This window comes from Eschscholzia californica, unplaced genomic scaffold (assembly GCF_041429995.1).
Source record: "Eschscholzia californica isolate CP2 unplaced genomic scaffold, dmEscCali1.0.p SCAF_2, whole genome shotgun sequence".
In the NCBI taxonomy this organism is placed as follows: Eukaryota; Viridiplantae; Streptophyta; class Magnoliopsida; order Ranunculales; family Papaveraceae; genus Eschscholzia; species Eschscholzia californica.
Window position 1 is genome coordinate 9,022,536 of NW_028238309.1, and position 70,283 is coordinate 9,092,818.

A 70,283-nucleotide genomic window follows, 5' to 3' on the forward strand; every position below is an offset into this window, starting at 1 on the left:
ATAGTTTAAGATTTTAAGTCCCTCTACCAATTAGAAAATGGACATCTCATTCACACGTGATTCCCCCTCGCCAAACATGATCTGATAGTTTGTTACTTATGATTTCGGCACAAAGCATTAGTATAACTCAATAAAAAACTTAAGTTAGTATGAAATGCTAACATTTATAGTATATACTATAAGGTCAAAATAGACAATTACTCATTTTTATAGTAATTAGAATTAATATAAAAATAAAAATCGTGTATATAGAAATGATAGAAAACAAACGACATACCATTTACAATTTAGAACATCTCCACTGCAAGACTCAATCTTAAAATCTTAAGCTAAAGTTAGGATTTTAGAGTTTTTTTTAAGAAAAACCTCTCCAATGCAAAATTCAGTTGAGATATTAAGATGATGTGGAAGCAATTAATTGTCAGATGTCTCAATTAGAAACTCTATTTTTGAGAACTCTTTTGAGAGTCTTAAGTGTCCATGTCATCAAATTTAATTTTATGACCAAACTTTGTCTCTCGTTTTATTTCCAGTAACCGGTTTTTCTGAAACCCTCGCCAAATCCGACGAGGGTTTCATCCCTTTCTCTCTCTCTCTCTCTCTCTATTTTTTTTTTCTCTCTCTCTCTCTCTCTCTCTCTTTCAGTAAATCCGTTCGTGAGGGTTTTGAGGGGAGAAGGTTGTGGGGCATTTTCAAGGAATTAAAGGCTGCTGACTCCACAATCAATTTCAATTATCTCTCCAACTGAGAACATATCTCTATCTCTGCGGAAAACCTCCTTGGGATCCAGAGTTTGTCCTTCCATGCTAACTGTCGAAGATCCTACAACTTCAGTATCAGACATATCCAAACTCATCGAAGATAAATCACTAGAAACATCAACGGTTGCTTGATTTCCAAGATCGGAACCTTCAAATTCATCGTCACTAACAAATTTATCTTCTTTTGAATTAACCTTTGTAAAATCACAAACCAAATTTCAATGGATAATTATATAACAAATATAGATTCAAAATGAAAACCTAAAAATCTCGGATTATTAGATTGATCAACAAGAACACATTTCTGGATTTAGTATCGTCTTCTCAATTTAATCCGGCAACAAGTTTCGTTTATAAACAAATAGACGAATCATTCTAATCACTATTGTGATTCGTGGAGAGGAAAAAAAAGATGGACTTTGGTAATGGTTTGTATATGAATACCAATGAAGATTTGGTGTTGTACGTGGTGTGTTCCATGGCAGTTGATGGGCCTAAAAGGTTACCCTAAAAGGTCTCCACCCGCAAGTATACGGGCGTCAAAAGTCCGGTAAGACCGGTTCGTTCCTCAGAGACTAAGTTAAACTAAAATCTAACCTTAAAACTATTGATATTTAAAAATGGTTTGATTGAGGTAAAATAAAAATAAAAATCAAAAATAAATAAATAAGTCGGTATTCAGAAAAAGGGAACCTAGGGTTTTCGAATCCGTCTTCCTAATAATTCTAACGACAATTTAATTTTGATCTAATTGGATAATTCTTTATATAACTCAGGTTTTAGTCCATGAACGGTCTAAAAATCCGGAAGATTTTATCGTTAAAATGGTAAAAACTTTAATAAATTATCGAGAAAATACTTATTATGACTTCATCTAAAACCCTAGATAGAAAATTAGTTCTTCATGATAAAGGATGGAAGCTTAACTATATAGAAAAAGGAAAGAAAAGTAGAAAAGTTAGATTTCTTACTGATTTTGTAGCCAAACAGAGCCTTAAGGAAGTGATTTCCTTCTGTTTTTCCAAGAATCTGCCAAACGCACCCTCTGGGAAAACGATTTTCTCGTCTTCCCGGAAATGGTTTCTCTGAGAGAAAATTATTTTCTCATCTTCTTCAACCTTCTTTCTCTCTCTAAACTTTCTGTTTTCTCTCTCTTTTCTTAATCTCTCTGTTAATTCTCTCTCTCTCTATCTCTCTCACAAAGACAGACTAATTATAATCAAAGAGATATAAAATTAAAATCAAAGAAATACATCCATTAATGCTCTCGGGTATCTCTCTCTAATTCTCTCTCTTCCTTTTATCAAACTCTCTGTCTCTCTCTCACTAAGAAGCAGAAAAACAAAAAGGAAAATAAAAAATCAAGGAACTCGAATTCTTTAGCTTCGGTTCTGTCGCTCTCTCTCTCTCTACTGTTCTCTTAAAAACGAAATCAAACTCTCCTTGTCTCTCTCTCTCTCTACTGTCTCAACCTCCTTCTCTGTTTTTCTAAAAAAAAAAACCGATACCAACTCTTCCTTTTTTGTTCCCGGTCGTAATATTCTCTTTAATGGCCGACCCCCCTTATCTCTCTGCTTCTCTTCCTCTTTTATAGACCAAAGCTAATCGAAATCTCTCTCTATTTCCGTTTTGATTCTTCCGAGAATATCTTCTTCAATCTTTCTCTCTATTTAAATTCGAATCAATCTCCCCATATCTCCTTCATCTCTCTACTCCTCCTTCTCTGTTTAAATCTAAGTTGAGAAGATAAGGGAGGAAGAAAATCACGTACGGTTTTGATTTATAAGAATGGGAGACTCTGTGCTTCGCGGCTGGATGAATAAAGGTGCAACGCCCACTGCTGATGACGCCATGTGTGCATGAAGAGTTTCAACCGTTGGATGCACTCGAGCACAGAAATCCTGGAAGCCGTCCCACCGTGACAGAATAGGTCCCGCTAGCGATTTGGACCGCTAGATCTTCTTCGCGTCTGCTTGCCACGTGTCCTATTTGATCTGGTCAACTGTCTTTGACCCAAACTTTGACCTTGAATATTTTATTGCTCCGGACTCCGATTTCACTTCCGTTTTCGCCTACGGACTCGTCATGGACCCCTCTTCTCATCCGAGCATCAATCTTGACCAAGAGGTCAGAATCAACAAATGACCAAAATGCCCCTAGTCTGCATTCCTTCCGACTTTATCCGTTTCGCACGCGTAACTCTGCAAAAAGGTACCTGAACATAAAAGAGAGTAATTCGTGAGAGTAACTGCTCTAGAGAGACTAACTCGTCTAAATTAAGAGACTCAGATGGGACATTTCCATGTCTCATCAGCAGTGACGGCGACGGTTTTCTGGTGACGGCGACAGTTTTCCGGTAAAGGCGACGGTGGTTCTTTTGGTTTTTTCCTATTATTTTGTTGACCTTTAGGGTCCTTTCATCCGTGATCTTTAAGGATCCTTTCATTTTTTCGACCTTTAGGGTCATTTTATTGAGTCGGTGTCTAGTCCCATTTCTTTTTCTTCATGAGGCACTTTGCATTTAAAGGTATGTAACTCTCATGAAGTTTTCAGAAGAGAGAAATAATTATGATCATCAATGTAACATTGTGATTTAATCACTTTTGAATGAAAATTGTTTCGCGTGGGTTCAAAAAAAAAAAAAATTTATGACCAATAGAAAGTATCTCTCTCTCAACTATTTTTTGCTATTAAATATATGTGTGACATGTGTTTTTTTTTTTTTGTTGAAAGTGATAATTATATTAAAACTAGAACTTTAGAGTGTTATTACAATACATATTAGAAACTATATACGGAACATTCTTCCATGATTGCGTCTTATTTCTCTTCCTAGCCCACTTTGCCAACTTGTCTGCCACTTGATTGAATTTCCTATTCGTGTGAGAGAATTTGACTATTTCCAACCTTCGCCTGATATCCTGAATTTTTTTGATATGAATGTTGGATTGCCATTGTATTTCATTCCTCTTATTTTGTAAATATTGTATGATATTGATGTTATCGCTTTCTATGATGATCTTGCTATAGTTGTGGGATTCAGCCCATAACATTCCATTTAGGATTGCGATCGCTTCGCTCTCCTCTGCATTTCTGCTTCTAGTGGTGGTTGCATATGCTTCAAGAAATTTAGATTCATTGTTGTGTATTACCAAACTTGTACCTGCAACATTCTGGATATCAATGAAGGACGCGTCTACATTTATTTTCAAGAAAGACCTGTCAGGAGGGTTCCATTTTCCTGGAATTGTTTTGGTTGTGGTTATATTATTTTCTATATATTTAGGGAAGGTAGTAATCATATTTTGTATTTTGTCAAGAGTATTAATCTCATGTTGAAAGCAATGGTCGCAACGAACTTTCCATATAATCCATAGAATTGTAGCATAATGAATATTATTGCATTAGAGTTTTTCAGAGTGTTGCATTAGAAAATGAAACACTCAAGTATATAATTCATGAAAGATAATCTGATAATCTCAATTGAAAGTTGACATATAAGCTGATTAGAGTTTTTTTTAATTTTGCATTAGAGATGCTCTTAGATCAATTATAAATGCTAAAAAGTCAGACACCATTTCAATCGTTTCGATAAGGTCATAAACGTAAATACGAAGAAAAACCAATGATGATACGTGTCAAAGTTTTATTTGCCTAATAATTAGAGTATTAACGTATTTAATGCATGTTTTTTTACCCTTTCATAAACGGAAATGCTGCTTGGAGCGAATGGGAATAGCGAATGGAAAAGCGAACCAATCGTTTGACGCCACCTGGCAAAACAACGTGATTTCTGGAATTTTATAACACTTACACTTGAGTCCTCAATTTTACCGTGTTTTGTTTCAGGTCCTTCATTTAAAATATGATCTGGACCGTTGAAGATGCCAACGGTCCAGATCATATGGAAACCAGATCCCCCAAAACTCTCGCCCCCTCTTCTCTCTTCTCTCTCTCCACAAAGCCAGAGCTCTCTCCTTCTCTATCTCTCTAAAAATACTCAAATCCAAGAATTAAAGGTGACGATGATGCCTCATCATTCTTTTCATCTTCAAATCTAAGGGACACAACTATTCAAATCAAAGGTTTCCACCCATAATTCAAGTTGGATCTCTCCTAGTTGTACAACTGTTGTTTCTCTCACTAAAATTGAATGTCTCTCATCACCAGATGACTACTAGCTCTTCTAACTTGGACTCCGACCAGATTTTCGGTTACTTTGAAACCACAAAATCAAACACAATAAGGACTTCAATCCTTCCAAATTAATTCTATACTAAGAAAACCAATACATGGACTAATACCCATTTGGATTCAATCCCAGAAGTAGGTATTTGTCAGACTCCAAATTAATAATTACAAGTTGGGTTTTCTTCGAGTAACCCACATAATCAAGTCGTCAATCCCCCTCCATATAAAACAGTGTCAAAATCAAAATTGAAGCTTTCAACTTTGTTCCTTTCAGAAATCCCTAAAAGAATGAAAAAGTTGGATCTTTCATACCTTTCCTTGAAGCAATAGGTAAACCAGGAGAAGACCCAATTTAATTTCTTCGTCAAATCCAAAGAGTATACTTGATACTTTGTTGATTTTACTACTAAATTCATGAAACTAGGTTTTCATTTTAACCACTTAATTGGGGAGTTATAGTGGGAATAATATGAATTTGTACAAGAGTTTTATAAAATCCACCACATTAACTACTATGGATTGTTTAGTTCTTGGATTTGAGTATTTTTAGAGAGATAGAGAAGGAGAGAGCTCTGGTTTTGTGGAGAGAGAGAAGAGAGAGGTGGGGGCGAAAGTTTGAGGGATCTGGTTTCCATATGATCTGGACCGTTGGCATCCTCAACGGTCCAGATCATATTTTAAATGAAGGACCTGAAACAAATCACGGTAAAATTGAGGACTCAAGTGTAAGTTGTATAAAATTTCAAAAATCTCGTGGTTTTGCCAGGTGGCGTCAAACGATTGGTTCGCTTTTCCATTCGCTATTCCCATTCGCTCGAAGCAGCATTTCTGTTTCATAAACCCTTCACAACCGCAAGAAGAAGAACAATATGACATTTCTTTCCTTTTTCTAGAGAGAGAAAGTATGATGAACAGAAGAAATACATTTCCTCTGAAAATAATTTTCTACCTCTTCTTCATCAATTCAATCTCTCTCTACGTTTACTTCTCTTTCCATGGAAACCATCATATTTTCCCATTCAAATCCCAGTTAGGAAATCATTCTTTTCCTACGGAAACAGAGAAAAAACCCTCACCGGGAAATTCAATTTCTTCTGTAAATTCCCACTATAGAAGAAAACCATGGCCGATTCTTCCTTCTTTCCTTCCTTGGTCTTTGAACCCGAATGTTGATAAACATTCATGTGAAGGGTATTTTGGAAATGGGTTCAATCGACGTATTGATCTTCTTCGATCTTCATCCAATTATAATGGTGGTGGTGGTGGATGGTTTCTATGTTTTTATAGTGAAACCCTAGAAAGTTCAATTTGTGAAGGTGGGAAAGTAAAGATGAATTTAGAGAGAATATTAATGTCAAAGGGAGGGGAAGATTTGGAATCTGTTATAGGGAGAGATGAAGAATATGAATTGCCTGTATTTTATCCAGGAGCTTTTGAAATTCAAGTCAGTGAAGAGATTATTCAAAGTGGAAATGAAAATATAACTACAAGGAAACTAGTGAATGAAGAGTTTCTTGATAAGTTTGTTTCTCAAGGTTCAATTGATAGACATACAATGAGGAATTTGATCGATACGATTCGATTAGTAGGTTCTAATGAGTTTCATTGCTCTGAGGTAAGTTCTTGTGCTTCATTTAGTTTATGGTTTGTTAAAGTTTGGATTTTTATTAGTTTTATGCCATTTTTGTATCTAGCTTGAGGTTTTGGCATTGTGATTCATTTTGCATTTACAGATCAAGGAATCAAGTTTCGCATTCTGTGGAAATTTTGGTAAGGATGGAAATGGAAATATTTCGGTCTGTTCGACCAAGACATTTGGAAATTTATTCCTTGACAAGGCATTGTCAAGACTCAAGAGAAACTTGATTTAATTTCGATTTCAATGGAAATATTTCGGTCATTTCGACCAAAATATTTTGAAATTTATTTCCTTGATAAGGCATTGTTAAGAGAAACTTAGTTAAATTTCAATTTTGATGTAATTTTCGGTATGCTCGGAGATGGAAATATTTCGGTCATTTCAACCAAAATATTCGAAATTTAATTCCTTGTTACAAATGGGACTAAAATCTGATAGAGTCTCCTCTGTAAATTGTATCGATCAAACGTGTTAAACATGTTATCAACTAAAACATTTTCTTTTGATTCCCATATTGGTGGAGTTTTTATTTGAGAATTGAGTCAAAGAAGAGAATAAGAAAATGGGTTTTCAAGTTGGACGATAAAGTAAGAACACTAAGTTAAAGTGTTTGGTGGAGAATAACATAAATGGAATTGAAATAATTAACTTTAGAGCTAAGTGATTCTCTTCCAATTAGATTGCTTTGAAGTTTACTTTTGACCTATTTTGGTAGTTTGATCAATGATGATATCACATGGCATGTCTTGTACTTGCCTTGATACTATCTTAAAATGAAGTCTATAATGAAAGTGAACTTGTTTCACCTACTAAGGATTTGATGTTTATTTTGCATTAGAAAGATTGATTTGTGGTCGAACATGGCTGATGCATTTTGGTGTATATTGAAGAATATGTATATGATACGATTTAGAAATTGATAAAACATCGAAGAGTAAAAGTGGCATTACTCTCTAAAATTCGATAGATCTAGTTAATCCAAATTCCATTTGTTCGAATGTTAACACTTCCCACATAAAATATGCAAATGGGTTTAGGCCATTGAGTGTATTGAACATGAGTGATGACTGACGATCCACTCTAGCACATTATTTTCGTTTGAGAGTATCAGGTAAAGTGGTTCACACGGATCATTAGAGAGGCATGCGTAGATTGAAAACTAATTAGAAGGCTTAATCTGAGACTCTGAATCCAACTGATTCTTGAGTATGATTCATGATTTTGGTTCGAGCTTCGAACCAACTCCAAAGTGGCTTGGACTCCGCAAGCTCAGGGCGTGCTGTCTCTATTCGCGGACGTTATCCAAGACATGTCATCCCAGTTACAAATTCTGACACATGAAAGCTCAGAGTTCAAAATTTTCCTAAGCAGGTTTCGGTATAACACTCCTTTACGGATGAATTAAGCCACCCATTCCCACTCATTACATAAGACATTGTTTTTTAAACTTTGTAAATTTTAAATGGTGCTCGTGATAGAATTGGTTGACTAGGCAAGATTCATGTTAGCAGCCCGACATTCGGATAATGCATTCGTGATAGAATTGTTATGCACATTACTCGAAGTTTATTCCTTTTTGTGGTTTTCTTTTCTCATTTCTAATAAGATTTCTCATTGCAGTGGATTGACGAGCCGACACTTCTGGTGACAAGGTTTGAGTATGCAAACCTTTTTCACACAGTTACAGATTGGTATAGTGCATATGCAGCTTCTAGAGTTATAGGTCTACCTTATAGACCTCATTTGATATTTCTGGATGGTCATTGTAAGGTATGCATACCCAACTGAAGTTACCGGCTTTCTTATGCTTGTAGATTTTCTTAATTCTACATCGGTGAACTCCTTTGTCGTCTAAGTTATCTACTAATATAGCAAACTTAAGAAGGATTTGACCTAGCAATGTCTTGTTTATGCAAGTTACCGAATGACCTACCCCTTAGTCTCCCTCGATCGGATTCTCCGCCCCGTTTTAGGTACTTCAGTGATCAAGTACTCTTAATATGGCTTACGAATTTTGCGATTTATCCATTTATTTTGTAAAATTCCCTAGGGTTAACTAATTGAATAGTTTAAGTACAAGATTTTTGGTTAACTAGTTAAAATATTTAAGATTATGAAGTTTTATTGAGATTGAGTTGTTGTGATCTTGGGTTTAGGGTACAAAGGGAGGGTCCAAAAATGTCCTGCATAAAGTATGATTCTTGGCGAATCTGGTCTTGGTAGTGAACTATTCTGTTTCATTCACGATCTACTCTTATTACCTAATCTTTACGTACCTAATTTGTCTTCATTCATTTCGTTCAGGCTCAACTTGAAGAAACATGGGAGGCGCTTTTTTCAAGTGTCAGATACGCAAAAAGCTTCAACGATTCAGTTTGTTTTCGTCACGCGATTCTGTCTCCACTCGGTTATGAAACCGCACTATTTAAGGGGTTATCGGAAGTCATAAACTGCCAAGGAGCCGAAGCACAAAATATCTCACAGAACCCAGACAACCAGAAAACTACAAGGCTAACCGAGTTCGGAGAAATGATAAAAGCTTCGTTTGATTTACCCCTAGATAGTATCAGAGAAGAGCCTGCATCAGAAAATAAAATTCTTTTTATTCGACGAGAAGATTACTTAGCTCACCCTCGTCACGATGGAAAAGTAGAATCACGACTAACAAACGAACAAGAAGTATTCGAAGGTATAAAGAATTGGATTGACAATAGTAATAGTAATAATTTGAAATGCAATGTGAGCTTGGTTAATGGCTTATTTGCTCACATGGGAATGAAAGAACAAGTTCAAGCCATTCAAGAAGCTTCAGTAATTATAGGGGCTCATGGTGCTGGTTTGACTCATATAATTGCTGCCACACCAAAGACAGTGATTCTTGAGATAATTAGTAGTTTCTTTAGAAGACCACATTTTGCATTGATAGCACAGTGGAGAGGGTTAGAATATCATGCCATTAATCTTGATGGATCATATGCTCATCCTGAATTAGTCATTGACAAGCTTAGCTTTATAATTAGTAGTCTTGGATGCTGAAACTGTGAATATTGAAATCAAGGATGCCCTAATTGTAGGGCAGAGCAATATATTTATATAAACTCAAAGAAAGTACATTTACAATATTGTCCCTAGATACATAAGGAAATAACAATTACACCACTAAGACATTATATACATTAACACCCCCCTCAAGTCGAACGGCCTTGTACTAGTGAGAGCTTGAAACGTAATTCATCAAATCTTGGTGAAGGCAATCCTTTTGTGAAAATGTCGGCTATTTGTGATTCTCCAGGAAGATAATGAACTTTGAGGTTGCCACACTTTACTTGTTCACGTACAAAATGATAGTCAATCGCAGCATGTTTGGTGCGAGAGTGAAGAGCTGGATTAATAGTGAGATAGGTAGCACTTAAGTGTCACAATAAATAATTGGGGGTGCCGGTAGAGAAATACCCAATTCTTTTAACAAATTTTGGAGCCACCTAATTACTGAGCTAGCATGAGAGACGGCCCTATATTCGGCCTCTGTAGAGGATCGGGCCACAGTGGGTTGGGTCTTTGAGGCCCATAGTATAATATTCGGACCAAGAAAAACACAAAGACCCGACGTTGACCGCCGGTCATCAGGCGAACCTGCCCAATCGGCGTCAGAATAACCAGTGATATGAAAGGAAGAAGCTTTCCGAAAGCAAATACCATTAGAGATCGTTCCTTTCAAGTACCGTAATATTCTTTTGGCAGCAATGAAATGGATATTAGTTGGATGATGCATGAACTTTGATACCTGATTAACCGCATAAGCAATGTCCGGCCGAGTCATTGTTAGATATTGTAATGCTCCGACAAGGCTCCTGAAAGTATGAGGATCATCAATTGGAACTCCATTTGATTTTGATAACTTTGTACCTGTAAGAACAGGAGTATGAACTGGCTTTGAATTTGATAAACCAAAACGTTGGAGTAGATCCAACGTGTATTTCTTTTGAGTAAGAAGAAGTGTCGATGAATCCCTGTTAGCCTCCATTCCAAGAAAATAACACAAGTCCCCCATATCAGTCATCTCAAATTGTCTCTTGAGTTTGCTGATGAATGATTGAAGAACCATAGATGAAGACCCTGTTATAATTATGTCATCGACATACAGTAACAATATAATTAAAACAGAGGAATTATGATAGTAAAACATAGAAGGATCAGAGTTTGATTGTCGAAAATTAAGTCGGAACAAACAATCACTAAATCGTTGATGCCATGCCCGAGGGGCTTGCTTGAGGCCATAGAGGGCTTTATTGAGCTTGCAGACATGTGATGGAAAAAGAGGATCTATGAATCCTTTAGGTTGATTCATAAAAACTGATTCCTGTAAATCTCCATGTAGAAACGCATTCTTGACATCCAATTGTCGAATGCACCAATCTTTCGTAATAGCCAAAGATAAGATGGTTCGAATAGTTTCAGGTCGAACTACAGGGCTGAAAGTCTCTGAATAATCAAGCCCTGGTTGTTGAGTGTAGCCACGAGCCACCAATCGAGCTTTATAGCGAAGTAAGGAGCCGTCTGATTTCTTCTTAATCTTGTAAATCCATTTGCAGTCTACCAGATTCATATTCGAATTATAAGGAACAAGAGTCCAGGTGTTGTTCTTATGTAGAGCATTGATTTCATCTTTCATGGCCGAGGTCCACTGATCAGATTTTGATGCCTGATTATAGGTGGTGGGTTCCTCAACATGAGATGTAAGCAAAATCTTTGATCGTCTTGTGCCGTCACGACTTCTGGTGATCATGGGATGAACAGAGGTGGAGGAAGGAAGAGGGTTACTGGTTTGAATTTGGGGATTTTGAGATTGGGTAATTGAAATTGAATTTTGATTGTTCGGATTAGGGTTATCAGACGGAATTGGTAAAGTGGTAGAAGTGGGTACGTGTGAAGAGGTTGTGTGAGGATACACATGAGTGGGAGGCACGTGAGTAGTGGGAGGCAACATCTGTTGATTAGGAGGGTTGGTGTTGGTAGACAGAGGTGAGAGAGGTAGTGGGGGGGGTCACTGGGCACCCTCACAGAAGACGTGTTGGCAGGGGACAACGCGTCCTGACGTGGGACAGACAATTGTCGTTTTCAAATCCAGGTGGAATCAAAGGAGCTATGCGATGAGGTGGACGGTGAGATTGGGTTGCTGAGGAGATAACGCGTGGATTGGAATGGGAACGCGTCAATGAAGAAGTAGTGGTGGGGCCAAAGTAAAGGGGAACAGACCATTGCAGAGTCAAAGAAGATGGAGGGTTTGAACAGAGAGGACGAGTTGAAGAAGAAACAGAGGAGAGAGGGAATGTCTCTTCATCAAAAATTACATTTCTAGAAATGTAAATCCTTGATGATTCTTCATCAAGACAACGGTAACCTTTGTAATTGGAGCTATATCCCAAGAAAATGCAAGGCTTGGATTTATAATCTAGTTTCGAAGATCGATAAGCAGAGAGAAGAGGAAAACACCGACATCCAAAAACTTTGAAAATGGTATAGCCTGGTTTGATTTGAAATAATTTTTCAAAAGGAGAATGGCCAGAGAGAAGAGAGGAAGGTAATCGATTGATAGTGAAGATGGCAGTGAAAGGCATCCGGCCAAAATTTTTGAGGCAACGAAGCTTGATGGAGAAGACAGAGTGAGGTCTCGACCAAATGTCGTATTTTCCTCTCAGCAACCCCATTTTGCTGAGGGGTGTGAGGGCATGATCTTCGATGGTGAATGCCATGGGTTTGAAGAAATTTGGAGAAAACAGAGTTGACGAATTCCCCCCCTCCATCAGACTAAAAGATTTTAATTGGTGTTGAGAATTGTTTCTCAACTAAGGATTTGAATGATTGAAAATGGGTGAAAACTTCTGATTTGTGTTTCATAAAATAAATCCAAGTGTAACGCGTATAGTCATCGATAAACAAGACAATATATCGAAAACCAGATTCAGAAGGAACAGGGGAAGGTCCCCAAACATCACTGTGGATGATTTCATTAGGAGAAGATGAAACATGATTAACTTGATTAAATGATAGTTGATGATGTTTACCAGATAAACAACTAATACATTTGATTTTGTTCCTTACATTAGAATTCAAAGGTAAGACATCATTACTAATTAGGTAATTTAAACTTTTCAGGTGGACATGAGCCAGACGCCGATGCCAGAGATCAGGGGAAGCACGAGTTGCAGTGGTCATGGATTGAGCAAAGAAGGAAAGAGGAGCAGGAGGCACAGGAACAGGAGAGAGACGAAAGAGGCCATCCTCAAGCGATCCTACGAGGAGTATCTTCCCTGTGGGAAGGTCCTGAACAAAGAAACCACGACGATCAAATACCACAACACAGTTGAAGTCTCGAAGAAGATGAGATATGGAAATTAAATTTTTCTTAAATGAGGGGACAATCAAGACATTTTTGAGAAGAAAAGTAGAGGAAAGAGGACAATTACCAACACCAGTGACAGGAGCAGTACCACCATTACCAACAATTACTTGATCAGTTGTAGTAGCATCATTTCGAGAGATGATCACTACAAAAACGAAGACCATTTATGACGGAAAGGATCCGTCGAAAATAGATATAAAGCCGTCGGAAAAGACTTCTTCCGACGACGCAGGGCCGTCGCAAAGTGGTCGGAAATGAAGGCGACGGAAATAGTATTTCCGACGACGTGGGTCGTCGAAAATAGATTCTTTTACGACGACTAACTTAAAGAAAGGCGTCGGAAAAGATTCTCGTAAATGTCAACCTACCACGGCTTATTCCCGATGGTTTGTTTTTGATAATCCGTCGGAAAATAGTGGCACGCTATTTCCGACGGCTCCTATCCGACGTAAATACTCATTTTTTTTTTTAATTTAATTTTGTTTTTTCCGCTGCTGCTGCAGCAGCAGCATTATCAATTACATAAAGCTGCTGGCAAAAATAACATAAACCAAACATTGACAAGAATAACAAATTAAAAGTATCGGATATTTCATTACTGAAGTCATATACATAAAAAGTAATGAAGTCGAAAACTAATAAAACTATTGGTTTCATACAAGCATAATACCGTAAAATAACAAAGTCCCTAAGTAATGTAAACGATAAAACCAACCGAGTCAAAATCGAGGCTGAGATTCAAAAATCCAATTGACATTCCATTCAACACCACAAACGACTCGAGATATCATGGTAACTGCATTAACATACATACAAAATGAAGTTAGTAAGTGTGTTATGATTTGAAACTAGCAATTATGTGAAATTCGACCAAGGCAAACTAAATCCTTATAAAAGTATCTTTACTAAACCTGAACTAAACATGAGACTCTGAAATTCGACCAAGGCAAACTAAGTAGATATAAGTGGTAAAACTGCTTTGCAGTATGCAGCAGATTCATCTTTAAGTGATGAAGAGGTTCTCATACTTTTAACGGACACAAATAGATATAATCACTTTCAAATAGGATCGAAAAAATTATGTGTAGTTTAATGGTATGAACTGTTTTGTACTAAGTTTCCACTATCTTGTCAAAGAAGTGATTCGAGTGGAACCGTTTCTTTTGGGTGTGTTTTAGTGTCCTTTCATATCATAAAAGGAGATACTTTTGCAAATTGGTTGGGTGTAATAGTAATTAACGTAATAAAAATATAAGTTAATTATACCTGCGACGATCAACTTGCAGTGTGTGACTGCATGAATCTCTTAAATAACTCCATCTCTTCTTTCAAAGCCTCAAATTCATCCATCTTCACTTTCATAGCCTCAACTTCTGCCGTTAATGCTTTGTTTTTCTCCGTTAAATCCTTAATGACACCCGAAGATGACTGGCGACCCCATATGTCTTTTGGTTTTACCATTGGAAGACACCGAATACGACCACCTCTCTCACGTCCCATGACGGTGCCAAATACGTCATTCGGGCTTGGCGAGTCGTCAAAATCTTCTGGAGTACTCTGGGCAATTCTACTTGCCACTAATTCATCCATTTGTCTCTGTCAAGCAATACAAAGTTGATTACCGTCCACGTATTTCATATACATAATAAGATATTAAACATATCAAATGTTAATATGAAAAGAAACTTACTGCTTTTTCCGCAGAATCCTCATTTGAAATCTCTTTAGCACCTTTAGGAGTTCGAGTGACTTTAAAAATTTTTGTTCGACTCTCGATTGTGATGCCTTCTTCTATTTCGACCTATAAAAATTAAAAAACGAAAAGACTTCACAAGTAATAACATTACAACATAACAATAATGTAAGTTTGCCAAAGCATTTTAACAAACTTATGTTAAGTGAAAGATGAAGCTTTACCTCCGATATGACTCGTGAAAAGGATTTAGAACCCGTAGTGTGAAGGCACTTCATAGCAGCTCTATTTCTGGCATTTCTTTCGGAAACTACCTATATTGAAAAAATAATAATACTTTAGAGAACACATCAAACTTTTACCTAAATGTGTAAGAAAATAAAATGTTTGTACCTTTGAATCATCAGTTCCCCAAAGCTCAATCAAAGATAACCACTGAGTTGCAACAACTCCTTCAGGTACAAACTCGCGACATCGGTTTTTGTCTTCTTCGTTCTTGTAGTATGTAGTTTTCAAATAATTTTTGTGATCTTTCCATCGTAAATTTAATCTCTCTCTTAAAAAGTTATCGCAATTACTAGGAAATTCAAACAAAACCTAAATAAAAAAGAAAGATTATTAGATGTAAGAAAGCAAAGAAAGAAAAACACATCTAATTAAATGACAGATTTACCCTTTATAATTTCTACGGCGTCATTGATTTGTTCTCCTAATTCGTCCCACTCTTTCGTGAGTGAGAACCTATTTCCGTCTTTCGCGAGCAAGGAAATATAGTGCGCCAATGCTAAAGCATTTTGTCCTATTGGTAAGTTCTTTGCATTGAGTTCGATTACTATTTTCTCGTTTGGCTTCAATTTTTTCAACCACCCATTCTTTCCCTTTCCCCTTCCTCTTTTTTTTTGATGTTGTTCATCACCCATTTCTTATAAACTGCAAACAAAATTTCAATTGTCGTCAGAGCAATGATGAAACAGATACAACTAATGTAGTAAGATTGAAAGCAAAGAGATGATTTGACAATCTAAAAGCTATCATCTTTCTCTATACCCTTGGAAAATCCACAACACACCAAACAAATTAGAAACCAACTATTGATAGTACTAAAAGAAAACAGAGAGATAGAGTTGATAACACTAGTACTATTAAGATCAAAATTAATCATACTCAAAAACAAGGATATAGTATATACTATATATATATATATATACACAAATAACACGTCATTTTGTAGTGGATGGAGGCTGTGTCAGAAGCAATATGAGAGGTTGCTCCCGAGTCAATGTACCAGTGAGGATCGGTAGAGATTGAATCGATCCCAAGAGCAGCAAAAGAGTGATTCAGATCAAATGGGCGAGTAAGATTGTAACATTGTCGAGCTGAATGACCAACTCTACCACAGTATTGACAAACAACTATTTGTCTCTCTGGAGGCTTACCAAGAACAGAGGAGAATTGTTGACGAGAATAACCACCCCTGTTTGAGTTAGAGGTACGACCACGACCACCACCTCTGTTGGAGTAACGGCCTCGACCACCACGAGAACCAGAGAATGACTGAGAGGGAGGATTGGAATTTGTAAACAGAGCAGTGGTAGGAGTAGTAGAGGATTGAAGGAGTTGAAGACGAAATTCATGGGTAAGAAGTTGAGATTGAAGTTCAGAATAAGTGGGTGGAATGAGACGAGTAGTGATTGAAGTTACAAAGCTTTCATACTCTGAACCAAAACCTGAAAGAACTATAAGAACAAGTTCCTCATCTGCCACAGGATGACCAATATTGGCTGAAAGTGAATCAGTAATGCTTTTGAGACGAAGAAGATAGTCAGAAACAGAGAGAGAACCTTTCTTTGTCGTTTGAAGTTGTAGCTTTAAATTCATGAGCCGAGCAGAGTTAAAAGAAGAAAAGCTACGTTCAAGTGACTCCCACACAGCACGAGAAGAGGTTAGACCAAGAACTTGAGAGAGAAGAGGTTCAGTTAGAGTTGCATTTATCCAAGATAAAAGCATCTGATCAACTCTATACCAGTAGACGTATTCAGGGTTGGGTAAAGAAGTAGTAGAGGTTTCAGTGGAAGAAGTAATGAATTCAGGAGGAGGTGGAAATGATCCATTGACAAACTTATAGAGATCTTGAGAGTGGAGAATGGGAAGAAGTTGACTATGCCAGAGCAAATAATTTGTGTTATCCAACCTGATGGATACCAAATTTGCAATGTTAGTGAGAGAAGGAAGAGTAGAGATAGTAGTTGAGGGTGAGGAGGGAGTTGTGATAACAGTGGGAGAAGAAGGAGGATTAGCAGCTGAAGAAGCCATGAGTGAATGAAACAGTGAATACAAGGAAGAAAGAAGAAGACGAGAAGCACAATAACCAAAGAAAATTTTGCCTAGAAAGACGGCTCTGATACCATGTGAATATTGAAATCAAGGATGCCCTAATTGTAGGGCAGAGCAATATATTTATATAAACTCAAAGAGAGTACATTTACAATATTGTCCCTAGATGCATAAGGAAATAACAATTACACCACTAAGACATTATATACATTAACAGAAACTTCCAAAAAAAAAGAGGTTTCTTGACGATGTCGTGTTCTTTTTTGGTAAAGGAGGAATCATAATCAAGGAATTACGGAACGGGTTTGGAGAAACAGCCAGTCGAAGGTGTGTTTTTGAATAACTAGACAGGAAGGAGAATTGAGCTGCCAATTCGAAAGGTGGTCTTGAGTTTCATATTCAGTCAATCTGTAAGCTGCATTCTTGTGAATAAAGATGACTCTCAGCCGAGGTCGCCTATAAGATTAGAAACGGCCGAGAGCATAGAAAGAGAGACAGATGGAGATAAAGAGAGATTTTCCAAGAGAGGTATTAAGTTTGAGGGCAGCTATTACATTATACTCTACGGGTTTGCTTGAGATTGTGAAGAAGATGTTCCAATTCCAACTTCTAACATCATTACTCAACAAAGAGGTCACCAAGATGATATGAAACACATTGAGTTAGGATTAGATGATTAGTCAGTTCAGATTGTAATTTCCTATGTATCGCTTGTTTTGCAAGGGAGATTAGATATTAAGATTTCTATATGTATAGGTTTAGGTAAGAACATAAATGGATGATACGAAAGATAGAATCATGGCTTGTAGTGGATTGTTTGCTTTCTTAGCCAACATCAAATGAGAGCGACATCAAAACAAACGTTTCCCCACCTCATTTAGTACCACCTCATTTAGTAGTAGCTTACCGTTGCCTTGTTGTGTCATAAAAAATGGAACTGACAGGAAGATGTAAAGGCCTACTAGGAGAAAGGTAATAGTATATAATTTGTTTTACACATGTACATTTGTAGCCAAAGGGATTGGCTGTCTGATTATGAATGGGAGAGGAAACCTCATCTCCTAGTCCGACATTTGGGTTGGTGGAGTGAAAAGGAGAAACGGTACCCTATTTTATCTCGCATAGCCCATATGTTTTTGTTGTCCCGATTTCGACTGTTGCTTCCAAGTCTACATTCTCTTTGGGAAAGAGAATTTTAGGAGTCTTACTCCGAAAATGTTGGAGTATTGAGTTTGTCTGAAAGATCGGTGGAAACACCAACTTAATGTTAGTATGATGCAATTTGACTCCTTAATCGACCGATTTCACGAGCCAGTTTCCAGCAATCGATCGTCTTAAGTTCAATCTCTGTAATTTTTATTTTCCTTTTTATGTTCAATTCTTGAAGTAATCCAAATTTTTGATGTATTTATTTTTTGTCTTAAACTAATCTAATGAATGAAAATTAAGTGTTTAATTCTTTTTAAATATTTTTTGTTTACCGAACCCGCAATCCGACCGCCGACGTCCGTCGTGGCTTGAGTGGGCTCGCGGGCCACAGACACTCTTAAGTGTTAAATTAGTCTGGTCCAATTTGCCCCTGCTAGACCTTAGCCAAGCTTCCAATCTGACTGTCCCGAGTCCATGAAGGAGTTGTTCGAGCCGGACCGTACCCGCCCGATTCCCACCGCTATACGCCAATGTCATTTTGATATCTGAGACATTTGATAGTCAATTTTAGGTCAAAGTGGGTTGAGCTAAAGTCTTTATGTCCCATTGTATGTCCCAACCCACCTTCCTAAACAAACAGCCAAAATTGAGGCGCCAATAGAATGTTTAGCTACAAGCAAGAACGGCGGGCCCAGAGGGAGGAGTCCGCGGTATTTATTAGGTATACTTTCTCGAACCTTCACGCCAAATCCAAGTATATAAACTCAACTCCGAAAACCCCCAAATCTTGAAATAAAAAAAGTACAAACCAAAATCGAAACCAAAACAAAATCTGAAAGAAAAAAATGAGAAACCCAAACTTTCTTCTTCTTCTTCCTTTTGTTGTTCTTGTGTTTTTCGTAATGACTGATGAGATCTCAGGGGTCCGGCAACATAAATCGATGATGATAGGCGGTTGGAAACCAATTGAAGACATTAAAGACCCGCATGTCATAGAAATCGGAAAATACGCAGTGGATGAAGAGAACAAGAAAGCTAAAACAGAATTGGAATTTGAGAAAGTTGTAAGTGGAGAAACTCAAGTGGTTTCAGGGACGAATTATAAACTAGTTTTGGTTGCAAAACATGGAAGTGATTCCTCTGGTAATAAATTTGAAGCTGTTGTTTGGGAGAAAGTATGGTTGGGTTTTAGAAATCTTACCTCTTTTAAACAAGTTTGATTGTTAAGCTGTATGTTTAATCTCTCTCTCTCTAGAACTCTCTCTTTCTCTCTCTAACTCTCTATTTCTCTCTCTCTTTCTCTTTCCAAGTCTCAAACTCTTATAAATTGTATAATGCGTTGATGAATAATAATAAAATGTTATTGGCTATCAATTTTGTGGGGTTTTCTTTTTTTTGTTTTGAATAGTGAATTTTGTGGTAGTTGAATTGTTTGATCTGAAGATAGATATGAATGAAATAGTTCTCCAAACTCCATTGATGAGAATAAATTATGAAATCGTTTTAAAAATTGGTCTGTAAAAATAATCAAATAAAAAACTTGATTAACCTAATTCCAAAGCCCTCTTCTTCTTCTTCCTTGCCAAATTTGGAGCATCAGAAACCTTGAGATCCGGCAAGTGCATATAATTAATGATAGATGGTACAGTACACCCCATTATGAAAGGATTTCCGATGTGGAAGTGTTTCCTGGTCGGTGGTTGCGTGATCATGTGCGCGAGTTTTATGGTTGAGTCTAGGGGTGAGCAGCGGTCGGTTTTTTTCGGTTTTAGTTTGAGCCGAAGTCGAACCAATAAGTGGCGATTTGACCAAATCATCGGCCGAAGTCGATCCGATCATTCGGTCGGGCGACATGGTTCGATTCGGTTTAGTTCGACTCGGTTGAGTTCGGTTTAACCAAGCACAATTTAGAGAAAATAGTAACTAATGTTATTCATTTGATTGCATATATCGAAAATAAAAATTAAGTACCCATCTTGTTTTTCCACTATTGGATATACCGAAAATTAAAATTAAAATTTCATCGTATTTTTGCACCATTACAAACAAAAAAATAAGTAGAATTGCGAAAGCAAAGTCAATAATGTTAAGTTACTAACTAAGAATAGGTTGTGGTACATAGAAAAACAATGAAGACTTACCTCTAAAACAATTCAATCAAGTTAAATAGGTTGTGGTTGATGAAGCCGACAACAACTACTACGAAGGATGGTGGACAATAGTATGGAAGAGTTGATTAGGTTTTCTATTTTTTTTCCTTTGTAGTTCAACACTTTCTAACTTTACAAAATTATTATTTTAGTTTTCTTAAGGGTTCGGTCGGTTCGGTTTGGGCGGTTTCTAGAAACTCAAGTCGGAGTCAAACCAGACCGATTTGATTTTGATCGGTTTTTCGGCCGAACCGAGTCGAACGGTGATCGGTTCGGCCCAAAAATTGATCGGTGCGGTTCGACTTGGTTTGGTTCGGCCAATTGGTTCAGTTTTTGCTCACCCCTAGTTGAGCCAACATAAACCCTCAAGGGACATTTTAAAAGTCCTCCCTTTTTTGTTAAAAGGTCTCCCCATGGTTTCGTTGACTTAGTATAAGACTTTTGACTTAGCTTGGTTAAAGGGCCCCCCACTCACAGGCTTCATAGTTGTTGGTCAACCACAAGACTCTGCGCACATCCATCTCTTTTGTAGAGATAAAGGGGGGAGAAACCCTTCACATGAATGAGAGAGAGAATGTTTTATCAAGAGAAAGAGTTTGAGTAGAGATCGGGGAGTCAGATAAATAGTGGTGGTGGGGGTGAAGATTAAAGAGTAAAAAAATGAAATCATGTGACTATTTTTTTTATCACCAAAATGATTTTTGCAATGTCTCCTTCTGCACTCCTTGGCTAGTCTAGCGAAAAGGGGTACGTCAGAGCTTTCTTCCGCGAGGCTCGTTCTTCTTGCACAATTCGTTTTCACGCTTGTGAAAATACCAAAATACCCTTTGTCCTATTAAGAACGCTCACAAATGGAGTGTAAAAGGGTGTCTACAAAATTTAACCCGAAGTGGATGCCCAAATCAAGTCAAGAAATATTTGGATTACTAGGAATTAAATCGGAGGTTTATTGTTCTTGACAGTGAATTTCTTCTATGCACACCAAGCATGATCCTTTCCTAAAAACATAGGGAAGTCCTAAGAGCACTTCATGTTACCGGCGAAAGCCTCTATTTTCTGAATTCGCTGTAAAAAAAAATTGCTCCACTCAGGTACTTTTTTTCTTCTTTATGTGTCATAAGTCCATTCAACCCACACTTGAAACAAGTGGAAACAATGGATGAAGAAGTTGAAAATGGGTGCTTATCGAGGCGTCCCATCATTTTGTTCTTAGTCCACCCCTCTTGGACTTCTTGGTGGGCATCAGATTGCCTCAATTTGCGTGGCTTTAAGAGAAGAGGGAAGCCCAAGAGTAAACAAAAAGGCACGTATAGAGGCACCCTAATAACAAGACCATAAATATGTTTGGGAAATTTTAAAAGGCCCCCCCGTTTTTGTTAAAAGGCCTCCCCGCTAAAAGCGCCTCTCATTATAACCCATTTGGTTATAGGGCCCCCTCTACAAAAGAGCACCTCCTTCATCAATATTTGACCTAACGGCAAAGTTAACGCCGTTAGGTCAAACTTAACCCAAGACCGGTGATGTGGACCACGCCACATCATCATCTTCTCCGGCAGGGTCGCCGGTCGGCCAAACTTCCGGCCGGCGACCTTCAAATTTTTTTTTTTTTTTTTTTTTCTTTCTCTCCTCTCTCTCTCTCTAAGAACTCCGGCGAAGGAACCCTTCGCCGGAGTTCGTCTGTTCTCACGAACAGAGGACTGTTCGTGAGAACAGAGCTGTTCTCACGAACAGAGGTCTGTTCGTGAGAACAGCTCTGTTCTCACGAACAGACGAACTCCGGCGAAGGGTTCCTTCGCCGGAGTTCTTAGAGAGAGAGAGAGGAGAGAAAGAAAAAAAAAAAAAAAAAATTTGGTTTGAAGGTCGCCGGCCGGAAATTTGGCCGGCCGGCGACCTTGCCGGAGAAGGTGATGATGTGGCGTGGTCAAATGATGTGGGTGAAATACACCCTTAAAGGGGTTTTTTTTCACCCATTCAAAGAGGGGGCCCTTTAACCAAGCCAAGTCAAACGTGTTTTACCAAGTCAACGAAACCATGGGGAGGCCTTTTAACAAAAACGGGGAGGCCTTTTAAAATCTCCCAATATGTTTTAGGTTTACAATTTAAGCAAAACAGAATATTAAAGTTTCAGTTACAAAAACAACTAATTAAGGATTTTAACTCTCTTTTCAGTTTTTTTAGTCAACATTTTTCTAAATGAGTTCAATTTCTTCATTATAAAAAAGAAGAAGAAAAGAACCCATATCTCCCATTTGTGAGAGAGAAAGAAAATTAAAGATGAGAATTCAATCACTTATTCCAATTCTTCTTCTCTTGATTATTCCATTCTTGGTATTCTTTAACGGAGTCTCGGCTCAAAATTGGAAGTCTGAAAATGTAACAAGTTGGAAGGTGAAAACTATTGCTGATTTAACAGTGCTTCAAGAAAATGACATGTTGAATAAGAGTATGACATTGAAAAGTGTGGTTGAAGCTCAAACAAGATCTGGATTTGAATTTGAAGATTATAATCTTGTTTTAGTTGTTGATGAAGCTGGTTCTTTAAATACATATAAAGCTTTTACTAGTGTTTTATGGGATAGGTTTTGGCAAATTCAGATTTTTCCAAAGTCTTTCCAAAAGATTTAAAAAAACTTTTTAGATTTTAATAGCAGTACGTACTAGGTCATGTTTGATCTTTTGTTTTTAGGATAAGTCTATTGTTTTCTATGTGTTTCATTTTATAATGTTAACAGAATGGTGATCGGACTTGTTTTCGTTTTTCCTAATTTACCAATGTATCCTATAATTTTTATATTAGTATGCAAGATATCTATGTCGATTTTTTTTTTTATGAGATATATCTATGTCGATGATGGTTATGCTTCATTTGGATTTTCATTTTTCAATAGTCTTGATACATAACAAATGGAATCGTTACTGCAGTGGCTTGTACTGAGTTAATGTTGGTTTTTTTCTGTCTTACTAAAGTAATGTTTTTCTTTTTCAAAATCGTATCTAAAACTTGACTCGAGGTCCAAAATAACTTGAATCAAATTACAAAATGTTTGTTTTCAGCCGAATCTTGATATTGAGCTCCTCTGAATGATTTAAGTTAATTTTAGACCTATTTGAGTCTGCTAGTTTAGATAATATAAGAAAAAGATACAAAGTTCAACAAAAAAAAAAAGAAAGAAAAAGATACAACACCTAAGTAAGTCTTCAATTCTTTCAATAAAAAAAAGAAAAGTAAGTCTTCAATGTCTCTCAAGAAAAAAAATAAGTGTTACGTGAAAGTAGATAGTGATTTCCCTATCAGAGCATCTCCAATGCAAGACTCAAACTCTAAATCTTAGAGTGCCACATAAGAATTTTTAGAGTTTTTCTTTAAAATCCATCTCCAATGCAAAACTCAATAAGAATCTCTAAAATGATGTGTCATGGTTTGTTTTAGAGATCCTTAAGAGGACACTCTAAATTTAGAGTGTCCTCTTGAGTTTCTCTAAGTGCCACATAAACTAATCAACTAAATTTATACCAAAATATAGGTTTTTAGAGTTTCTCTTGAGTGTTGCATTGGAGAAGGCTTTGCAATAGAGTATCTCTAAAGGGTCAAATAAGAAACCACCCATTTAGAGATCCACTTTTCACACTTGACACATAGGATTTTTAGAGTTTTTCTTGAGTCTTGTTGCATTGGAGATGCTCTTAACACTAAAATATAGTCATTTCAGTCAAAATTGAACTACAACCCACTAAAAATTGAGATTTCAAAAAAGAAACAAGAGAAAGGAAACAGGGAGCAGCTTGTTGTAATTTTTGCTAGTGTAGGCATCCAACAAGTTTTTCTTAAGCTACAAGTCAAAACTTACTGCAAACCTACACAAAATCAATTGAGTCCATTTCAAATCAATTCTTTCTGGATGAACCTTCTCACTCTTGATGGACGACTCATAGCTATTAGATCCAAGATAGATCTAGTTAGTCAGCCGCTTCTATCATTTTTCTTTCTATTTGAAAGAGTCAACACTTTTTGTTAATTTATCTCTAATTTTAAAATTACCATCATTCTATGCAACAAACTTAAAACAACCAAACAATGAATTCTAGTTTTATGATCATAGTTCATCGCAGAAGATTTTAATTTTCAAAAAAAAATTCCACAAAAGGAACTTCTGAATATTTTGAAACCTAAAATAGAACATATTGCATATTACTAAGCGAAACCATTTGCTTTTGTTTTTGTTGAGGGAAGAGAAACCATTTGCTTGATGGATGCAGTTTAAAAAATAATGTAAAAATCAAGAAAGCCAAATGCATTCAACCAAGATTGATTTAAGACAGAAAGGATAATTAGATGAATTCAGATTATATAGTCAAAATTGAACTAAAACCCACTTAAACTTGATCTAAGCATGTTATAGATGTAAAAGAAACATGAAAAACATTTGGTTCAAGGAAGAGAGATAATAGAAGAAAAGATTTAAGCAGCAGCACCCTTGCCCTTCTTCTTCTGTAACTTCTTCATGTAGAACTCCAACTCTTTACCCTCTAAGATATATCTGCACCAAATCATCCATATATCAGATGCCTCTACGAAGAAGAAGATATGGTGACAAATTTCGAAATAAAATTTCATGAACAACAGTAAGTGTTGTTCTCTTTTCATTTCAGATTATGTAGATATCGAGGTACAACTCTTAATGCGTTTTTCAATTAGAAATGAGTACTCAGTACTTTTTTTTTTTTTTTTGTTGAGAGAGTACTCAGTACTTAGATAATAGGTATATCAACAACTTACTGTGGGGTTCTAGCAACTTAATGAAAAACAAACTAATTGATTATGTTAATGATTGTTAAAAATGTTTGTATGTCGTGACTTGTGAAATATTAAAGGCTTAGACAGAGGAAGTATGCGTCGTTTGCATATCTAGTATAAAAAGAGAATAACGTACCCATCAGCTCGACCACATTGACCAGGACGAGAGGAGATTGCAGCCAATAAACGACCACCACTAAATTGTTCTTCAATATGTGGATCAAGCTTGTGATCTTTTTGGCGTGACTCAAGTTTCCTAGCTACGTGGTTGCTTTTCTTTGCTTCCTCGGTGACAGCTTCACCCTCCTAAAATACGTTGGAAAAAAGTGAGATTATATAACAATATTGGCATTGATAGCAAAATTGTACTAAAATAAAGCAACTGATCAACAAAAAGGGTTTCCAATCACCATCAAACCTTCATAAACCAATACAATTTCCTCCATGCGCATCAATACATATAGGAGATTTTAGATATATACACACACACTAGGTTAGACGATCGGGACAATTGGAGCACATGGTCATTGAAGCTAAAGAAATATGTATCTCACTATCAGTACCCAAATTTTGTACAAGTTAGACATTGAAATCCATAATTCAGTAACTCCTCGTTGTTTTTTTGAAGTTTCTGATGCCATTGTAATTTGTAATGTGAAGACTACCCGGTCAAAAAATGTGGGACAGTAAGAGCGACTATGGGATCGCAAGACATCATAAATGTACGATCAAAATTAAAAACGAGAAAATTATCCGAACAAGATGTTAAATTATAACCTAACTTCATTGTCGTATAACATGCTTCAAGTCGATCATCACAAATCAGGTAAATAACCATCATTTACCACAGAAAACCTTTCCGAAATCATCCCAAATTTCTTAATACTTGGAGCAAAATAGTAAATCTAAATTCAACTCAATAATGGATATGAAACATAGAAAAGGCATATAAACAGGAAGACTAAAAACAAGAATTATACCTCCCCTTCTTTCTTGGGTGCAGCAGCAGCTGAGGAACCCTTCTTCTTCCTCCCAATATCAAGTCCATAATGCTGAAGATACCATTGTTTAAATGGAGCAGCATCAACCTGAACAATAGCACTCTTCACCAAAGTTTGGGTTCTAACAAGTTCATTGTTTGATGCATTATAAACCACATCAAGAATACGGGTTTTTCTTGTCACTGTTTCACTTCCCCATGAGTAATTACCAGTATCAAGTCTCAATGCACGCCATTTCACATTTCCTCCTCTAACCCTAACCCTTCTTACTGTTTTGTTGCTTGATAACTTTGTGTTTGCTGGTTGTCTTCCGAGCTCGTACCTTCAATCAACAACAAAAATGAGAGTTTTAGACAGAGAGAAATTATTATATTCTTAGGGTTTGGGTGATTCAGATTTCTCTGGTAGGGGAAGGATTTACTTTCGTTTCTTCCTCCAAGCTTTCTTTTTGCCTCCAGTGGCACGTCTCTTGTGCATGGAATCACGAGAAATACCTGCAAAAAATGGAGAGATTTTAGCCTAAAAGTGAGTGAAAGTAGAGATAATGAAGAGAAAGTGGAAGTTGAAAAATACCCATCTTGCAGAGAGAACAATAGAGATTTAGGGTTTTCTTTGTTGATCTTCAAAACCTCCTTCCTGGTGTGGAAGAGTTGGAACGGATCAGAGAGCGAGAAGAAGATCAGATTTGAGCTTTGGTTTCTAAATAAACCCTAATTTAGGGCTGGTAGTGGTCAGAGGGCCTGGTGTCGGGACTGGTCCATTAAGGTCATAGGCCGCTCATGATGCCCGAGAGACTTTACTTGTTGGGCTGGTCATCCAATGGGACGCCCTTAGCCTAATGACCCAAAATGCTAAAGACACTCCTAGTAGGAAAGCATCATGAAGCATAAGAATCCCAAAAACCTGGAATAATGATTAAAACTAAACTTGTATTCCTTTGACTATTTAGGAGGAGTAGATTCTTCAACAAAAAAAAGGAAAGAAAGAGTAGATTGTGACATTGTTGGAACAATATTTGTATGAGACATTTCTTGGCCACAAATCTCTGCAGTATTGGTTTGGGATATTTGGAGTGTCCCTATGTGCGAGACATTGGTTTTGGACATTCCAACTGTTCACTCTGTCAAAATCATTGTTTCATACACAATCCACAGATAGGGGTGGCAATTTGGCCCGAACCGGCGGTTTTTTTCCCAAACCCGCCCCTAATGGGACGGGTTTTACCGCCCCGTTAATTAAACGGTTCGGGTTTGGTATGAAGTTAAAAAAACTAATCGGGTTCGGGGCGGGTTTGGTATTACATAGTAAACTCCGCCCCGAACCGATTAGTATGTTATATTTTAAATATTTGTTTTATTTAAGGTTATGTTTCTAAAACTTTAATCTTATATTATCAATTTAATTATTTTATGTTTTATATTATTAAGTAGTTGTAGTGTTTATGATTGATAAACTCAAAGTCTTACAAAGTTGTGTTAACAATTGTTATGTTACTTCAAACTAAAATAACTTTTGTGAAACAAAATACATTGAACCCGACCTGACCCGACTCGTTTTATATTAAACGGGGTGGGGCGGGTCGGTAATGGTTTAGCAATTTTTAATTGGGACGGTTATGGTAATTGAATATCCACCCCGATTAATTATTGGGACGGTTATGGTAAAACCTGTTTACTAACGGGACGGAGTTGGGAAGGGGATGAACTGTCCCAAACCCGCCCCGTTGACATCCCTATCCACAGAGATTTATTAGAGACATTTTAGTTTGGTCGCGACTTTGAGACTTAAACAAAAGTCTCTGAGGCATAAAAACTTAGTCACCCAAGATTGACTTAGGGAGCTTATATTTAATGAAACCCCTCTTCCTCACCAAACACAAAATATCAAACTCTCTCTCTTTCTGTCAAAAGTTTATTCAATTATTCTTCTAGTTCTTTCTCTCACACACACAGTTCCAGCGAAGAGAAGTTTTCCCTTCGCCAGAACCAAACATTGAGGAAGGTTTACAGATCTGTCGTCGCTGGCCAACCACGAAATATTTCGTCGTCGATTGGTCACGAAATCTGAGAGATCTACATAAAAAGAGAGAGAGAAAGAGAGACAGAGAAAAAAAAACCTACAACGAGAGATAGCAGGGCCGGTCCAAACATATTTGAGGTCCAGAGCCAAATCTAGAATAGGGCCCCCTTTATTACAAGAGAAAGTGAGTGAGGTCCAAATTAAGTGGACACAACCACAACGAGGCCCCCACCACGATGACAAGCTAAGTCCCAAGCTTGACCATGAATAAAATGTCCAATTCCTAAACTTAGGATCACTCAATACTCAATAATTTAATTGCAAAGGAAATCTGACTTTCTTGAACATCGGAAGGTTTTTGAATTCCTTCCAAGTTTCGCCCCCAAGATCGTGAAGAGCATAGCGGGATTTATTGTATCAGTCTCAACATCTTGACTAATTTCAAGAAGACAAATTTTGACATCAACACCTGCTTCATTTTTCTCAAACAAAACATGCAGGTTAAACTAATTAACCATTTTATTATACATCCAAACATGCAACTTCTTCAAACTTGATGCCCTTATTTATTGGCTCAACTTATAACTTCTTTCGAGAGTCTTACCGTTCTTATTTTGTAAGAATATAAGTTAGTGATACAGAAACAAGATACAGAGACGCATTACTTAACTATTTAGCTAAGTTTAGAGTTACTACTTAGTAACTTACTATAATGAGGTGATCCTGCAGTCCTGCCAAGGATTGTAAAGGGTAATAATATTCTCTTGGGAGTTTTCCCTAGCAACTATACAAATTAAGTAGATCCTGATCAAGACTATTGCTAGATGGAGGAGCAACCTCTGATCATTTTCAACTAAACTAATTTTTTTTTCTTGGGTTGGCTACTCAAACTGCCAACACATTACGTGATTGAGGAACAAAAGAACACGAGAATTTCTCTTAACCTGTAGTCTAGTAACACAGATTGATACCGTCGTTTAGTCTTGAAAACCTGTTTATGGTTGTCCTTGGCTCTCCACTCAATAACCAAGATTGTGAGCCCACTCCATAGCACGTGGAACTGCCCTGGACTCCCTTTTCTTGCTTGTTCTATACATCTAATGATTCTTGTTTGGGCTGCTATTAACTTAGAATCGCGATAAGGAAAAACAATACCAATAGTGGGAAGGATGATTATTAGAGTAAAGGAGACATCAACATTAATTTTGAATAACTATGATGTATTGATGTTCAGACACGCATAATGTATATCTAGAATAATTTTATAAATATTAATAGAACCTATATGCTTCCAAATATGCAACGGAATATTAGCCCATAAAGAAGTACTAATATCTATATTTTGGTCATGTTATTAGTTACGCCAATTCAAGATCTAGTCATGCATATTCTGAATTTAAAATTTATCATAAAATATTGAAGCAGAACCAAACTGCCTTGAAAGCAAGGGTGCATAAAAAGATGTTACAATAAAAAATGGGCCAGGAAAACTCAAGAAAATAGATCCTGGAAATACATTTCAAAATGTATTTTTAATATGTATTGTGGTTCTCAGGGTATCTTAACACAATAGAATTAAATAGAAATTACCGTAAATTAAAAAGCAAATTTAGATATGGATGATATAAATAGTCGAGGCAAGTTGTCTTTTTTCCTTAAGACAATGAACACCCCGGTATTAGTACCGAAACTATTATGGTATTTGTCTCTCAGGATACAACGATTTTACCTTTCAGTTTGACGATGAAGGTACTTCGAATGTCTGAAAGCGGACGAACTTAAACAAGCATTATAAACTTCTTTAATAAATTGACTCATGAATTAGATGAAATATTTTATCTAAAGTACTCTGGAATACTCTCTTAGTAATGAGAAGTCCACTGAAAAAAACGAAATTTGGAGTTGTTTTGGGTATATAAATAGGAACTGAATGGATACATGCTTTAGGGGCGTGTCTGTTGGACTTGGGGCACTATTGACAGTTTGCAATATAGAAGTGATGGTTCATCAAGATCAGTTGGATCGAGAATGCAAAGGGAGGGATGAACGTCATCCGTAGGATGATCCCAAATTGTGGCCACCGACTTTATCAAACTTCAATCGAGAATATCTCATTCATTCAGAATCAGATTTGAGCGATTCTTGATTCTAAACTGAAGAGCTAGACGAGACGAACAATGGTGTGTATATCTTGAGTTTGACTATCCGAACCGATCCTAAAACGGCTCCGATTCCAACATATTATGTAATCACACTCTTATCTTTTAGTAATATTAGTTATCTTTTAACAAAAAAAAATGTTCATCCATCTCATTATTGCAAAAAGGACATATCTTAGAGATATAAAGGATTTGTCCTATGTAGGTAGGGCTTTAGAACATCACTTCCAAATAAATACATGAATTCTTGCGATAATTTTGAACTTCCATACAACTTTCCATTTAACAGCCTAACAGATTCTAAAGTGCTGTAATCAATGAAAATATGAAGATAATAGTTTCTGTCCTGTTAGTATTAGCAAATCATCTGATGTTAACTTAATTGGTATTCTAAGATCTAACAACTTCTTAGGTTAACAAAATACTTAAGTTTTTTGTGGTTAAAGGAGCAACAAAAAATAAATATTTTTACACACAATGATTAACCTAGTATGTTGCTCGGAAATAGTAAAATTTCTATATTCATTATGCAAAAACAAAAGAGAAAAAACAAAGAAAAGATTTGATAATTAATAAATATTAATGATTAGATAGGAAATAAGTAGTTATTTTGCATTTTGTGTAAAGACCTCCATTAATAAATTGGAAAGTGATGAAGTTTTAACCCAAGCATTTATTTTCCTCTCTTATTGAATTCATTTCTTTGTCAACTCTTTCCCTCACTCTATTGATAGACGTTATTAGGTTCTTATATGAAAGGTTTATTCCTACTTAGGTCTGAAGTAAGTCTATTTTTGTAACCTATCCCATCGTTTTTCTATTTTTAACATGGCAAGGTATAAATTTTTTTACATTTTATACTAAGAATTTTGAAAGTTGAGACAATATCTAGAGACATTAAAAATGGAAAAAAATTCGTTATTATGTGTCATTAGGGCACATGTTAGGAAAACCCTTCCTATTTTAGCCGTCTGAGTTAGGTTAACGAATCTGAACACATTTTAGACCAAACTTATCCACACCCTTCTTCTCATTCTTTATACATATCAATGGCTATAAACTTTCTCTCTGAATCAAATCAAATTCACTTAACAAGATTTCTTGGCCTATTAATAGACACACTCACAACCATTCGTCTAAGTCATTTTAGAATTTTCTGCCATCTCTTGAAGTTCTAGTGATGGCGACAAGGGAGTTGAAAATTCCCAAGGAAGGAGAGATAGCTTATGACGAGGAAGAACAACCTTCCAAGTCACCTAAGAAGCAACTTGGAAAGAACAAGGCGAAGAAACCAAAGAAGAAACGCTCGAACGACGAGACCTACAAGACCTACATTTATAAGGTCTTGAGTGTCATTCATCCCGATCTTGGAATAACTTCTAAAGCAATGGAAGTAATGAACAGTTTTGTCAATGAAATGTTTGAGAAACTATCAAAAGAAGCAACTTTGCTCTCAAGCCATGACAAGAAGAAAACAATATCCAAAAGGGATATTAAAACTGCTGCACAACTTGTTATTCCCGGTCAACTTGGAATACAAGCTATAGCTCAAGGGGAAAAAGCTGTTAACCGTTTCGAAACGTCTTCTTAGATCTTTGAATTGGATGTTAGGGTTTTTATGTAGTTGTGGTGGTGTATTATTTACTTGATATACTTCCTAAACAACATCTTTTGTTTCTGCTACTAATGATTTTATCTTTAATTCACATTGCATATTTTTCTTGTTTCTTAATTTTTGTGAGTCTAAGAATCAACGATTTGATTGAGACAACGGAACAAGGATCCATAATTATGACGGATCATAACCCACACGGTATCTTCACCGTATTATAATTTGTTTATGTACTTGTAATGTACGAAAAAAATTATTGGAAACCCTAACATAAAGCAATCCATCATGCATCAACACCTTTGAAGTATCTGTCTTTTTATCTTGATGCCTCAATTGGTAGTCCTTTTTTTGTACTCTTGATTTTACAATTGAGCACACCATCTGATTAGAGTTATTTAATGAGCGCAACTCATCACAAATAGTATCAGAGCCTAGGGCACCTCATTTTGAGGGGTGAACTGAGGAAACGTTCAAATGGGTCTTACTTCACTATTGATTTAATAGATCCTTCTTGGGCACTATGTTTTCCGGAGAAAATTCGATAAAAAATGAATCCGTTCTGCCTAATTGGTTAAATTTCTTTTGTAATATCTAATACTTATTCACAACAATTTTGTAACTTGGATTATTTCTCATGGTGCTTAAAACCCAAGGTATTTAAAGCCCTTTACTTATAGTATGAGGGCTCTGAAAAAAAGCTCTAAAATAGTTTATTAGAACCCTAAATCAACTAACTTCAAGACTATAGAGAAGTAGAGAACCCTTTGCCATGCCTCTCTTATCATCCTCATCGACAAAATTCTAGATTTTCAAATCCTTAAACTTGTAATTATGGTCACGTTTTTATCATTCAGATATAGACAACAGTTATAGTATTATCGTTCAAAAGTGAACAATCTTTCGCGTTTTGATATAATACGAAAATGGGCGCAAGTATGATATTTGTTGTTCATAAGGTGTAGGAGAATTCAAGGAAGGAGAGATAGCTTATGATGAGGAAGAACAACCTTCGAAGTCACCTAAGAAGCAACTTGGAAATAACAAGGCTAAGAAACCAAAGAAGAAACGCTCGAACGTCGAGACCTACATTTATAAGGTCTTGAATGTCGTTCATCCTGATCTTGGAATAACTTCTAAAGCAACGGAAGTAATGAACAGTTTGGTCAATGAAATGTTTGAGAAACTATCAAAAGAAGCAATTGTTGCAGAACTTGTTATTCCTAGTCAACAATATCCAAAAGGGATATTAAAACTGCTGCAGAACTTGTTATTCCTGGTCAACTTGGAATACAAGCTATAGCTCAAGGGGAAAAAGCTGTTAACCGTTTCCAAAGGTCTTCTTAGATCTTTGAATTGGATATAACTTTGATTTTCTAAACTGAATTTGATTCAGATTGCTTGAATTTTGTTGATTTTATCTTCTTCTTCTTCTTCTGGTTTGAAGTTTGATTTTACGAGATGTTAAATGATCAATTGTTCTTGAGCTTGATGGAAACCCTAATGAAGACCTAACTCTGAATCTGATACCATGTAAGATTTCCTCAAACTCTAATTTATTTCCAATCAATTGTAATTTGTGATTACAAGATGTATTTATACAAAAATAGAGAGAAAGAAAAGAATTATGTTAATGAAACAGAATTAGTTACAACTAATATACTTGTAACAGAAATTAGGTAATAACTACCACTATTAGTAACTAATCTAAAATTTATCATTTCAGATTTAGTAGATGTGAAACTAGGGTTTCGATGAAACATGAAATGAGGAATTAGGGAAAATTCAAACTTTTTATACTTGGTTAAATCTTGACCAAGTCTTAAGTCAAGCTACGACCATGAAGCTTCTCTGACCAGTCAACCTTGACTCCAGCCCTATATACAAAATAATAACAATAAAAGTTATTTACGACTAACTTTAGTTTAGTTGCCTAACTAACTTTTCTGTTTTCTGTTTTCTCTTCTTCTTCTCCTTTTCTGTATTTCCATTAATATAAATAAATGATTGTAAGAAACTAGAAATCATTGATTGAAAAATAGAAATTGAGTTCTTAGATATTTCTTATAGTGGCATCCCAGATATCCCATGAGATAATGTCAGAAAGTGGCATCCCAGATATCCCAAGAACAATATTTGACCTTGTTATCTTCGCTTTGGTTGCTTTCTTGGTGCCATTGATGGCTTGATAGGGAGAGGGGTGAGTGGTACCTACAATGACACTCCTCGAGTCAGCTTACTATTGCAGGTAAAAAGTTTATGATAAATCAAACTGTAAAAGTTAGATTTCTTTTCTAGACAAACCTGTGTTGTTGATTTCTATAACGGTGGTATGGCAGCGACTTAACAGAGGTCATGTGACAGTGTCATTAATGGAATCTTTCTAATTATAGGTGCATAATCGCATGTTCTTGATATGGGAAGGGGTATTTAGCGCTATTTGACCTTCCGCGTAACCGACATTGATGTCACCTAACAGAGCAAAGCTAAGAGTGCCGAGCTTACCTCTGCAAACCTTCCATTTAAGGGCTTCGATTGAAGGGTTGACAAAGCTCGAGGTGCGTAGGAAGATCACGTCAACCTCCCAGTGGAGGATTCAGGTGGCGAAGCTCTAGTTTGTTTCAAAGTCCCGCTTGTTATTCAGAGTTCCGGTACGTACTGTCTAGATTAATCGATTAATTTCTTAACTGGTCACGACATACAAATATTTGACTTAGCAAACCCATACTTCACCGTATGAGCTTGAACTCACTAAATCACGACTCCAAATTCACTGCAATAGTCGTTACCATATGTGAAATGTGGGATATGGATATATACTCACTATCCTGACCACTTGCTGTATTAACAATAATGAAATTTGTCTATGGGGTCACAGACTAATATAGTAGAAATATAGGACATTGAAAAAATTAAAATTTCTTTTGGAAAGATTAAATTAGGTATGAAATTAACAAATCTAATTAAGGAATTTTAAAATTCTTATTAGATGAAATTTATTTAATTCAAGGTTAATTTAGAATACATGAGACAATACAAATTAATTCTATTTTAATTGAAAACCATCATTAAAAACGTTGTAATTAGTCACGGTTAAATATTTACTTCTTAAAACTGGAAAGAATTTCTGATAGTATCAAGACATATTAGCAAAGTCAATAATGACACAAAAACTTTATTTTTCTTTTCTGTGGGGGTGGGGAAAATTGAAATTGTATTTATAAATTGGGGAGGCAACAATTATAGTGGTTGGCCAGTCAAGTTCTGATTTTTTTGTTGTTGAAACAACAAGGGAGGTCATTATAGTCCATAAGCTCTCTAGACACCAGATTAGAGAGCTTTTTACTTGTTCAATTTCCTCTCGATCCTCAAGAGATTTGTAGTTTTTCAGTTATCGGGTAATTCTATCCCTCTCTCAATAGATTTATCTTCCTAGTAGTTTTTAAATCACCTATACTAGAAGTTTGATGTTTGATTATAATAAATGTATATTTTCTATTTGTACAGATTGAGTTTTAAATATTAATGTACTTCTTTGACCAATGAATCTTAAGAAGTGCTTTTCTCTAAAAGTACTAACAAAGATATATTATGTGCTAATTTGGTAGGGTCATCCGGGTGAAAAAAAGCCCTTCCCTATATCTAAACTCACTAGAAATTGAGACTATCGGTAGATGGCTGGAGTCGGGACATACAATTTTTTCTTTCGATTTCCTACTTCATGACAAGATAATATATAGATCAAGGTCAATTGCGGTCAACAAAATATTATAAAGACTGAAATATTGTCAAAATTGTGATTTAAATGGTCAATTAGGATCAAAATGTTAGTTTAAGTGGTCAACTGTAGTCTAAAGTATTCTAAATGACCGAATCAATGTTTCAAAGGGTCGAATCAATCTGTGTGAGAAATTTTGGAAGTATAAAACAAACTTTAGACTTAAAGTCGTTTGTTCCCATGCTACATTTTATAAGTACATATATATAGTATACATAACGTAGCGATGGATTGTTTATGAAATATAACATATCATAATACAGGAAGCGCAAATTAAATTAGAAAACGATATAATTCTAGAGGCCAAAAAAGACAAGTAGGTCACAAACTGGGCCTGAGAAAGGTTTAATCCTATTTATTTCATGATTTCTTACTCCATCAATACCATTGAACAAGTGATGTTGGGGAAGGAATTACCTTATCAAACCCTATTTTTTCAATGTCTTCATACTCTTTTTTTTTCTTTACTTAATTATGAAGCATGAATTAACCATATATTTTACTTAAAAAATGTAATGAATTTGTTTCTTGAATTTTCAGTGAAAAGTAATGGCAAGTTCATCAATTCGACGCTTACCTCGTCTCAATGAAGAGGCTATAAGCGAGATATTGTCTAGACTCCCGGTCAAGGCGCTTAAGAAGTTTGAATGTGTATCTGCTACTTGGCTTAGAATGATTAAGGATCCTTACTTCATTAATAAGCATTTAACTCATTCACAAAGAAAGTCTATGATTATTATCGAAAAGCTTCCCTCTTTAATAGAAACCCACCCAAAGGTTCAACTAATGCAGAAGGTAGGAACCAAGTATCCATATTCTTCAGTTCAGATTCACTATGCGTGTGATAATAACGGTTTAATTATATGGAACTCATGTCGTGGCCTCGTATGTTTAAGCAAAAGAGGTAAGTTCCAACCGGGTCCTATTTTTATATGGAATCCTACTACATTTGAAATGAAAAACTTACCATATGAAGAAGCACCGTTTAACGTTTATGCTGAATATCGTGGACTAGAAGTAATAGGGGGACTTGGATATCACCCCCCAACAAACAAGTACAAAGTGGTTAGGATTTTTGAGACCTCGGAAGATAGGCTTGAGGCAAGAGTAAATACCATTGGAACTGAAACATGGAGACAGGTAGGTGGCACTCCTATTGATCAATCGGCTATCTATGGTAGTGAACATCCGTACGGATGTGACAGAGCAGTAAGTGTGCTAGACTCTTTGAATTGGCTAGTGATAATTAGTACTGATGATGATGATTATGAAGAAGAAGAAGAAGATATGCTTGATGCCAATATAAACACTATGATCTTGTCTTTCGATATAGGGGAGGAAAATATGAAGCTAAAGGAAGTACCAAGCTTTTTTAAAGATTCTTACAGGGGTTTCTTGGGTTTAGCAAATCTATCAGGGAACCTCTCTATATATTGCTATAACCAGACCGGGTTTTATGTCTCTTCGATGAACCATACAGGCACCTGGTCTGCAGTTTTTACTATCCCTACTGTGCCAATTGGTTCTCCTGGAACCTTATATGGAAGCTCTATCGTTTCTAGACATGGAAGGATCCGGGGAACTCTCAAGGATAAGGTTTATATAGTTCATGTTGGTGGTCGGATTGGTGCTTACAACTTTGGAGACAAGACATGGGAGTTTATCTGCTATAGTTCAAACCATAGTTATAGACCTCTTTGTCATGTTGAGAGCCTGATCTCCCCCAGGGCTATTGCTCGCGGCGACTATGCAGGTTAGTGGTAGTTGTTGCTCTTTCTAGGTTTTAGTATGAGAACTGGTTTCATGATAACATCACTTATTTACTTTTGAGTAAACTTTAAACTATGTCTTTTTCTTCTCTTTAACAATTTATTTTTTATCCAAGTAGATGTGGAGACTTGGAATTTGGAAGCTATAACTTTGGTACTATTTTATAGCCTGAAATAAGTTCTTTGTTTCATGATTAACTTCTATTGGTTTATAAGCTCATTTACAAACCACCCAACAATTTGTTTCATTTTATGCATGTATAATCTTGGGAAGACTTTTCCTAAGTATCCGACTTTATTTAAATGAATAAATCCTATAAACTATAACTACATCATTTAACCAACTACGGACGCCGTAGAAAAAAACTATTGCCCAGTCCCAAATAATTTTATTGTGTCACAAATATCTTTGACAGTGTAAGATAATGTCATAAACACCTTTTATTGTGTCATTTACTCCGGTTAAAAACTCCTAAGATAATTTATAATTTAGTAAGTTAATTATCTTCACTAGGTGTTCATATTATTGCACAGTATTTTGATAATATTATTGTTCATACATCACCAAGCTCAAAATAGTGTTAAATCCACTAAGACATTTGTAAGATATTTACTTTAAAAGAAACTTGTTGTACTAGGATTTCTTCCTAAAACAGTATAGCTTTTTCCATTTCCATTGGAGTTTGTTTTTTTCCTTTCGGGTGAGCCATATTATTCTAGAGTACCTTGACGTTATTTACGAATGTTTTCGCGATGAAGTGACAAATAACAATCAAACAGAAAAAGTAATAAAGAAAATAAACGATCACACAGTATACGAGAAATCTACGTGGTTAAGTTTATTAGACCTACTATACTGCGAAAAGTGACGTGATGATTTCTACTATGATGACAAACAAGTTACAAAGGGTCACGAAGATATCTTTAGGGGTCCAGTTATATAGATCAATGATGAAAACCCTAATCCCCGCCTCACCACCTCTCATTCTAATTCCGGAATATACATAGACACCTTTTACATGGATAACCGCCTTAACAAAAGTCATGCCTCACAAACCATCATAACAGATCAGCCCTGCTCTAAAGACCAACTCTCCTCTAATCATCAACCATGTTTATAAGGTCAACCCTGCTAATGGCTGAGAGTGATTTTGGGGGTCGCAAACGGGATTAAACACTGACTCATATCCAAGACACCTTCAACACATCATATTTTTTTAGTAATAAAAAGATATATTTTGGGGAATAAAAAAAAAATTCTCCGGGGAATAAAGAATTACTCAATAAAAATTATTTTAGAAAACATATTCTTCTTTTAATTCAAAAATTGACTTGATCAAACATTTCCCCTAATCTTCATCTTCTCTCTCTCGCTCTCTTTCTCTCTCTCCCACTCTCTCTCACCATCTCTTTCACTCTCATTGACTGTCTTTTTGTCGTTCTCACTCTAGATCTCTCTCTTTCATTGTAGATCACTCTCATCTTTCTCGTTGTAGACGTATCTCTCTGTAGGTTAGTTATTTTCTTTTTCTCTCGTAGTCTTTATCTCTCTTTCTCCCAGCCTCTATCTCGTCTCTCTCTCTTGTAGTATGTATAGATCATTCTGTGGAGATCACAGAGTTCGTGGCCGCGAAACGTTTTGCAGCCACGAAATGTTTTGCAGCCACGAAACATTTTGCATCCACGAAACGTTTTGCAGCCACGAAATGTTCAGGGTCACAACATTTTTTGTGTCTATGAAATGTTTCGTGGCCACGAAATACTCGAAGGGTTTCGCCAAAAACCCTCCTCGAGGTCTGGTTCTGGTGAAGGAAACACTTCATTCGTTGGAACAGTGTGTCTGTGTGAGAGAGAGAAAAAACATGAGAGATCAATCAAGAAACAGTGAAAGATTGAGAGAGGAACAACGAGAGATCGAGAGACATAAATAGGGAGATAAACAAAGAGAGATAGTGAGAGAGAGAGTGTGTAAGAGTAAGTAAGAAAGGAGAAGAATGAGAGAGAAGAGGAGGAAAAGGTAGTCAAAATGGTGGTAGTGGAAAGTTGTGGTGGTGATGGTGATAGAAAAGATGAAGAATAAAGGGAAATGTTTGATCAAGTAAATTTTTGGGTTTAATAATAATATTCCCCCGAGAATATACAAAAAAACACGGATTCCCTGGAGAATTTATTTCCCGGAGATTATTCTTTATGCCCCAAAGCCACGGGCCTATATTAACCAAGTGCTAATGAATACACAAAAAATAAAGAGAAGCATCCAATGGATTATACATGTTCTTCTCATATACAAACGTTTGTAAACCACTGTCATTCCTTCTCATGCGACTCCTTGCAATTCTTGTTGTAGATTGAACGCAATCTTCTATTAATGGCATTTTTCTCATTCCAATTAGAAGAACCGTCAGTAACTGCTAATTCTAGTAAAACTCATACCTGAAGATGGTTTCCTAACATATTAACAGTGTACTTCAGTTTTTTAGAGAAGGTAAAATAGATTCGTTAATGAGAAGAACAAAAACACAACCATGTTCGAAACCAAGATGGTTAACATATCAACAGTGTACTTCTTGATGCACATCATTGATCTATTTCTAGATCGTTGTCTCAGTAATTTTTAAGTGATACTTGATCCGAGTCCTAGAGTCCAATTAAAATTCAGAAAAATGATCAAACAAATCGAGGAAGGGAGATTTTAAAAGGCCTCCCCGTTTTTGTTAAAAGGCCTCCCCATGGTTTCGTTGACTTGGTAAAACACGTTTGACTTGGCTTGGTTAAAGGGCCCCCTCTTTGAATGGGTGAAAAAAAACCCCTTTAAGGGTGTATTTCACCCACATTAAGATTTTAGTTGTTAATTATTAAACTTCCTAAAACCCAAATCCCCAGAACCCCAAATCCCTAGAAATTCCTCTCTTATATTCTTCTTCCCTCTTCTTCCACCGGAATTGTCAACATCACCGGCGACCATCATCAACGGGGAAAGTTCATCGGAGTTGTGCAACAATCTCACATTGTTGTTGCACTCCTAAACCACTTCTCTATCCCTTTCTAAACTCTTAAACCACCATGGATGAAGCAAGTTTCAAAAGTTTTGGAGAAACATCAAAGGATCCTAAATCATCAATTTCTGGACAAGATTCAGTCTCCCAAGAGGTATATGAACATATCCTAACACTTTTTTCCAAGTTGTATGATATATTCGTTGGTTGTATGAAAATTTTTTGGGTGTTGAACACGGAGGGTATTTTCGGTCTGGTACAACCGAATTTATGCCATTTTACGACTCGAGTCCGCCGAAAATATGCACAGTAGCTACTGTGCAAAAATTCGGTGGGCTCGAGCCGAAATATGTCAATTAATTCGGTTCGTGCCCACCGAATTTATGCACAGTAGCTACTGTGCATATATTCGGCGGACTCGAGCCGTAAAGTAATACATAAAACGGTGGTCTCGGGCCGTTTTGACTAAAATTCTCTTTTTTCCTTATAGGGCTTTGCTGTTGTGGCTTCTTCTCAACTTCCATCTCAAATTACTACAGACACTTGGGATTTTGGAGGTTCTAATACACAAGAAAGGTGACATGATGCAGTCGAAGAAAACGAAGCATCATCTGAATTTGGATGTCTTAAAATTGTAAATCGTGAATGTGGAGAAGAAGAACCCAACATTGAAGTTCCAGATAAGAAAGAAGAAAATCAAGAAGAAAACAGACCATATGAAGGTTTTGTCAGCATTGATGTTAGTGAGTATTTTCGAACTGAACAAGTGTTTGAAACGAGAGACGAGTTAGTTAAATGGGCAAAAGAAATTGGTATAAAAAACAAGATGGTTGTTATGATTGGTAAGTCTGCTGCGCGGAAAAGTGGTAAAAAACCAAAGATGGATTTACGATGTGAAAGAAGTGGAGAGTATCGTTCTCATCTTAAGGCAGAAATAATTCCTAAAACAAAAGAACCGTCCACCAAAAAGAGAAAAACGAGTACTAAGAAATGCAATTGCCCCTTCAAGTTAAAAGGAATACCGATAGACGGAGACAAGTGGAAGGTGGAAGTTGTGTGTGGGATCCATAATCATGAACTTGCAGTGACCTTAATTGGGCATGCATATGCCAATAGATTGAATAATGAAGAAAAGGCTTTTGTTGAAGAACTATATCAATGTGGTACAAAACCACGACAAATTCTTTCTGAAATAAAGAAAAAATTCAACGATAATACCTCGACAATGCGTACCATATACAACGAAAGGATACGAATCCGGCATAGTCAACAAGAAGGTAGAACTCCTATGCAACAATTGATGAAATTATTAGTTCAACACAATTATGTTTATTGGCATTCAATGAAGAAGGAAACAGGGGAGATTACTAACTTATTTTGGGCACACCCGGAATCTATCCAATTGCTGAAGTGCTTCCACACGGTGTTAATGCTTGATTGTACATACAAAACAAACCGATACGGGAAACCATTGCTTGAGATTGTTGGGAAGACTTCGACTATGAAATCATTCACCGCGGCTATGGTTTTTATGAATGGAGAGGCAGAACATCTATACACTTGGGCTTTGAATCGTTTGAGGACATTATTTCCTCCTAACTCTATGCCGAAGGTATTTTTGACTGATCGGGAACAAGCATTAATCAATGCAATAGGTGAAGTCTTCCCACATGCAGATCGTTTATTATGTACTTTCCATATAGATAAGTGTGTGGTTGGAAAGGTTAAACCACACTTGAAAAACAAACCATTCCGAAAGTTCATGTCAATGTTTCGACTAATCATGTTTGCGGAAACCGAGGCGGATTATAATCGCGCTGTTGAAGATTTCGTCACAACGTGGTCGAAGAGTAACCTACTGTGCAAAAAAACAGATTATAATCGTGCTGTTTGCGGAAACCTACTGTGCAAAAAAACGGTGGGCTCAAGCCGTTTTTAGCAACATAAACGGCTCGAGCCCACCGAAAAGTTGTATCTTCTTTTGGCACATATCTCTCTCTCTCGGAGTTTTGTATCTTGATGCACCCGAAAAGGTTGCACACCCAAGCGGAGGTATCAAGTAGTAACCGGTAAAACCGGAGTCGATCCAAGGATAGGAAGGTGATTTGGATATCGAAGGGTCTTGTCCCTCGGTCTAGGTATCACTAGCTAACTTAGACTAAAAAGGAAAGGAAACAAAGATAAATGGGGGTTTGATCGAATAAGGTGATAAGAGAATAAAGCAAACAAGTAAAATAAACTAAACTAAACAATAAAAGTAAACGGGCGAGAGAGATTCGAGAGAAGAGTCGAAGGAACAAGAGTCGGGAGACGGTAAGACTCGATTCGGGCAACATATAAGCGAGAGAGGTGTCGAAGTCCGGGAATCCATAATGATAAACCTACGACTATGTGTAGTCCGATTTAATGTGTCGAAGTACAATCGATGTTCGACTCCTAAAGTAGATGTCTCTAAGTACTACGTATATCCGGAGATCATACTTAGTCAAACAAACGTCTAAATCGGTTAATCCCGAGTCATCGAAAGTGTCGTCTAGTCGCCTAACTATGTGAAGTGCATGACAAGACACATGAAATTATGACTTAGACTACGATCGATATCGAATACTTCGTTTCGTCTATTAACTATGCGAAGTGCTTGACAAGACACATGAAAATACGATCGAAACGATAATCGAAATAAATGAACATCAATTTGTAATCAAAACATCAAATCATATTAAACATAATCACGAATTCATCACATTTCATCTCATATAATCGACACACTAAAGTTAGCTAACATGGTGATTGAATAAGAAATGGAAAGAAAATGATGAGAGAATCCCCCTTTTTCGATGTGGTTCGAGGCTAAGATCGTCGGAAAATATGAGTCTTTAAGGTTCAGCCGATCTCCCCTTAGCAAATTCTGGGTTCCCCATAGCGACCACCATCATCTTCTCCATTTATCACAAACCTCCATTAAAGCTAAACCTAGCTTTCTCTCTCTAGAAATTTTTTGTCCAAAATCAAATCAAACTACATGGGAAGCAAGCCAAAGACATGAGAAGTGAAAGCCCCATGGTTTCGGATCAAGAAGGTTGCCGGAAACTATAAAAAAATCCGGCCAAAGAAGTGAAGATTCCGGCCAAAAATCATATAGATCCGGCCATGTATGCTGCTGTCCGAGCCGGATGTCCCTTGGTCGCGTCCCGAGCGTTGCTCCCGTGCCGGCCAAGATACCCGCAGCTGCGTCCCGAGCTCGAAAGCTGCTGTCCCGTGTTCCTTGAAGCCTTCCCGAGCTGCTGGCCGCGACTTGCTCGTTCCGGTTGCTGCTGTTCGTGGAAGCTTGCTGCTGGAGCATCCCGTCCCGTGCTAGCAGCTCCCGTGCTCCCTTGCAGCTCTCCCGAGCAGCAGCTCGTGTGCAGCCCGAGCTGCTGCTCGGCCGGCCAAAGCTAGGCCGGCCTAGTGTGCTGGCCGGTCTATGCTTTGGCCGGATTCTCCTTCTTCTTGCTCTCTTGTTCTCTCTCTATCAACCCTTAGTGATGAAGAACCAAACCCTAGCCTCCTTTTCTCCCTCTCTCTCTTCTTGCCCCAGCTAGAAGATAAAATGAAGAAGAAGATGAATAGTGACCCTTTGACCCCTTACTCTAACTTGAGTCAAAACCCTAGACTTAGTCAAACTTGACTAAGTCTTTAGACCACAAATGGGTGCCTATAAAATCTCTACCCAATTCTTCTTCTCTTAATATTTCTTAGGCTTGGACTTGGTTTTGGGCTTTGATTTAGAAACCAAGAGAGTGCCTCCATCCTTGTCTCTACATCTTCAAATTCTTACAAAGGACTAGAATACCCTCGGACTTCTTTCTTCCACATCTTCCCCGTCCGAACTCCGAATTGAATACCGTTTTCACCGTCAGACTCGTCATTGACTATACTTGTCATTTGATTTGCTTGAATTCTTTTTCTCTCATTTTCGGCACATGAAATGATAGTGATAATTCGCTCCTTTTATTCCGAATCACATGCTTAACTCCAAAATAAGTACCTAACATGAAAAACACATAAAATATTATTGATAACACTCAAAAAGGAATAATTCGTCTAAGTTAGGCTCTCCAAATGTGACATTTTAGTGTCACATCATATCTCTCTCTCTCTCTCTCTTTTGTATCTCTCTCTCTTTTGGCACATATCTCTCTCTCTCGGAGCTTTGTATCTCTCTCTCTCTCTTTTGTATCTCTCTCTCTTTTGGCACATATCTCTCTCTCGGAGTTTTGTATCTCTCTCTCTCTCTCTTTTGTATCTCTCTCTCTCGGAGTTTTGTATCTCTCTCTCTCTCTCTCTTTTGTATCTCTCTCTCTTTTGGCACATATCTCTCTCTCTCGGAGTTTTGTATCTCTCTCTCTCTTTTGGCACATATCAAAATATAACATTTCAACCATATAAAAAACCAACCGTTTTAACATATCAAAAGATAAAGTATCTAAAGCCGTTCAAATTATAAAAGTATCCGACATCATTCAAAAGTTTCCGACATAGGTCTCAAAATATAAAAGTATCTAAAGCCGTTCTAGGTCTTCCTCCTGCCCACGGCCTTTGTTTTTGTCCTCTTCCTTGTATTTTCTTCCTGAACCCTCTGGGGTGCCTCTGGAATTTGCTCCTCCCTCAATACTTGGTGAAGAATTTCCTTTCCTGCATCCACCCCAGACAAATCTAGTGCAGCAAGGGCATGCCGAATACCCTCTCTCTGAAAAAAAAAATCAAGTCTGTTAACATGTATTTCCATCAATACTAAATAAAGTAGATTACATGCTTTATGTGTACTTACGTAGTAAGCAATCGAACCGAGTGAGCTTTGTGCTTGGTTCGTCTTCCGATGGTTTGGGTTTTGGACCTTCGGGTGTGAAATTCGACTAAACCACTCAACATATTTATCATCGACCTCCCAAGCCGAACTAACCCGTTGCGACCTATCTTTCTCGTTGAGGACATGATGTTCCCAGTTCTCCCAATACCATGTATGTTCTCCATAATCCTTTGCTTCACTCCTTCTCTTCTTTGTTGCTCTCATGGGGGCATACGGAATATGTTGAACCACACCAAATTGCCTCAACACCCTTTCGGGTTGATACGGCTCGGCAATATCATCAAATACGATACAACCGCTGTAGAAGGCGTATAGTGGGGGAGATGACTCACCAATGCCCATGAGTCTATATGGGTCCCAAATAACCTAAATAACACAATTATTATACTAGATGCTCATTCAATGTCAAATTAACATGCAAAATACCATAGTATATAGAATTTTACCTCTCGCTCCTCTAAATCGTCGATCATCTCTCGGAGGTTAACCAGTCTGTCATCTAGATTTCCATGTGCATCATGCTCCGTCCATCTACCCATCAGAGGCAAATCCGGCCTAATGTCGAAATCCTTTTTCAAATCCGACAGACCAAGCTTAAAGTGCTTGTCAATCCATGCCTAAACAAGAAAACAATTATTACTACCAAGAAGATAGACTCCTAAATTAATCAACTTATAATAATGTGAGAAATACCTGGAGGAGGGGCAGATAACCCGCCATTTGTCCACCCTTAGTGGAAGCATGACCGAGCTGCCTATAAAGATAAGAAAGCACAGCCGTGCCCCACGAATATTTAGGGACCTTCGTCAAGTCCATCAAATATGTAAGGTAGCAAACAGGCACCTTCGAACCACTCTTGTCACAAAAAAGAGTCGAGCCCATAAGATGGAGAAGGTACCCTCTGACGCAAAAGTCTTTCTTCCGTGCGTCATCTTTGTCTAAGCTACCCGAACAGATTTCCCTCAACCACAACATTCAGACACTCTTGCACTTAGTCGTCTTCAATTCTGCTTCCGCAGCCTCAGGTGTCACCCCTAAACCTTTCACCAGAAGTGCGGATTCATTTACATGATCATTATCAAGATGAACCGAGTGACCTGTAATCTGAAGTCCTGTAATACGATGCACATCCTCTAGTGTGATCGTCATTTCTCCAAATGGCATGTGAAAGGTGTTAGTATCTTCATGCCACCTCTCCGTGAAAGCCGTGATAAGAACCCGGTCAAGTTTCTGGTAAGAGTATTTAGCGATTTGCAGAAGTCCTGATGCTTCCACCTTCTCACGAACTACTTTACACTCGAGTTCTATGTCCCAGACATGTTCCTTCTTTGAATCCCGTATACTTTTACTTTCAAGGGCCCCCACTTGCACACCACTTGCGTGATTATGTAGTTTCAAAACAGGACGATCCTACGTAAACAAACATAAAAGTTACGTTTATTGAATATGCCAATATATCATTATATTAAACATTGATAAGTGCGAAAAATAGAAAAACATACACGTACCTTGCCATTCCAAATCTGGTATGCAATATGGTTCTCATAGTTCTTGAGAACACTTCGATCCGTCGGCCCTCCTGGAAAAGGATCCGCACCTGCTTCACTTGTCGAACCGTCGACAATCTGCTTCCTAGCATCCTCCTTCCTCTTTCTCGCACTTACAGTTTGTGCGACACGTTGAGACATGACTAAAGATAAAATAGGATATATAAATAAAGTCAAACAACTTGGAAAAAATGGCATTAGAAAGCATAAATAAAGACAACAAAATTCGACCTACTGGCCAAAATACGGTGGGCACGAGCCGTGAGATGCCCAAAAAACGGTTCGAACCCACCGAAAATATGCACAGTAGCTACTGTGCATATTTTCGGTGGGCTCGATCCGAAAATGTGCACAAAATTCGGCTCGAGCCAACCGAAAATATGCACAGTAGCTACTGTGCATATTTTCGGTGGGCTGGAACCGAAAATATGCACAAAATTCGGCTCGAGCCCACCGTAAAAATGCACAGTAGCTACTGTGCATTTTTTCGGTGACCTCGAGCCGTAACTTGTCATATTTTCGGTCTGGTTCGACCGAAATTATGCTTGCTGAAGATAAAATTGGGGGTTTTCTATCTCTACGGTCTGGTACGACCGTATTATGATTTTTAAGCATTAAAATTACTAACTTAAACTAAATTAAACAAAAATCATGAACATCATAACAACACATACAATCCAATCCAGAAATCAATCCAATCAAAACCCTATTACTAATATAAACTAACTATACTATTGGGTATGTAAAAATCAAACTTTCCCTAAATCAACATCAGAAATAACAAAACCCTATGTGTTATGAAACTATCCCTCCTTCAACAAACCGAAAACCCCTTTCAATAAAAACCCTAAATTCAGAACTCAAATCTAGAGCAAGACATATATACAGAGAGAGAGAGAGAAAGATATAAGGAGAGAGAGAGATATACTAACCGTTGGTACAATGGTGAAGAATGAGAGAGAGGGCGAGAGAGACCTAGAGCACGAGAGAGAGAGAGAGAAGGCGGGAGATAGAAGGGATGAAACTGGTTGGGAAGGAGATGGTCTTTTAGGGTCAATTTTGGTCTTGGGTTGGCTCAAAAAAAAAAAAAAAAAAAAAAATTTTGGTCTTGGGTTAAGTTTGACCTAACGGCGTTAACTTTGCCGTTAGGTCAAATATAGAAGAGGGGGGGTGCTCCTTTGCAGAGGGGGCCCTATAACCAAATGGGTTATAATGAGGGGCGCTTTTAGCGGGGAGGCCTTTTAACAAAAACGGGGGGGCCTTTTAAAATTTCCCATCGAGGAAATAGAGAATAGAAAAAAAAGGCTCTTATTACATTGACCCTAGAGTCCAATTATGTAATTTTTAAGTGATACTTGACCCGGAGATAGGGGTGGGAATCGGTCCGGACCGGTAGGTATCGGACTCTAACTTCATCGAACCGGTCGACTCGGACATAAACTGTTGGTGACCACCTATTTACTCGGGCGGACTCGGACGGTCACTCTCAAGAATTCTTTGTCCATTGACCGTCCAAGACCGTTTATTTTACCGGTCCAGTCGGACACCGGACGGTCTCGGTCCGGACTTTCCAATAAATTTACTTAATTCAGAACTTTATTTTTATTACCACAAACAAAATTACTTACAAATGAAGATGTTTAGCCAAGAAATCAAAAGTAAATATAAAAAAGAAAAAACACAGTGGATCATCATTTGACAAGATATAATTAAGCCATGCACTAATGTTTGGTCTTCCAAAGGACTATAGCCAACGATCATCATATATTCATATGTCTATAAAATTCAACGGTCAACTTCTAAAAATGAGGACAGTTTAGTCGGTCAACCTATTCGGTCACTCGTAACCGGTCGGTCAGCGGTCGGTCCTTCGACATAGAATTTTGACCGTGACCGTCCGCCAATTCTTTCGGGCCGGTCGGACACTGACCGTTATGACCATCGGGTGTCCATGGACACTTTTTATCTCGGTCGAACGGGTCGGATAGCGGTCTTCCGGATCTTTTTCCCACCCCTACCCGGAGATGATTTATAGCCCAGAGATGAAGATAAATAACTGCCTAAAGCTCTGAGTTAATTTTTTTCATTCTAACCAAATGACCAAACTAAGCTTAAAGTAAGGCATTGTCTACAGGCCCACGGAGATTAATAGCATGGCGCCATTGTCTACAGGCCCACGGAGATTCCAAAGTCGCACACAATCTATTTTTGGATGCCTTTATAGGCGCTCCCATCTTTTTTGCTTTTATTCTTCTCTTGGGATTTCCACGAGCTCCGACTGAACAGTCCGAGGCTCGTCATGGGTTGGGGCAGTCCGAGGCTCATTTGAACTTGGCTGAGTCTGTGATGTTCAAGCATACAACTGATTAGGTTCATTCAGAGTGTCCTCGGATTGCTCTAATTAATCCGTTGGGAAGCTAAGAGCAAAGGTAACCGACAAATAAAAAAAGGAGGGGCGCCTATAGACGCACTCTCTATCTTTTTTGATGTTTCAAGAATTACCTCTGTTTTAGTTTTTCTCTATTTTAGCTTTATACATTCAAATGAGGCTCTGGTGTAAGGCTTGGGTAGGCAGAAACACGGCCTACCTTAGCCCCGCAAAGGAACTCGTATTCTGATGCCACCAATCATCAAAAGCTCGTAAGAGATATATTGTTGGAAAATTATTTACTATACAAATAATCTTTTGATGTAAAGAAATTGTATCACAGTGGGTACTTGTCAAAAGACTTAAGTAATGGTCATTAATATTAACCCAATGAAGATGCGTGTTGTTGTAGAGTCATGATTAACTTTGGAGTCATATGGGCAAGAAATCATAATATAAAAAATGTCATTCTGGAAGGTGATTCGAGTGACTAATTTTTTGAATGGTCGAAGAAACACCACTCATTGGACTTCGAGGCATGCTTTGAAAGAAGCTAAGAGCATAGCTTCTTCTTTTGATCATATTAGCTTTTTGTTTGTAAATAGGCAGTTAAACAGCTTACCTCATAACTTAGCTGTAAACTCAAGGAAGACAAAGACTTGTATCTCGACTTATTTTCCTTCTTGCTCTTCTTCTCAATGTAATATCTTATACTATGTTTTAACTCAATATCAATAGATATTACTTTGTCTCAAAAAAACTTTGGTTTTTGTTTTGAAAAAAGGTTTTCAAACAGATTTACTATATAATTAGTTAAAATTTTGAAGGTAAAGGTTGAGTCAGATAGAGTCGTTTATTTTTTTTTGAAGCGAAGGGAAACAATTTCCATTCATAAGTGATAAAATCACGATGTTACATGGATAATAATTCTTATTTCCCTCATTTGAAAACTTCATGAGAGTTACATACCTTTAAATGCAAAGTGCCTCATGAAGGAAAAGAAATTGGACTAGACACAGACACAATGATCTTAAAGATCGTGAAAAGAGACCCTAAATGTCTGACAAAAATATTGTGAAAAATATAAAAGAACCACCGTTGCCATCATCGGAAAACCGTCGCCGTCGTCGGGAAACCGTTTCCATCACCGAAAAACTGCCTCCATTGCCGGAAAATCGTTGCCATTACCGAAAAACTGTTTCCATCACTTCGTCAATTCCCGTCACGTGATTATTCTTTGAACCCCGATCTTCGTTGTTAGAGGGCAAACCGATTTACAAGAATGACGTCATTCCAAGCCCATCAGAAAAATGATATAACCAAAGTATTATCATAACACCACAACCCACCGCCCCCCTCATAAGAAGACAGACAGACATGTCTAGTATGCTTTAGACACCAGATTAAAGGGTATCTTAACTTGTTCAGTTTCTTCCTGTTCCTCCAGGGATTTGTAGTTTTTCAATTATCAGGTATTTCTATCCCTCTCTCAATAGATCTATCTCCCTAGTAGTTTTTCAGTCACCTATACTAGAGGTTTGATTATAATAAATGCATATTTTCTATTTGTACAAATTGATTTTTAAAATCAATGTGCTTTTTCGACCAATGAATCTTAAGAAGTGTTTTTCTCTAAAATTACTAACAAGGATATGTTATCGATCTGTAAATATGGTCTTAGTGTGATAAGTATGTTGTCTGATGAACATTTCTCTTACAAATTAGTGGTGTTTATCGGGTTGGGTCAACCGGGCACCTAGATGGGTCAAACTGGCATGTTTATGGATGCTCCCAAACTAGGTTGGGATTGGAGTTTGTTTGGAAATTTTAGCCCGATTATTGCGATTTTTGTCGATATTATGCATATTGTATTATATGTTATATTTCATAGATAATTCATCGCTACGGTGTGTATATTATATAGTTATAAGATGTAGTATGGGTATAAACGACCTTAAGTCTAAAGTTTGTTTTATACTTCCAAAATTTCTCATACTGATTGATTTGAGCCTTTGAAGAATTGATTTTGTCATTTAGAATATTTTTAGATTACAGTTGACCACTTAAATTAAATTTTGATCCTAACTGACCATTTAAATCACAATTTTGACAACATTTAAGCCTTTATAATGTTTTGTTGACCACAATTGACCTTTTTTTTTGTTGAGGTACAAGAGAAGAACTAGCTAATACTATTATATAAAGCCTCCGTGAGATCAGATATAGAGAGCCACAACCAGTTTCACACGTTCACACGACCCCATTTAGCTAAATGATCCGCTTTGTAGTTGCCTTCTCTGGGGATGTGAGTATAGATAACTTTAATGAAATTTTCTTCCAGCTGATGCACCTTATTTATAAGCTTTTCTATCTGCCAGGAAATAGAGGATTGCTCTTTATTAAGTTTCTGAACTATATTTCGGTTATCACTCTCAATATGAAGATAATCGATATTCTTATATTCTTTTTAATAGACCACTCGAGAGCTTTGATGATAGCCCCACATTCACATGCTTCTGCATTTTGGCCCCGAATGTTGAATGCCGCTGCCGCTATAAATTGTGCTCGGTTGTCGTACATGATATATCCAATACCTGCTAATTCCTGCACTGCTATAAAAGAGGCGTCCACATTAATTTTAACAAAAGGAGTTGCCGGTGGTGACCATAAAATAACATTTTCGTTCTGTTGCGATGGCCGCTGATGGTTGATGAGATTAGTAGCACATTTAATTTTACCTATGATCAGCATCGGATGAGTATTAATCGACGGAAAGCATTTATCACATCTGGCTTTCCATTTCTGCTAAAGAATAGTCGCAAATAGGCTACCTATCTGTTCATCTATATCTTTCCATGAAGTAATCCAATCAAGAAGATTGATGAGATTAGCCGAAATAACATTAAAATGTAACCAAATAACGGCCGCCAAATCACAATGTAAGAGGACTTGTATCATTGTTTCTTGTTCTAAACAAAATTCGCATGCCTAGTTGTTTCCAATATACTTACCAATTTTATCCCTGACCGGTAAACTGTTAGTACAACATTTCCATAGGAATAGTTTGATTTTGAGCGTTACTGGCATGTGCCAAATGAAAGTCCATTCCTTAGTATCATAAAGATAGTGCTCAGTTCGCAAATAGTAGTACATGGATTTAATTGTGAATTTACCTGATTTGGTTAATGACCATCTGGCTGTGTCGTCCAGCTGTGCCTGTAAATTAATACTCAAAATAACATTGCATAGATCACTGTTAAAACATTGAGTTAAAATATTCGTATCCCAGTTATTATTGCTGATAAGCTGAGCCACAACAGTAAGGTGGCTATTATTAGTATTGCTTAACGGAGGTGGGTGGTTAGGGATCCAGTAGTCATGCCAGATATTGATGTTAGTACCTTTATTAATATCCCAAAAAGTAAGGTTGGACACTTTATCAACATGTTTGGATATGGATTTTCAGAGTCAAGAGTGGTGATTTTTCGCCTCTTTAGATTTTTGATCTTTGTTGAAATATTTAGCTTTAAGGATGGAGGCCCATGGGGAGCCAGGATCTTTGTATAAACTCCGGCCCGACTTCACCCGTCTACCTAAATCTCAAGTGAAGCTAGGAGATAGGGAAGGGCCTCTTTTACCGGAGTGACCCAATCACATTAGCACATAAGACTTATCTCTTGCATATATATTCTCACCATTTTCTCTCTATTTGTTCCACGCTCAAGTGATGTGCCACATCGGGTGGAGGGTTGGGGGAGGGACCAAATGGAGGGATGAATATAATTTTTGATTATGAGTACCGTAAAGAAACCTAATTATTTTAATTTCATTATTTATGAAAAAAAGTTGCCTTCAATATGTTTTATCGGACTATTTCCTTTTTCGGCTCCAATTCTGATTGTTAGTCATTTTAGCCTCTAGTCATATCTCATTTTCAAATTTTCCCTTATCTTACTTGTCTTTAAGTTCATTTATTATTTTAAAATCTTTATATTTTATTTCTCTTATTCATCCACTTCATTTCTCTCTCGTACACTTCATTTCTCCCATCTACTTTGCATGCAACAGACATAAAGTCCTCGTTGGCAACGTCTGTGAAGAACCTCCTTTTTTGTTTGTCTTCACAACTTTATTTTTTCAATTTCATCGATGATGTTATCTATGAAAAGGATACCCCTTCTCCAGATTTTGGATAGAAGGAGAAGGGGAAAGAGAAGAAAAAGAAAGAATTGTCGATAGAGAGCAACCCGGCCCTTTGCGGGTGACAGATGAAGTAGTGGGCGAGATGAAGTGAAAGAGAGACATAATGAAGCGAAGGAGAGAAAAGAAATAAGAGAAACAAATTTCCAGGATTGATATAAGCTAGTTTTTAAGGAGTATTTTACAAGGCTTGTATATTGACAATAAATTTTCATATGTATATATATATATATATGTGTGTGTGTGTATATATAGATTTGCATATTACTCCTATCTATTGTATTGGAAATTATTCCAATAAAATATAAGTTGGAACAATACCTTGGAATGAATTAACAATATATTTTACGTAAAATTGGGAGTGTTTCAAATGCACTCTCAGTATACAGTAAAAATTATCTTCATACTCTTTTTTTTACGTAATTCTGAAGCATGAATTAACAATATATTTTACTTAAAAAATGTAATAATCTGTTTCTTAAATTTTCAGTGAAAAGTAATGGCAAGTTCATCAATTCGACCTTCTTACTCAAGAAATCAAAGCTTACCTCGTCTCGGTGAAGAGTGTATAAGTGAGATATTGTCTAGAATCCTGGTCAAGGCAATTCAGAAGTTTGAATGTGTTTCTGGAACTTGGCTTACAATGATAAAAGATCCTTACTTCATTAATAAGCACCTAACTCATTCACAAGGGAAATCAATGATTATTATCGAAAAGCTTCCCTCTTTGATAGAAACCCGCCCAAAATTCCAACTGGTGGAAAAGGTAGGAACGAAGTACTCATATTCTTCGGTTCAGATTCAATATGCATGTGATGCTAACAGTTTAATTATATGGAACTCATGTCGGGGCCTCGTGTGTTTAAGCAAAAGAGGTAAGTTCAAATGGGGTCCTATTTTTATATGGAACCCAACTACATTTGAATGAAAAACTTACCATATGAAGAAGTACCGTTGAACATTTATGATGAACATCGTGGACCAGACGTAATAGGGGGACTTGGATATCACCCCCGAACAAACAAGTACAAAGTGGTTAGCATTTTTGAGACCTCAGAAGGTGGGCTTGAGGCAAGAGTAAATACCATTGGAACTGAAACATGGAGACAAGTAGGCGGTGATCCTATTGATCAATCGACTATCTATGGTAGTGAATATCCGTTCGGATGTGCCAGAGCAGTAAGTGTGGAAGACTCTTTGAATTGGCTAGTAATAACTGGTACTGCTGATGACGAAGAAGATATGCTTGATGCCAATATCAACAATATGATCTTGTCTTTTGATATAGGGCTTCTGACAAGGATTTCTTGACAAGGAAAATATAAAGCTAAAGAATATACCAAGCTTTTTTGAAGATTCTGACAAGGATTTCTTGGGTTTAGCAAATCTATCAGGCAACCTTTCTATATATTGCTATGCTGAGACTGGGTTCCATGTCTCTACGATGAACCATACAGGCACCTGGTGCGTAGTTTTTACCATCCCTACTGTGCCAATTGGTTCTCCTGGAACCTTATATGGAAGCTCTGTCCTTTGTAGACGTGGAAAGATCAGAGGAACTCTCAAGGATGAGGTTTATATAGTTAATGTTGGTGGTCGGATTGGTGCTTAAACTTTCGAGACAATGCATGGGGGTTTATCTGCTATTGTTCGAACCATAGTTTATCTGTATTTCCTTTTAAGGTTAATCTTCTTCTCAAAAAAGATAACCCTTCTTCTTCTTCTTCGAGCTCATCATCCATTGGTGCTCCATCCACCTATGAATTTTCTGTTGAAATTCCCTTCCCTCTCATCTCCATCTTGCCCGTATCTGTTACTCATCAATCATGGGAATTAGGATCAACGAAACTCTCATTTCGTACAGAAACAGGTTTCTTGGTGTTTCAAGCAGTAGGAATTCTTCTATCTTTTGTTCCAACTGTTTTTCGTGCACTGACCTTTGGCAGTGGAGCTACAACTATTGGCTTGTTCCTACGTGCCATTACGAATATCGCGTTCTTGATGCAACTAGTTGGAAGTTCTTCCATGGTCTTAGCATTCTTTGCTGTCGTCGGTTCTCTCTTGGGAGAGCATATGATTTTTATACCATATGTCTGTTTCCTCTTGGTTATCACACCCATTTTCGTATGGCTCAATTTTAATGCTGAAGATGAAGAGGAAGAGGAAGAGGAAGATGAAGAAGGTATATACATACTAGATCCCTTTAGTCCTAGTAGATAATAAGACAAAGGGTAATATAGTCTTTTCACAACCTTAAAATGGCGTGAAATTGGTATAACGCACCCCTTGTCTTATTCAAGGTGGTCAAGGAGGGTGTGCCTCTATCTGGGTTGCGTCATATTAATCTCTTGAACTTCTAGTGATGGCAACAAGAGAGCTGAAAATTCATAAAGAATAAGAGATACTTATGATGAGGAAGAAAAGCCTTCCAACTCACCTAAGAAGCAACTTGCTCAAATGTTGGGACCTACAAGACCTACATATATTGAAATCGTTCATTCCAATCTAATAACAACTTCGAAACCAATGAAAGTAATAACAGTTCTGATGATGCATAAAATGTCCAGACGTTGACCAACGTGATCTGAAGAGTCAAAGATCAGACTAGAAGTCTATCGGAACACCTCGGCTTAAGGCAGCAGGACAGCTAAAACTCCTGATGGTCCACCACACATTCCCACAACCAGGAGGTCGGCCAGAAGAAATCAGCTTTGCACAAAATACCCTTGACATGGATAGATCAGCCCATATCTTACACCCAGAACTGGGGAGATATCAGCGCTGCGCAACCTAAAGACTTAATCCCGGACTTTCCAGAAAGATCTTAGTCGGTCACACATCTTGAAGTGTTTAAACCCGGTTGGACTCCACGTATCTAAAGGAGGAAACTTCTCCTTTAGAGTCTATCACTCCGGCAAGATCACAGCGAAGTATCCTTGAACTTAGGAACTTTCACTTATCAAAGATCCGGGATAGACTTGAAAAGAAACCCTAGATACGCAAAAGAGTTATTTTCTAGTACGATCTGGCGGCCACTGCCTCACCACCGCCACTAAGGACAGTCGGTCTACCTTCGCCTATAAAAGGCCTGCCACATCGTCTTTCAAAGGACACGGCCTCTAGAGAACAAATACACCATCTCTTCCAAACATAAGATCTCTTCAAATCAGAAGGATCACCCCCAAAACAGAGTTCACACAACTCGCCCCCCCAAAAGGATCAATCAATATTCATTCTTTTACTGCAAAGAGCACCCTGACTTTCTTGAGCGTCGGAGCGGTTTCGAACCCTTTGCAGGTTTTCCTCCCTCGGGAACAGACGAACAGGAGCAAGGAATCAGGAGCTGGACCAAGAAATCAAGAGCAGGAGCAGAACAGAGGAGCGGAGCAGAGTAGAGAAGCAGAACAGAGGAGAGAAGCAGAGCTGAACAAAGGAATCTCACCTCTTTAAACAGAATATACCATCATAACGGAGGCTATCATGCATCAACTCCCTCTTTCATGCTGATTTAACCGGGAACCAATTTTCGACATCAGCAAGTTCCCTTAATGAAATGTTTGGGAAACTGAAGCGATTATGCTTTCAACTTTCAAGCTATAGCAAGACGAAAAATCTCCGATAGGGATATTAAAACTGCTGCAAAACTTGTTATTCCTCGATGAACTTGGTAAACAAGCTATATCGGAAGGGGAAAGCGCTCTCAACAATTTCTCAACTTCTTCTTAGATATTTGGATTCGATATTAGGTTTTTTTTTGTACTTGTGGTGTTATCTTCTATACTTTATAAGTTGGGCTAATTTTGTTTTGGCCCCCTATTTGTGACCAACTCACCGTTTTGGCCCCCATACGTGTCCGACAGTTCGATTTGACCCCTAATGGCCAAAAATATTTCAACTTTCTCCCGAAACTACCCTTGGGGCCAAAATGGAATTAATTCCAATTTTTTTTAAAACATAAACGACTCCTTACCTCTCCCTCTCTCTTCTATTTCATCACCTCTCTCCTTCACTTCATCTCTCGCCACCTCATCGTCTTCATCAGCGAAGGCCGCCGGCCTTATGTTTTTTATCGAAGAAAATATTCTCAAGTTTTGAATTTTTTTCTCGTATGAAGCTCATCGACAAAGTGCATGACATTAAGAACACATTCTTTTAGTTAAATAATACTATTATCATTCAAAAGTGAACAACGACGACAGTCTTTCTCAGGCAAAATAGATCGAGACATATGATAGATTCTACAGTTGCTTGTAGGTTTTCGCTTGGGAAATCGTAACAAAAAGTAAAGAGTCATGCCTCTCTTGTTTTTGGCTTTCGAAGTGGACGACAATTATGATATTTCTTCATAAGGTGTACTGTGATTCATATAAGAGTTGAAGTCCCTCATAATTGTGGTGGGATTTTTTTTCTTAAAACTGATCTTTATTAGGAAACAGTTAGTGTACATGAGAGAATACACAGTGCTCATAAAACTTTGAGATTACCAAAGGAATAGTACGCCATACTTTCACTCTGTCTTGGTTCGTGCTCATTTAGCTGAGATATATGCTATAAAGTAATATTTCTTGGAAGTAAATTTAAATGAAATCAAAGTTAACAAAGACATTCTCATATTTCTTTTATGATCGTTATTGATTTCCGTTAGAGCAGGCTGAGGTGTGATCTGAAAGATTGTTGATGGTAGCTTGGTTATCACCTTCCATTTTAATATCCCATATGCTCATGAATCATGCCCATTTGAGTCCATGTAATATAGCCCGGGCTTTAACTTCCTCACTGTTGCGAGCTTTAACTTCCTCACTAGTGCGAGCTTTCGAGAATATCTGTTTCAACTTCCTCACTATTGTTAAGCTTAAAATAATAGTGTAAAGGAGGTAATAATGTGTGGCATTGCTATTGTAACTAGAATTGGGTAGGTTTGAAGTTGTGAATGGGGAAGGGGTAATTAAGTATTTTCGTGGGATATTAGTTCGAAGAACTTTTACTTTGTACTAAGAAAAATCGAACAATTCACGTAACGTCGAAACAGAATCTATTTGAAGTTTTGATCTCTAAAGAATTGAAGTAGGTATTAGAGCTTAGATGGAGATAAAAAGAGCAATGATCATGATAAAATTTGAAACACTAGGAACATTTATTGACCTTTAAATTGACCCATCAAACTCATGCAACAAATAACTTGCCTACCTCTAACGTTTAATAAATGACGATGCTAGCTCTATCATATCTTTCAAAATTAGTATAATCAACTTAGAGCTTTCTTTGGTTTTGTGTTTTTAAGGATAATAGGATGTCATTTAATTTTAGTTTTGCAGATTACTTTATGGTATCATTGATGCACTATACAGTCTTGAGAAGACTTTCCTAACTCCAACTTTACTTAACTAAATAAATACTATAAATTATAAGGGTTAATTCCGTTTTGGCCCCCAATTGTTGACCAACTCACCGTTTTGGCCCCCAATTGTGTCCGGCAGTTCGTTTTGGCCCCAAAAAATTCCTAAATGGCCCCAAATTTTTTCAACCTCCCAATTCTACCCCCATGGCATTTCTGTAATTATTTTTTTTTTCCTTTTCTTTGTCCACCTCATCTAACAATTGACACATCACTCTGTCCACCTCACCCTTCTTCTCCGGCGAAAGGTTGCCGGCCGGAATAAAAAATTCCGGCCGGCCACCTTTACCAAAATAATTTTTTTTTTTTTTTTTTTATTTCTCTCTCTTCTTCATCTCCTTCTTTCTCTCTCTTCTTCATCTCCTTCTTTCTCTCTCTTCTTCATCTCTTTCTTTCTCTCTTCTTCTTTCTTTACCTCTCTCTCTCTAACCCCTCTCTTTCTCTTTCTCTAACCCCTCTCTCTCTCTATCTTTAAAACTCCGGCGAAGGGGCGGAGCCCCTTCGCCGGAGAACCAGACCTTGAAGGTCTGGTTGGAAACCAGACCTTCAAGGTCTGGTGCGAAACCAGATCCGGTCTGGTTTCAAACCAGACCGAGATCTGGTTTCTACAACCAGATCCCGGTCTGGTTTGAAACCAGATCGGAATCTGGTTTCAACTAACCAGATTTCGATCTGGTTAGTTGAAACCAGATTCCGATCTGGTTTCAAACCAGACCGGGATCTGGTTGTAGAAACCAGATCTCGGTCTGGTTTGAAACCAGACCGGATCTGGTTTCGCACCAGACCTTGAAGGTCTGGTTTCCAACCAGACCTTCAAGGTCTGGTTCTCCGGCGAAGGGGCTCCGCCCCTTCGCCGGAGTTTTAAAGATAGAGAGAGAGAGGGGTTAGAGAAAGAGAAAGAGAGGGGTTAGAGAGAGAGAGGTAAAGAAAGAAGAAGAGAGAAAGAAAGAGATGAAGAAGAGAGAGAAAGAAGGAGATGAAGAAGAGAGAGAAAGAAGGAGATGAAGAAGAGAGAGAAAGAAGGAGATGAAGAAGAGAGAGAAATAAAAAAAAAAAAAAAAAATTATTTTGGTAAAGGTGGCCGGCCGGAATTTTTTATTCCGGCCGGCAACCTTTCGCCGGAGAAGAAGGGTGAGGTGGACAGAGTGATGTGTCAATTGTTAGATGAGGTGGACAAAGAAAAGGAAAAAAAAAATAATTACAGAAATGCCATGGGGGTAGAATTGGGAGGTTGAAAAAATTTGGGGCCATTTAGGAATTTTTTGGGGCCAAAACGAACTGCCGGACACAATTGGGGGCCAAAACGGTGAGTTGGTCAACAATTGGGGGCCAAAACGGAATTAACCCTATTATAACTACCTCCTTTAACCAACTACGGATGCCGTAGAAAAAAACTATTGACCCGTCACAAATAATTTTATTGTGTCACAAATAATTTTGTGGAGTAACAAATATCTTTGACAGTGTAAGATAATGTCATAAAAACCTTTTATATTGTGCCATTTACTCTTGTTAAAAACTCCTAAGATTACTTGCTTAGATAGTTTTTAAAGGTGGTTGGGGCATAAAGAAAAATTTCACGGGAATATAGACTTATAGTCAAATGAAATTGACTTAAGAGACTTGTTTATCTTTTAGCTCAAAAATAGACCTCATTGTACTTAATCTTCATCTTCTCACTTCCACTCTACATCTTCCTACCACCACTACCACAATTTTTGACTGCCAATCACCACCACCACCATTCTTTCTCTCTTCTTCCTTTCTTCTCTTTCTCTCTCTCCTTCTTCTCTCTTCCTCTGTCTATGTCTCTCTCTTTCTTTTCCTGCCCTCTCTTCCTCAGATTCCTGAGTTGAAGAAGATGATGAAGGGAAAGCCTTTTTGTCTTCTTTGAGTGGAAGAAGAAGAGTCTCTCCTCTTCGTCTTCACGACAGGGCGTAGATCTGTTGTCCTATTGCAACCACGAAGAAGGGAAACCCCCCTTCACCATCTTCAAAACAACTAAATCAACAACTATACGTCCACTCCCTTATCCTTCTTCCCAGTTCTCTCTGAATTTTTTTTAACCGTCTCTCTCTCTTAAACCGTTTAAGATCTACGTCGATTTCCTCCAGCGAAGGGTCCTCCCTTCGCTGGAACCCTTTTATGATTCCTTTTATAGTTTTTTTTCCATCAATAAAGAATTTATAGGGTTGTTTTCCTTCAGAAATTGAGTTTCTAGGGATTATTATCTGGACTCACCACACATCGATTCTTTCATTTTATTAAAGGATTCGAACAATTTAGTAACAGATTGATGGAGTGGGAGAGGAAGAAAAGAAGAGAGATTTGGGATTTCAAGGGTTCAAACAGAAATTGAAACAACAACATTTGGCTGATTGAAGCTTCTTGAATCTTTGGATTTATCAAGTAACAAGCCTAACCAGAAGAACTCAAAGGCTTGTTCGGCAGTGATGGTGGTGGTTGACCTTGCGATTTACATTCATCAGCGGCGATGGTTCTCTCGGTTGGAGCAATTTTAGTATTAGTTCTATATACTTTGTCGACCTTTAGGGTCTTTTCATTCTCGATCTTCGGGATTTTTTTTGTCGACCTTTAGGGTCTTTTGTTTTAGTCTGTGTCTGGTCAATTTCTTTCCCTTCGTGAGGCACTTTACATTCGAAAGTTCTATGAACTTATCGTCTGTAACTTTCGTGTAGTTCTCAAAGAAATAACAATTATCATCCATGTAACTTGTGATTGAATCAGTTATCAATGAAATATGGTTTCGCTTGGTTTCAAAAAAAAAAAACAACTATACGTCCAACAACAATTCCACCAGTGTCAACAGTTGGTAGCTCAAGTGGTTCCAAGATGTTGACATAAACTCAAGAAACCCCTCGAGATCCCAGGTGCGAATTCCAAAGAAGGTGGAATTTTTGGTTATTTGAATTGGAATTATTAGAGTATAGATAATGTAGTGTAGTTGGGCTTTAGGCCATTATTTAGTTGGGCTATAGGTCTGGTCATGTTAGAGTTTGGGTGGGCGGGTATCGAGCTTATCACATCTTTGATGTATCAATGCCAAAAATGTAACGACAACGTTGTCGGTTCCCAAAAAAAAAACAATTCCACCACGAGTTACAGTAAATAAAGGACATATTTGATTATAAACTGATGAAGCAGGAGAAGAAGATGGAGGTAATGGAGGAGAGAAAACTGAACCGAAACTGGAAAGTATATAAAAAAACACCAAGTATAGTCATGGCGGGAAAAACACCAAGTATAGTCATGGCGGCATTGTGGGGAGAATTTGGGTAACAAAGTGTTACATTAGAGAACTAGACCCCCACCAAGTATTGATAAACCAATATCATGCTTAAGAGAAAATCTCTTACTTTCTCGAGGCTATCGATTAGTAATGGAGCTTAGTATTATGCATTTTGGAAATTTAGATCACCAAATCTCAAGGAATATGTAAAATGGCAGTAACATTAACTTTCTTAACTTGAATGAGAGTCATTATTACTGAAAATAAGAGTTACAAATGATCCATGTTGTGTAGATCAATTTTATGTATCCTAGAATGCCTAACTTTTGTATGAACTCATACCTAAGTGATGCACAAACACAAAGTGAATTGGTGGAACAATATTTGTTTGAGACATTTCACGACCACAAATCTCTGCAGTATTGGTTTGGGATATTTGGAGTGTCCCAATGTCTGAGACATTGGTTTTGGACATTCCAAATGTTCACTATGTCAAACTCATTGTTTTATACACAATTCACAGAAATTTATTAGAGACATTTTAGTTTGGTCATGACTTTGAGACATAAAACAAAAGTCTCTGAAACATAAGAACTTAGTCACCCAAGATTGACTTAGGGAGCATATATTTAATAAAACCCCTCTTCCTCACCAAACACAGAATATCAAACCCTCTCTCTCTTTCTCTCAAAAGTTTATTCAATTCTTCTAGTTCTTTCTCTCACACACACAGTTTCAGCGAAGAAAAGTTTTCCCTTCGCCTGAACCAAACATTGAGGAGGGTTTACAGATCTGTCGTCGCTGGCCAACCACGAAATATTTCGTCGCCGATTGGTCACGAAACCTGAAAGACCTACATAAAAAGAGAGAGTAAGACAGAGAAAAAAAAAACCTACAACGAGAGATAGCAGGGCCGGTCCAAACATATTTGAGGTCCAAAGCCAAATCAAGAATAGGGCCCCCTTTATTATAAGAGAAAGTGAGTGAGGTCCAAATTAAGCGGACACAACCACAACGAGGCCCCCACCACGATGACAAGCTAAGTCCCAAGCTTGATGATGAATAAAAGGTCCAATTCCCAAACTCAGGATCACTCAATACACAATAGTTTAATTGCAAAGGAAATGACTTTCTTGAGCGTCGGAAGGTTTCTGAATTCCTTCCAAGTTTCGTCCCCAAGATCGTGAAGAACATAACGGGATTTAATGTATCAGTTTCAACATCTTGACCAATTCATTAAAAGAATACCTTGGAATTCATAAGGAATTTACTTGTCTATGTATTATTCCATTTGATCTTTTAGGCCTCTACTTGACCTCGACGGTTATGACATGATGCCCTTAAATTTAAGCTTATATGCGATGAATAGGCCCTTGTAGAAGACAAATTTTGACATCAACACCTGCTTCATTTTTCTCAAACCAAACATGCAGGTTAAACTAATTAACCATTTTATTATACGTCCAAAGGTTCAACTTCTTTAAACTTGATGCCCTTATTTATTGGCTCAACTTATAACTTCTTCCGAGAGTCTTACGTTCTTATTTTGTAAGATTATAAGTTAGTGATACAGAAACAAGAAACAGAGATTCATTACTTGACTATTTAGCTAATAGTCTTACGTTCTTATAACTTCTTCCTGACAATGATTTTAGAGGCCCTAGCCAGAGATTCTCTTACATTTTTTTTTTTGTTGAACACCAGAGATTCTCTTACATGAAAAGGTAATAATGTTCTCTTAGGAGTTTCCCCTAGCAACTATACAAATTAAGTAGATCGTGATCAAGACTATTGCTAGATGGAGGAGCAACCTCTAATCATTTTCAACTAATGGTGTGTTTGGATGGCGGAATCATGAATCCACGGATTCATGAGTCCTTGGGATTCATGATTCCACGGATTCATGAATCCAAGTAATATTTTTTGGCTTGTTTGGCAACTAAGAATCCTATGATTTATTATTATTTGAGTATTTTTAAACGTCTTTAGAAAAAATATGATTTTTGAAAAAAATAATGATTTTGAAAAAAAATAATGATTTTGTAGAAGGATATATTTTTTTGTTGATTTTAAGTTTGAAATTTAGGTTCATTAATCCAAAATCCTAGCAAATCCTAGGGGGTAGGGTGGGATTTTGGTCCAATACAAATTTTGGAATTAGGAATCCTTAGGATTCAAGAGTCCTAGAATTCTTGGTAGCCAAACAGACCAAGGATTCATGATTCCTACCAAATTCCACTTTTGATAGAAATCCTACTTAGGAATCCTGCAACCAAACACACCATTAACTAACTTTATTTTTCTTGGGTTGGCTACTCAAACTGGCAACACATTACGGAGGAACAAAAGAACACGAGAATTTCTCTTAACCTGCATTCTATTTATGTTATTTATGCCCTGGTAGTCTAGTGACACAGATTGATACCGCCATTTAGTCTTAGCACCTGGAACTGCCCTGGACTCCATTTTCTTGCTTGTTCTATACATCTATTGATTCTTGTTCATACACGCATAATGTATATCTAGAATAATTTTATAAATATTAGTATAACCTATATGCTTCCAAATATGCGACGGAATATTAGCCCATAAAGAAGTACTAATATCTATTTTTTGGTCATGTTATTAGTTACGCCAATTCAAGATCTAGTCATGCATATTCTGAATTTAAAATTTATCATAAAATATTGAAGCAGAACCAAACTGCCTTGAAAACAAGGGTGCATAAAAAGATGTTTTAACAAAAAATGGGCTAGGAAAACTCAAGAAAATAGACCCTGGAAATACGTTACAAAACGTATTTTTAATATGTATTGTTGTTCTCAGGGTATCTTAACACAATAAAATTAAATAGAAATTACCGTAAATTAAAAAACAAATTTAGATATGGATTATATAAATAGCCGAGGAAAGTTTTCATTTTCCTTAAGACAGTGAACACCCTGGTATTAGTACCAAAACTAGTACGGTGTTTGTCTCTCAGGATACAACGGTTTTACCTTTCAGTTTGACGATGAAGGTACTTCTAATGTCTGAAAGCGGGCGAACTTAAACAAGCATTCTAAACTTCTTTAATAAATTGACTCTTGAATTAGATGAAATATTTTATCTAAAGTACTCTGGAATACTCTCTTAGTAATGAGAAGTCCACTGAAAAAAACGGAATCCGATTTGGAGCTGTTTTGGGTGTATAAATAGGAATTGAATGGATACATGCTTTAGGGGCGTGTCTGTTGGACTTGGGACACTATTGGTGACGGTTTGCAATATAGAAGTGACGGTTCATCAAGATCTTTTGGATCGAGAGTGCAAAGGGAGGGACGAACGTCATCCGTAGGATGATCCCAAATTGTGCCTACTGACTTTATCAAACTTCGATCGAGAATATCCCATTCATTCAGAATCAGATTTGAGCGATTCTTGATTCTAAACTGAAGAGCTAGACGAGACGAACAATGGTATGTCTATATCTTGAGTTTGACTATCCGAACCGATCCTAAAACGGCTCCGACTCCAACATATATTGTAATCGCACTCTTATCTTTTAGTAATATAAGTTATCTTTTAACAAACAAAATGTTCGTCCATCTCATTATTGCAAAAAGGACATATCTTAGAGATATAAAGGATTTGTCCTTTGTAGGTAGGGCTTTAGAACATCACTTCCAATAAAATAGATGAATTCTTGCGATAATTTTAAACTTCCATACAACTTTCCATTTAACAGCCTAACAGATTCTAAAGTGCTGTAATCAATGAAAATATGAAGATAATAGTTTCTGTCCTGTTAATATAACTTATGATGAGTATTAGCAAATCATCTGATGTTAACTTAATTGGTATTCTAAGATCTAACAACTTCTTACGTTAACAAAATACTTAAGTTTTTTGTGGTTAAAGGAGCAACAAAAAATAAATATTTTTACACACAATGAGCAACCTAGTATGTTGCTAGGAAATAGTAAAATTCTGTATATTCATTATGCAAAAAAAAAAAAAAATAGAGAAAAAACGAAGGAAAGATTTGATTAGAGAGGAAATAAGTAGTTATTTTGCATTTTGTGTAAAGACCTCCATTAAATTGGAAAGTGACGAAGTTTTAACCCAAACATTTATTTTCCTCTTGTTATAATTAAAAGTCGCGGAAGCTATCGAACCTATCCTAGAAATTGATCCGATTATGAAGATTAGTCGAAAAGCTAAGTCAAAATCAAATATGCGAACAGAATTTAACGAGGTTCGGCTTTAAAGCCTACGTCCTCGGGCGAACAAGAAATCTTTATTGAAGGATAGATGAAGACAACTAACACAATCCGCAAGTTCGTCCCAAGATGGTACCGTATAGTAATAATCTTCTGTACTAAATCTTCAACGACCGAGAAATTTAACACCGCTCAAAAAACTATGAAAAATTTCTCTCACTCTTGCTCTCTCTCTCTCTTTAGCTCTCTCTAAAGAAGAGTTGTTGTTGCTTGTGTTGGTGTGTTGATTACAAAGCACTCAACCCCTATTTATATATATTATAAGCCAAAAAATTGGAAACTGCCTATTGAGCCAAAAAATTGGAAACCATCCCAATTTGGAAACTGCCTATTGCTGCCTCTTAAACCTCCTCTTCAATTTTTAGAAACTGCCTCTTACAATTCTCCACCTCGTACACAATTTGATACTCTTCAAATTTTGGACGAACACCAGGATACTCCTTGTAAGATATATCTGCTTCTTGTAACTTCATCCGACTGCACCATATGACCATGGTTGCCTACGTACCCTTTTACAGGATCAAGCCTACCGTAGTTCTACCAACCCTTCACATAAAGATAACCTTGTCGCCATTACGCCCTTTCGGGCAACTTAACACGAGCCGATTTGTAGCAATTCCAGACAATGCTGAAACTTGCTACACGTCACCACTTTAGTCAACATGTCTGCGGGATTCTCATCTGTGTGTACCTTCATGAGAGAAACATCACCTTCCTCTATGACATCTCGTACAAAGTGATACCTGACATCGATATGCTTAGTACGAGCATGATGGACCTGATTCTTCGCCAAGTGGATCGCACTTTGACTATCACACCATACATCCACGCACTCCTGCTTAATCCCTAGATCATCCAGAAGACCCCACAACCACAATGCTTCCTTCACACCCTCGGCCATAGCCATATACTCGGCCTCCGTAGTAGATAACGCAACTGTAGATTGTAACATCGATCGCCAACTAACTGGAGCACCATGTACCTTAAATACATAACCAGTAGTAGATCGTCTTCTATCTAGATCGCCAGCATAACCCGAGTCAACATAACCGCTTACCTGACATGTGTCTCCACCAAAGCACAATCCCGTATCAACGGTACCCTTCAAGTACCTCAAGACCCACTTCACAGCTTCCCAATGTGTCTTCCCCGGGTTTGCCATAAACCTACTAACCACACTGACCGCCTGTGAAATATCTGGACGAGTACACACCATAGCGTACATCAAACTGCCAACTGCACTAGCATACGGTACACGATCCATATGATCCTTCTCCACCGTAGTAGTGGGAGATTGTTTTCCCGAGAGCCTGAAGTGTGGTGCCAAAGGTGTTGACACCGCCTTCGCATTCTGCATCCCGAATCGAGAAACTACTCGTTCGATGTAACCTTTCTGATTCAAGTACAATTTCTTACTTGACCGCTCTCTCTTAATCTCCATTCCCAGTATTTTCTTTGCAGCGCCCATGTCTTTCATCTCAAACTCTTGACTGAGTTGAGATTTCAACTTATCTATCTCCACCATGCTTCGAGAAGCAATAAGCATGTCATCCACATACAAAAGGAGATAAATAAAGTCACTTTCACGAAGCTTCTTGATGTATACACAACAATCATAGTCACTTCTGCGAAAACCATGCTTTAGCATGAAAAAATCAAATCGTTTGTACCATTGGCGAGGGGATTGTTTCAATCCGTAAAGAGACTTTCTCAAACGACATACTTGATTTCCTTTACCCTCAACCTTGTATCCCTCAGGTTGAGCCATATAAATTTCTTCTTCCAAATCTCCATGCAAGAAGGCGGTTTTAACATCGAGTTGTTCCAGCTCAAGATCACTGTGAGCAACAATACTCAATAGCACCCGAATAGAAGTATGTTTCACGACCGGTGAGAAAATCTCATTGTAGTCGACCCCTTCTTTCTGTGCATAACCCTTGGCCACTAGTCTTGCCTTATACCTTGTACCCTTGATCTCGGAAGAATCCTCTTTCTTCTTGTACACCCATTTACAACCAATAACAGACTTACCTTCGGGCAATGGGACAACCTCCCACGTCTGGTTCTTGTGAAGAGACTCCATCTCTTCTTGCATAGCAACCAACCAACTCTCTCTATCCTCCGCGGTAATAGCTTGTTTGAAGGTGACCGGCTCGTCGTCTTCCACCGAGAGTGCATATTCAACCAGATTTGCCTGCCCGTAATGCCTAAGAGGTTTGTCTGACCCTAACCTCTGTACCGGCTTATATAACCGTTTCGGCCTAGTGTGTACCGAAACATCCTGCTGTTGTTGTTGTAAAACTTGTGTACCTTCCCCTTCAACCTCCTCATGATCGGGTTCATCAATTTCCTCATCCTGAGTATTATCCTGATGCTCCACCTGATCATGATTCCTAGAAACCCGTTGGTCTTCGGCTTCTACTTCCACTACTTGAGCTTTAGTAGACCCAACATCACCACAACTAGGCACCGTAGCTTTCGCCATAGCTACAATAGATGACTCATCAAACACCACATCTCTGCTAATTACAAACTTCTTGTCTTCCGTACACCATAGCCGATAACCCTTGACTCCTGTAGCATATCCTAAGAAAATTGCCTTCTTTGCTCTATTGTCAAGTTTGTTACCTTTAACATGGTAATAGGCCGTACAACCGAAAACCTTAAGTCTCCCGTAATCTGCATGTTCACCTGACCACACCTCGTAAGGTATGCCGCCATCTAAAGAAGAATGTGGAGACCTGTTCACAATATAACAAGCTGTAGCAACAGATTCTGCCCACCATTCTACGCCTAGTCCCGAATTGGAGCGCATACATCTAGCCTTCTCAAGTAGTGTACGGTTCAATCTCTCTGCGACTCCATTCTGCTGAGGTGTGTTTACTACTGTCCAGTGCCTCACAATGCCTTCCTGATTACAAAACTCCTTGAATGCCCCATCCGTGTACTCGGTCCCATTATCCGACCTTAACGTCTTCAGCTTTCGACCAGTTTTGTTCTCAACCATTGCTTTCCACACCAGGAATGTGTTGAATACCTCATTCTTATGCTTCAGAAAATAAAGCCAGACAAATCTCGAATGATCATCAACGAATGTAACAAAATACCTGGAACCACCCTTGGAAGGTAACTTTGCCGGTCCCCAGACATCGGTGTGTACGTAGTCTAACACCTCTTTGCTCCTGTGCTTGCTTGTAGAGAACGTCACCCTGTGTGCCTTCCCGAACACACAATGCTCACAAAATTCCATGCAAGGCTTCTTCATGTCCTTCAACAAGCCTTTCCCGCACATCAAAGATAGACCCTTTTCCGACATATGCCCAAGGCGCATATGCCAAAGCCTCGTACAAGCCGTTGGATCCCTTCCATTGATTCCTACTGCTACATCTCCTGTAATTGTTGTCCCCAAAAGTTTGTATAAATTACCGTAACGAGTACCTCTCATTACTACCAAAGAACCCTTAACTACTTTTATGGAGCCATTCTCTATAATTATCTTATAGCCGCTTCGCTCCAACACACCAAGGGAAATTAGATTTTTCCGCAAATCGGGTATGTGTCTTACGTCCGTCAATGTTCTCACCACTCCATCGTGCATCTTGATACGTATTGTTCCGAGTCCCACAGTTTTACATATACTATCATCACCCAGTATAACTGTACCACCATCTATACTCCTATAGGTAGTAAACATCTCCCTATTTGGGCACATATGGTGTGACGCCCCTGAATCAAGCATCCACTTATCGAAGATCTTCTCAGACACCTCTGTCACCGAGAAACATTCGTCCGCCTCTTCTGACACATATCCCGCCTCTTGCATCTCTTGTTTCTCCTTGTAGCCTTCGTTCTTTTGCTTCAACTTTCTCTTTGGACAAGCCGCTTTAAAGTGGCCAAGCTCACCACAACTAAAGCACGTTTTCTTGAAAGAGCCTCTAGATTTGGATCTAGATTTCCCGCCCTTTC

At 37.6% G+C, this 70,283-nt stretch overlaps 9 protein-coding genes across 10 annotated transcripts; 6 read left to right on the forward strand and 3 right to left on the reverse strand.

The window, feature by feature from the left end:
- Positions 1-5,795: 5,795 nt before the first annotated feature.
- On the forward strand, positions 5,796-18,488 carry LOC147555978 (beta-1,2-xylosyltransferase-like). Of its 2 annotated transcripts, XM_086663689.1 has the most exons (4): positions 5,796-6,567; positions 8,212-8,361; positions 8,896-9,631; positions 17,239-18,488. In XM_086663689.1, the coding sequence occupies exons 1-3, from the start codon at positions 5,857-5,859 to the stop codon at positions 9,625-9,627; spliced, it is 1,593 nt and encodes a 530-aa protein (XP_086519815.1). In that variant the 5' UTR covers positions 5,796-5,856; the 3' UTR covers positions 9,628-9,631; positions 17,239-18,488. The 2 variants fall into 2 exon arrangements, with proteins under 2 accessions (XP_086519815.1, XP_086519816.1); XM_086663690.1 differs by lacking the exon at positions 17,239-18,488 and having other exon boundaries at positions 5,815-6,567; positions 8,896-9,708.
- Positions 13,538-15,890, reverse strand: LOC147555979 (uncharacterized). Its single transcript, XM_086662939.1, has 6 exons — positions 15,361-15,890; positions 15,081-15,284; positions 14,912-15,001; positions 14,685-14,795; positions 14,261-14,590; positions 13,538-13,790 (listed from the first exon to the last, which is right to left on the reverse strand). Exons 3-5 carry the CDS (start codon positions 14,963-14,965, stop codon positions 14,270-14,272), a joined length of 486 nt encoding a protein of 161 aa, XP_086519065.1. The 5' UTR covers positions 14,966-15,001; positions 15,081-15,284; positions 15,361-15,890; the 3' UTR covers positions 13,538-13,790; positions 14,261-14,269.
- A 463-nt stretch (positions 18,489-18,951) lies between the features above and the next one.
- LOC147555980 (cysteine proteinase inhibitor 1-like) lies at positions 18,952-19,544 on the forward strand. Its single transcript, XM_086663691.1, has one exon. It carries the CDS (start codon positions 19,016-19,018, stop codon positions 19,388-19,390), a length of 375 nt encoding a protein of 124 aa, XP_086519817.1. The 5' UTR covers positions 18,952-19,015; the 3' UTR covers positions 19,391-19,544.
- Positions 19,545-24,591: 5,047 nt separating this feature from the next.
- Positions 24,592-26,930, reverse strand: LOC147555981 (small ribosomal subunit protein eS8-like). Its single transcript, XM_086663692.1, has 5 exons — positions 26,690-26,930; positions 26,538-26,610; positions 26,096-26,438; positions 25,252-25,421; positions 24,592-24,858 (listed from the first exon to the last, which is right to left on the reverse strand). Exons 1-5 carry the CDS (start codon positions 26,691-26,693, stop codon positions 24,780-24,782), a joined length of 669 nt encoding a protein of 222 aa, XP_086519818.1. The 5' UTR covers positions 26,694-26,930; the 3' UTR covers positions 24,592-24,779.
- A 4,544-nt stretch (positions 26,931-31,474) lies between these two features.
- On the forward strand, positions 31,475-31,885 carry LOC147555982 (histone H2B.9-like). Its single transcript, XM_086658558.1, has one exon. It carries the CDS (start codon positions 31,475-31,477, stop codon positions 31,883-31,885), a length of 411 nt encoding a protein of 136 aa, XP_086514684.1.
- A 4,345-nt stretch (positions 31,886-36,230) lies between these two features.
- Positions 36,231-37,439, forward strand: LOC147555983 (F-box/kelch-repeat protein At3g06240-like). Its single transcript, XM_086658559.1, has one exon. The coding sequence runs from the start codon at positions 36,231-36,233 to the stop codon at positions 37,437-37,439; it is 1,209 nt and encodes a 402-aa protein (XP_086514685.1).
- A 3,833-nt stretch (positions 37,440-41,272) lies between these two features.
- Positions 41,273-42,385, forward strand: LOC147555984 (protein FAR1-RELATED SEQUENCE 5-like). The gene has a single exon (XM_086658560.1). It carries the CDS (start codon positions 41,273-41,275, stop codon positions 42,383-42,385), a length of 1,113 nt encoding a protein of 370 aa, XP_086514686.1.
- A 2,613-nt stretch (positions 42,386-44,998) lies between these two features.
- On the reverse strand, positions 44,999-46,015 carry LOC147555985 (serine/threonine-protein phosphatase 7 long form homolog). Its single transcript, XM_086658561.1, has 4 exons — positions 45,989-46,015; positions 45,742-45,912; positions 45,257-45,661; positions 44,999-45,175 (listed from the first exon to the last, which is right to left on the reverse strand). Exons 1-4 carry the CDS (start codon positions 46,013-46,015, stop codon positions 44,999-45,001), a joined length of 780 nt encoding a protein of 259 aa, XP_086514687.1.
- Positions 46,016-53,909: 7,894 nt separating this feature from the next.
- Positions 53,910-54,721, forward strand: LOC147555986 (putative F-box protein At1g47765). Its single transcript, XM_086658562.1, has 2 exons — positions 53,910-54,285; positions 54,396-54,721. The coding sequence occupies exons 1-2, from the start codon at positions 53,910-53,912 to the stop codon at positions 54,719-54,721; spliced, it is 702 nt and encodes a 233-aa protein (XP_086514688.1).
- The last annotated feature ends 15,562 nt before the right edge of the window (positions 54,722-70,283 follow it).

Excerpts from the sequence above, each read along its gene's own strand:
- LOC147555983 (XM_086658559.1), top strand. The coding sequence starts at position 36,231 with ATGGCAAGTTCATCAATTCGACGCTTACCTCGTCTCAATGAAGAGGCT.
- LOC147555980 (XM_086663691.1), top strand. The coding sequence starts at position 19,016 with ATGAGAAACCCAAACTTTCTTCTTCTTCTTCCTTTTGTTGTTCTTGTG.
- LOC147555982 (XM_086658558.1), top strand. The coding sequence starts at position 31,475 with ATGGCGACAAGGGAGTTGAAAATTCCCAAGGAAGGAGAGATAGCTTAT.
- LOC147555981 (XM_086663692.1), bottom strand. Across the intron at positions 26,439-26,537 it reads GCTTGGAGGAAGAAACGAAA|GTACGAGCTCGGAAGACAAC; the intron begins GTAAATCCTTCC and ends TGTTGATTGAAG. Across the intron at positions 24,859-25,251 it reads CAATGTGGTCGAGCTGATGG|ATATATCTTAGAGGGTAAAG; the intron begins GTACGTTATTCT and ends GATTTGGTGCAG.
- LOC147555979 (XM_086662939.1), bottom strand. The coding sequence starts at position 14,965 with ATGAAGTGCCTTCACACTACGGGTTCTAAATCCTTTTCACGAGTCATA. Across the intron at positions 14,796-14,911 it reads TTTCACGAGTCATATCGGAG|GTCGAAATAGAAGAAGGCAT; the intron begins GTAAAGCTTCAT and ends TAATTTTTATAG. Across the intron at positions 14,591-14,684 it reads AGGATTCTGCGGAAAAAGCA|AGACAAATGGATGAATTAGT; the intron begins GTAAGTTTCTTT and ends ATTGCTTGACAG.
- LOC147555985 (XM_086658561.1), bottom strand. The coding sequence starts at position 46,015 with ATGGCGGGTTATCTGCCCCTCCTCCAG. Across the intron at positions 45,662-45,741 it reads ACGATTTAGAGGAGCGAGAG|GTTATTTGGGACCCATATAG; the intron begins GTAAAATTCTAT and ends TGTGTTATTTAG. Across the intron at positions 45,176-45,256 it reads TCGGTTCGATTGCTTACTAC|AGAGAGGGTATTCGGCATGC; the intron begins GTAAGTACACAT and ends TTTTTTTTTCAG.
- LOC147555986 (XM_086658562.1), top strand. The coding sequence starts at position 53,910 with ATGGCAAGTTCATCAATTCGACCTTCTTACTCAAGAAATCAAAGCTTA. Across the intron at positions 54,286-54,395 it reads CGTGTGTTTAAGCAAAAGAG|ACGTAATAGGGGGACTTGGA; the intron begins GTAAGTTCAAAT and ends ATCGTGGACCAG.
- LOC147555984 (XM_086658560.1), top strand. The coding sequence starts at position 41,273 with ATGGTTGTTATGATTGGTAAGTCTGCTGCGCGGAAAAGTGGTAAAAAA.
- LOC147555978 (XM_086663689.1), top strand. The coding sequence starts at position 5,857 with ATGATGAACAGAAGAAATACATTTCCTCTGAAAATAATTTTCTACCTC. Across the intron at positions 6,568-8,211 it reads ATGAGTTTCATTGCTCTGAG|TGGATTGACGAGCCGACACT; the intron begins GTAAGTTCTTGT and ends TTCTCATTGCAG. Across the intron at positions 8,362-8,895 it reads TTCTGGATGGTCATTGTAAG|GCTCAACTTGAAGAAACATG; the intron begins GTATGCATACCC and ends CATTTCGTTCAG.